This window comes from Cornus florida, unplaced genomic scaffold (assembly GCF_030987335.1).
Source record: "Cornus florida cultivar Cherokee Brave unplaced genomic scaffold, ASM3098733v1 CherokeeBrave_3.0.0_Hap2_Chr11, whole genome shotgun sequence".
In the NCBI taxonomy this organism is placed as follows: Eukaryota; Viridiplantae; Streptophyta; class Magnoliopsida; order Cornales; family Cornaceae; genus Cornus; species Cornus florida.
Window position 1 is genome coordinate 108,526,857 of NW_026775581.1, and position 65,048 is coordinate 108,591,904.

A 65,048-nucleotide genomic window follows, 5' to 3' on the forward strand; every position below is an offset into this window, starting at 1 on the left:
ATATTCTTATGTATCTGAAAATGGTATTGCATAAATTAAAAACTGCCTCATTAAAACCTTGTCAGGAAAACCGAGTGGGACAAAACCTCGACGAAGGAAAAAGAGTACAACATGCCAATACCTTTGATCAACTGCTCCCCCTCATTAGATCAACCCTGAAAATCCTTTAGTTGACGCATTCCAATGTTGTGCACCAGCTTCTTGAATGTTGTAGTTGGAAGTGTTTTAGTAAATAGATCTACCAGATTTTCACATGAACGTATCTTCTGAATATCAATATCACCCATTTTCTGGAGTTTATGTGCATAAAAGAATTTTGGTGAGATGTGCTTGGTCCTGTCACTTTTAATATACCCTTCTTTCATCTGTGCAATGCATGCCGCATTATCTTCATATAATACTATTGGGTTATCTTTTATTGATGAGAGACCACATATTGTTCGAATATGTTGGATCATTGACCTCAACCAACCTACTGGCCTCATGAATTGCGAGTATCTCATAATGATTTGAAGAAGTTGCAATCATTGTCTGTTTCATAGATCGCGATGATATAGCTGTGCCGCCATAGGTAAACACATACCCTGTTTGTGACTAGGCTATATGTGGATCAGAGAGATAGCCGGCATCTGCATATCCAATTAATTGAGGATTGGTACCTTTGAATAAAACAATCCCATATCAGTTGTGCCACGAAGATATCGTAATATGTGTTTGATTCCATTCCAATGTCTGCGAGTTGGTGCAGAACTGTACCTTACTAATAAATTGACTGGAAAAATTATATCAGGTCTTGTGCAATTTGCAAGATACAAAAGAGCACCAATCGCATTGAGATAGGGCACTTCAGGACCAAGGAGTTCTTCATCATCCTCTCGAGGACGAAAATGATCTTTCTTGATGAAGTGATCGGACAACCATTGGAGAGCTCAATGGATAGGCTTTATCCATATGAAAACGTTTCAGAATCTTTTCTGTATATGTTGATTGATAGATGAGAATACTGCTCGAAAAATGTTTAACCTGCAGCCCAAGGCAGAATTTTGTCTTTCCGAGATCTTTCATTTCAAATTCTTTCTTTAAATAAGTGGCTGTCTTTTCGATCTCACCCAATATTCCCACAAGATTCAGATCATCAACATATACTGCAACAATAACAAAACCAGATTCTGATTTGTTAATTAAAATGCATGGACAAATATGACTGTTCACATACCCTTCTTTAAGCAAGTAATTGCTAAGGCGATTATACCACATTCGTCCAGATTGCTTCAATCCATATAAGGATCGTTGTAATTTTATCGAGTACATATTACGTGGTTTTGTTTCAGGCATTTTAAATCCTTCTGGGATTTTCATATAAATATCACTATCTAGTGATCCATATAAACATGTTGTAACCACGTCCATTAGATGCATATGCAATTTTTCTGTGACTGCCAAATGTATTATGAATCTAAAAGTAGGTGCATTAATCACAAGAGAGTATGTTTCCTCATAATCAATACCAAGTCTCTGTGAGAAACCTTGAGCTACTAGTCGAGCTTTGTATCTCACAATTTCATTTTTCTTATTACGTTTTCGTATAAACACCCATTTGTACCCAACAAGATTAACACCCTCAGGTGTCTGGACTACTGGTCCAAATACTTCATGTTTAGCTAATGAATTTAGCTCTGTTTGTATCGCTTCTTTCCATTTTGGCCAATCATTTATTTGTCGACATTCTTCGACGTTTTGAGATTCCGGATCCTCATTATCAATTTAAGAGTAACGAGATATGAGAATATGTTGTCGACAACAATTTCATTTATATTCTATCTCGTTTCATAATTTAATGAGATCTCATCATTTTTAGGTACCTTTGCCTCATCGAGGACCATATCATCATCTGTGGCCTTTGCCTCATTAATATTTATCATTTCATTATTTTTAGGTACCTGAGACTCATCAAGAGCCTCTACCTTATCAAAGGCTATTATCTCAGATTGATCAATAATATCTGTTGCTCCTTTTGTGGCCTCTTTATGAGTACCAGCTTTTCTTTGTGATTTCCTCTTACGAGGAGTAGTATCTTTTGCACCAACTGGTCTACCACGTTTCAGGTGTGTTTTAGATGCATTTGCTGCATTACTGATAGAAGGTCCCTAAGGGACAGCAATTCGTGCTCACACATTTGCAGCTGGTATATGTGATTTTATCACTTTCTTTGTATCAGTAAATGCATCAGGTAATTTATTTGCAACATTTTACAAGTGAATGATCCTCTGAACTTTTCGTTCACATTGATTTGTGCGAAGATCAAAATGAGACAATTCCAGGGCATTCCAAGTAAGATCACATTGTTGCTGTGCCTTTTCTCCCCTTAATGGTGGAAAAACTGTCTCATCAAAATGACAATCAGCAAATCGTGCTTTAAAGACATCACCTGTCATGGGTTCAAGATATCTAATAATAGATGGAGAATTAAAACCAACATAAATTTCAAGTCTACGTTGAGGACCCATTTTAGTGCGCTGGGGTGGTGCAATTGGAACATATACAGCACAACCAAAAACTCGTATGTGAGATATATTTGGTTGTTGACCATAAACAAGTTGCACTGGTGAGTACTTATGATAAGTAGTTGGTCGTATACGAACTAATGATGCAACATGTAATATGGTATGACCCCAGGTAGAAACAAGTAATTTTATTCGCATAAGTAAAGGACGACCAATTAACTGAAGTCTTTTAATAAAAGATTCAACTATACCATTTTGAGTATGAATGTGTGCAACAGGGTGTTCAACATTAATTCCAACTGACATGCAATAATCATCAAAAGCTTGAGAAGAAAATTCAGCCGCATTATCAAGACGGATTGTCTTAATTGGGCAATCAGGAAAGTGTGCCTGTAATTTGATGATTTGAGCAAGGAGTCTAGCAAATGCAACATTACGGGTAGAAAGCAGACAAACATGCGACTATCTTATTGAGGCATCAATTAAGATCATAAAATAGCGAAATGGTCCACAGGGTGGATGAATTGGCCCACATATATCCCCGTGAATTCGTTGAAAAAATGGGAGAGACTCAACAATGACTTTTGAAGGGGATGGTCTAATAATCAACTTACCTTGTGAGTAGGCGGTGCATAGATGATTATTTGGTAAGATGATCTTTTGATCTTTTAATGGGTGTCCATGTGAATTTTCAATAATTCGACCCATCATTGTACTCCCTGGGTGATCAAGTCGATCATGCCAAAGCATAAAAAGTTTTGGGTCACAAGATTTTTTATGAATCATAGCATTTGACTCAATTGTTCTAATGGTTATATAGTATAACCCAGAAGAGAAAACATGGAGTTTTTCTAATATCAGTTTCTTGCCTGAGGTAATGGAAGTAATGTAGAGATATTCCACACTTCTTTCATTTGTAGTCTCAATATGATACCCATTATGACGCAAGTCTTTAAAACTTAACAGATTTCTCCGAGATCTTGTAGAATATAAGGCATTATTGATTTGTAATCTTGTTCCATGTGGTAAAATGATGTTGGCTCGCCCAGAGCCTTTAATCAAGTCGGTGAGACCTGATATGGTACTGACACTGGCATCTGTCAGAATTAAGTGGGAAAAATATTTTTGATCTCGAAGGATTGTGTGTGTCGTTCCACTATCTACAAGACATATATCTTCTCCATTTATTTTGGAACTAGTCAGATCCATTCCTATTCATGCAAATTTCTTTATCAGAAAAGAAACTTTTATAACAAAATAAACTTTAATACAAACTAGAAAATAAAAACTTTGATACAAAGAAAATAAAAATATAGTAGACAGAATATGAAAAGAAAATAAGATTAATTGGTGTGGACATTTCCATCACCAATCAGGAAATTTATCTTTATATCACGGTCTTCAAAAAAATCTGATACATCCAAATTTGTGATGTTAACTGGCTCATTATGATCAATAAAATTCATTTCTAGATTTGTGATGTCAACTGGCTCATCATGATTAAGGAAATTCGTTTCCCTTTGTTTTCCCTTTTCTTTCATTGAGGCTTGGTAAAGTTCAACCAGATGCTTAGGTGTACGACAAATACTTTGCCAGTGCCCTGTCATGCCACACCGATAACAAGTATTATCGTGTGTCTTGGAAGGTTGAGCCACATTCTTCCCTTTTCCCTATCTCATTTCATTATGATCTCTCATTTGGGGATATAGGGTGGATCTCTGATTGCGAGAATGTGAGGATTGATATCCTTCACGGTAATAAGAATGATTTCTACCACGACCATATTCATTATTGTGGTAGTTATTTTTACCACGACCATATTTATTATTGTGGCCATTTCTACCATCGCGATGACGTTCACGTCTGCGTCCACGACCATGGGATGAGGCAACATATGTTTCAGAGATCGGTGTAGATCTAATTGGACGGGACTGGTGGTTTCTTAATAAAAGTTCATTATTTTGCTCTGCTACGAGCAAACATGATATCAGCTCTGAATATTTTTTAAATCTACGCTCTCGATATTGTTGTTGCAAGGGTACATTCGAGGAGTGAAATGTGGTGAATGTTTTTTCTAGCAAAAGTTCATCAGTAACAGTATTACCACATAATTTCAATGCAGAATTGATTTTGAATAGAGCATAGTTATATTCAGCCACAGTTTTAAAATTTTGCAACCTCAGTTGCAACCAATCAACCCTGGCCTTTAGGAAGATGACTGTTTTTTGATGATCATATCTTTCTTTCAAATTATTCCATAAACAAAGTGGATCTTTTTCAGTGAGGTATTCAGTTTTCAGTTCCTCACTAATATGGCGCCGGAGGAAAATCATGGCATTTGCTTTATCTTGCAATGATGCATCATTGTTTTCTTTAATTGTGTCTCCAAGGCCCATGGCATCCAAATGGATCTGAGCGTCCAGAATTCATGATAAATAATTTTTGCAAGAAATATCCAGGGCCACGAATTCCATTTTTGTCAGATTTGACATTTTCAGAATAACTAGATGTGACAACAATATAAAAATATAATTTAGCATAGTATATAAAATAAAATGACATTAAATGAGATAATAACATAATATAAATTATTTAAATAATAAAGGTGGTAAATCCAGCCATAGTAAATAAATTATTAAACAATAAAGGCGGTAAAACCGGCCCATAAATCATTAAATAATAAAGGTGGTAGAACCGACCATAATTAGTAAATTATTAAATAATAAAGGTGGTAGAACCGACCATAGTATAAGCACATATATCATTTAAGTGAACAAATTTATTTTACTAACAATAATTCATAATTAAAATTTTCTTACCCTTTGGAGTCAGAAATATTATTTTCTCTGATAAAGCAAACCAACCCAACAATCTATCAAAACTAATATCAAAAACTAGATATATAGTTGGGATAGAAAGAGGGAAAGAGAGCTTCTTCTTTCAAATTTTAGATGGATCGAGCTCGTGCTGATAACGTATAATAAAATATATGTGAGAGTGTATATATATATATATATATATATATATATATATATATAGAGAGAGAGAGAGAGAGAGAGAGAGAGAGAGAAAGAATAATATTGAGTGATAGAGCTTAGAGAGATAGAGAGAGAGCACTAAAAAGAGAGAGACGAACTGATTTTATTATTTTCAACACCCATTCAATTGTAAACAAGAAGCCTATTTATGGGCATATATTGAGGCTTCCCAAACAAGCCATAATAATGGCTTTCACAGTAAGCTAAGCTTCCGATCTTCCTTTTCACGCCACTTTTGTATCATCCATTGACTTAGTTTATTGTGGACCACACATAGATATATATATATATATATATATATATATATATATATATATATATATATATATAACAAAATTAATATTTTTGAAAACTCAAAAGGAAAGGGCTACTGGTTTGGTTAGATAAATATAAATAATGGAAAGAGACTATTTATTTTATTATTATTTTTTATTTTTGAAATTTTTATCTAACCAAGTTTTTGCCTTCGTGTTTAAAATATTAACCCATGAATTTTGGTGATCAGATTCGAGTTTCTTTACCTTATTGGTATGTTCTTGGTTTTTACGGTTGTTTTTGAGCAATTATGTTTTTAAAGTCGATTTTGAGGTGATTTAAGTTATTTCAATATATATATATATATATATATATATATATATATATATATATATTGTATTGCAATAAGGGAATATTTGTTCCACATCAGATCCGGGGAGAGTGATTGGGCATAAATGAGTGAGTATGCAGCACTGCCCAATAGTTTAAGCTTTTCGGTAAATGGGCAAATGCCTATCCGTTTCAGTTGGTATCAGCGTCAAACTCAGTCCTTGATCCAGTGCCACGTAAAGCGCCCCGCCAGAAAGGCGTCCGGGTGAGCCACCCCGGATAGACAGAATAGTCCGACCACAGCGAGAGCGTTGCGAGTTCTGGTGGAAGAAAATATTATAAGGAGATATTTGTCCCACATTTGATTCGGATGGGAAAGTGAGTGGATATAAATGGGTGGGTATGCTATACTACCCAACAATTTAAAATTTTGGGTAAATGGATAAGTGTTCACCCGTTTCAATTAAACAAAATGAGTATTATACTGTGGTTTTTTAGTTTTAGAAATTCAAAATATATTTACATTAACAAAATTATTTGGAGTGCCCTCTCCTAAATTTCGAATCCTTTAATTTTATTTTTGCATTTTCAACATTTATGAGCAGACTTTTCAATTCAAACTTTTGTTATCATGCCCAAATTTGGATCGCCGATTTTAATATAAAGTTTTGCAAGTGTGTGACACGATACAATTTGCTTAAAATTTAAGAGAATAAAAGGATTGTGTTGTGACTTATGTGCAATATAAAATTATTTTCACTTAATTTGGCTACCCAAGAAGCGTAAGTTGAACACAAGATCACAATTCATATATTTCTATTTTTATTTTTTTTAAATCATATCCTAACCCATCCCTTTTTTAATTTCGTAATCCTCAATATTTATATTTTGAGTGATTTAATGACACTTTTTATACACTTACCCAAAAAAAGAGATTGAATAACACTATTTACATCTCTCACATTATATTTTATGAATGATTTTCATCCAACCTGTATAATCGACTTAATGTTAAATACAAAAATTGTATTCACGATGTTAAATAGAGATGATTATGATTTAAAAAAAAATAAAAAAATAAAATAGAGATGATTATGTTAAGTGAGACAAAACGTTAAATTCGACTCTAGTCATAAAAAATAGTTTTTAAAGCTGGATGGTAGAAACGAATAAATATAAAAATAAGGAGCAGTTGTTAAAATATATAGGGCAAAGTGCAATAAATACCCCCCTCAACTATTCCCGTTTTGTAATCAACTTCCTTGACTAATTTTTTTTTAACAAAAAAACCCCTCCAACTATCTATCCGGAGGTCACATAGCAAATGGAAGTGGATGGAAAATATTTTTGAGGTGAAACTGTCCCAATTCATATTGTATAGGAAAAATTGCACAAAACCCTCTCTACTTTGATTTTTTTTTTTTTGCAAGAAACCTCTTTGAATAAAACAATTCACATAAAATTCTCTTAACTATCAATTTGTTGATAAGTGATATTATAATAACTAAAGTCACCCTTAATATAAATTTAATAAAACGCGAATAGTCGATAAAAAAGTTGATTGTACTTTATTGCAATCCTAACTATGTCACACAAATGAGAGGTGTTTGAGCGTTCTCGGTTGAGGCTTGAGACTTTTCGACTACAATTGCAAGTTGCAAGAAACTTCTCGAAGGGTAATTTTGTACTTTCATAGTTTCAAAACCCAACGACGCCCTCTATATACACATATATACATATAAAATCCATTTTCTCTAACTCTGGAAACTATTGGGGTTCTCAGCTCCTCAAAACCCAATCTGCACATCCAAGTTTTGGTCTGGCGATTTAGCTGAAAGGTACGTTCCCCCATATTATTTTTACACCATATATTTATATGCATATGTACGTGTGATTGTATTGATCCATGTATGTATTTGGGTGGGTGTTTGAATCAAAATGATGCTAAATTCAGTTTCTAGGTTTTCAAATACAATATTCATGACTTGATGTGATTAGATGTTGATTTTGTTGCAGCTTTTCAACTTTGTTTGAACTGTAATTCGAATATTAAACTAAATATGAGGACAAATATATGTAGCAAATAAAGTAATTGTCTTTACCTGAAGTTACACATAGTAAAGAATGTTTTTTTTTTTTTTTTTAATTAATTAATTAATTAATTTTCATATAATTGGATAGTGGCGTGTTATGGACACAAATTACGGACCTTTCAATTTCAATCTGGTCATTTCAATCTCAAATTGCCTGTATATTGATCTGTTGTGAAACTAAATTTATGAATGGATGTTGCTCTTCTTTCCTACCATTATCACTTTGTATCGGAGCATATAGATTGGCTTATTTATTGTATTTGGATCATCCCACGAAATAGGAAGGGTTAATAGGAACCTTTAAGTAGATTTTTTGAATCTGGGTGTTTTTCTATGGAAATCAACTGTAGGTTACATAGATTTTGGGTCCTTTCCTGTACTTTTAAAATTCCTTTGCACTCCTTACGTAAGATAGCTATTTTAGCTTGGTGACTATATATATAGAGAGAGAGCAAACAAGCAAAGAAAACGGGTAAGTAACTTCTAACTGAAACTAAGATGCGCGTGTGAGGGAGGGAGGGAGGGAGGGAGAGAGAGTTATCATTGATATTTGTGATACATCTTCTAATCTACCATTTAGAAGAATAATGGCTCAAGAAAACATTGCATCGGTAAGTTGATGTTCTATGTTCTCTTTGGGGGGTATTTAGGCTATTCTCTATTTACTTTCTATCAGGATTGATTAGTTGGTAAACTTGATTATGATGGAGACTATGGTCAATGATGATTGCATCAATGTTGGATGATTGTTGGTGAGGGGAAAAGGAGCTGAAGGACATGAAAGCCCTCGGTGTTTGATTTTTGTGATATATCTTCCGGTCTAGTTACTTTTTTTTTGGCACATGAGTTTAAAACTGGGTATTTCATTTTTGTTTTGCTGAAGGGTTATGATATAACTTACTTATCAAAAAAAAGATATAACTTATAAATACATAGTTGCATATTCACAACTTGAATCTTCTCTTTTATTTTTGCTCATTAAAATTAAAGTGATCTTTCTGCTTTACATTATGTGAAAGTTACACACTAACACTATCATAAACTTTGTGCTTATGCAAATATTCAATATTTATATACTTTTTGGTGACCACTCGTCTTGCTGAATACAAAATTTATTCTTTACATTTAATATAGTAGCATTTTCATAGATATCATATATGAAGCACATGTATTACTCCTATGACGTTGTTGCAATATCCAATATATATTAGATATAAATTACACCTCAGTACATGTTGGATACTTACCATACTTATCAGTGATCTATTTTTTTTTTTCCTTTCATTTCTTACGAGTTTGGGATGCAATTGCATATTCCATTTGTATATTTGGGATACTTGGGGCATATGACGAACTATAATATGTAATTTTATGAACTAGGCTATAGGTGTATTTGTTTTATAAACGTAAAATATGGGGTAGTATGTTGAAAAATAGAAATTTAAAAACCTAAATGGCTCATCAATAAGCATCTAAATGACTTATTGTTGGAAATCAATGAGTTCTGTTCATTTAGATGCTCAGAATTTACAAAAGAAGTCCTCAAAAATTATTTATTATCTCATATGATATAAGATATTAAATAATAATAATATATTTGCTCACATCCTCATCATATCTATATCTGTTTTTCGGTTTTATAATGTATTGTATTGCCATCATCAAACCTGCATAATGTGTTCATATTTGTGCTACATAGGGTATCGGGCATTTGTTATTTCCTCTCACATCCTCATTGTAACAATATAATGTTTTTTTTAGTTTTTTGCTGTATTGTTTAATCGCATTCGTACCTGTATCTTGTATTCTTATCGATGCTTCATAGGGTATCAGACATTTCTTATTTTTTTGCTTTTGACATGATATACATCTTCATAGGTATCAGGAATTAATATGACTTTTTCTCATGAGATATTATATTTTAGAGTGGAAAAAAGTAGCACTGTTGACTTTTGAAGGAACTTATTCTTAACAAAATTCTAATGTTCCAGAATGCCGAAGGTTAGAAGGGCCAGATCCTCGTCTTTGGATCAGTCAAGAAAATTTCCTTATCCTTGCAGCTCCAATAATGCTGAGCAATGCATAGCTGAGAACCCTTTTCAACAGGTTGGGGATGAGAAGGAATGGGAAGATGCTAGATGTCCTATCTGCATGGAGCACCCTCACAATGCTATCCTCTTATTATGTTCATCTCATGACAAGGGTTGCCGCCCTTACATGTGCAACACAAGCTACCGCCACTCAAATTGTCTTGATCAGTTCTGCAATTCATTTGCAACAACACCATCAACAGCTCTATCCGGAGAAGTTCCTCTTTCAAGCACAGCCTCCCATAGAGGGAGGGAAGGAGGTCAGCAAGGAAGTGGAGAGCGCTTGTTAGTCCAGCTGACTAGGTTCAGTGGGAAAGCACAACCAAAGCTTTTGTGTCCTCTTTGTCGGGGACACATTAATGGATCGGTTGTTATCGAGCCTGCTCGCCGGTTCATGAATTCCAAACATAGGAGTTGTTCACTTGAGACGTGTGATTTTAGTGGGACTTACTCAGTGCTAAGAAGGCATGCAAGGCTTGAACACCCTTCTGTCCGACCATCTGAGGTGGATCCAAGACGGCAGCATGAGTGGACTAGGTTGGAGCGTGAAAGAGACTTCCAGGATGCTTTTAATGCATACCAATTGGACTCTGGTGACGAAGGGAATGAAGGGAACATCTTATTAGAGCTATGGGACTCCGAGGATTACATCAGAACAATAAATGCGGAATGGGAGGATAACTTAGTAAATGTGGAGCAGTTAATGGACTTTGAGAATTTCTTCAGCACTATACACTCGGAATCTGAGGAAGAAAGGAATGACGGTAGTTTGTTGTGCGCAGATTTTGACTTTGAGCTTCCTTTCTCGTTTCTTGATGAGTTCTTCCCATTCGCTCCTTTGCTCGAGACAAGTGAGTCTGGTGATAGAAGAGGTAGTCGCCCTTCGCTTGAAAGGAGATCAGCAATACGGTCAAGGCAAACTTATCCCATGGAGGTTAATACTACTAGACTGCATGGAAATATGTCATCAGGGCATGCCTGGGGTCTACGTCGACAACGTTCAAGACAAAATAACTAGTGATTGTGGCACATGGTCTCCCTGCAGGTTTAGTTCAAGGGTTTAAATGTTTGTGCTTTTGTCCAGTTGCTCGATTTTTCATCACCTTTTACCTATTTTTGGGAAGAAGTAGTGGTCTGAAGACACGGGTCCTGGATTTGTGGGTTCTTTTATTTATATTTGAGGTGGAGCAGTAGAAGTAGAGGCTAGCAGGTTTTCACAGCGTTATTCTTTCTCAAAAAATCAGAAGAAAAGAAAACCATTTTTGGTGGTTATCAAATATGAATTCACTCAACATTGTTGTTTGTTGAGCTTGTGTATGTGTCATCCTCCTACGAACTCTCACGTCTGTATTATTCCTGCATATGTGTGTGATTATTTAGAAATCTGGTCGGTGGATGTGGTTTGCTGCTGCCAATCACAGTGTTCTTGTTTCTAATAAAACCCTTTTCGTTTACATCTGTGGCGTGTTGTGATTTGGCTGTGTTGTTTATCCTTCTGATTTGGTTGTGGCCTTGGTGCTTGCAATGTCAATGCACCATGAGAGGACACAAGCTTGTAAAATGTGTTGACAAAGCTATGTGACTCTTGAAACAAACGTTCGCATTGTGTTGACAGCTATGATGGTGGTTTCATATTCCAAGTGTTGGCTAAACTGCTGTTTGGTAAAAATGTGGTAGGCATAAACTAGTCCTAGTGATTATTATTTTAGCTATATCTGTTTTGAATTTTAAGTCTAAGCAGACCTAGGTTTTTGTTCCTCCTCTTGTTTGGTTGGATGAATAGGAAGAAAGTGGATAATATTATCATTTTATTACTAGACCAAGAAATACATAAATTAATATATTCATGTTTATTTTACACACACATCATCCTCAATCCCCTCTTGCACTAGCGAAATAGTAATGTTACTATGAGGTCTCTTTCATTAGATTTCTCGTAAGCTCTCTCTTTTGTTTTTTGTCATAATTATGTACAAATATTGAGATATGAACTTAACCACTTAGAATATGAACTTAACCACTTAGAAAATGACTAAACGAGGATTATATAATTAAAATTTTATTAACAATACAATACACGAGTCGGTCAAAGTTAAGAATGCAATTTAAACAAGAAAAAAAGTGTAAAATTTTGACCGACTCGTATGATCGACTTGTTAATGAGTTTTTGAACACAAATTTAGCTATATAATTCTCTTTTAGTTCTCTTTCAAGTGCTTGAGTTCATGCCTCAATATTTGTATATAATCATGAAAAAAAAAAGGCTCATTAGAATTCTGACAAGGGAGAGCTCGTAGTAGCATTACTCAAAGCAAAATGGCAGGTCCTAAGAAATGCCTTTATCCCTTTTCCTTCTCCTTCCTTCATCTTACCATACATAGGCATAATGTCGAGTTAATTTTACTTTTTTAGATTTAAGGGCTGAATCATCAATTTCTACAAATCTCAATAAATTTTCACATCTAAATATTTAGTTTTATCAAATAAGTACCTAAATGTACTATAGTAGTAAAAACTTCAATTCAAATTAGCTTGAATTTTATGAAGAGAGGAAAAACGATGGAATGGAAAAAGATGGAAAAACAGATATTTTTTGACAAATTTTTTGGATCCAACATCCAAATTAAATGAAAAGTAATTTTCCAGCAAAATGTAACTAGTTTTAGTTTAATGAGAATAAGCAGCGACTAAGGATGCTGAGTTAGTAAAACTTACTCATGGAGTCGTGGACAGACAAATACTAATTCAAAGTCATATTGGACCTTCACCTATAAAAAAGAATACATGAGCAAATGACCCAAATTAAATAAATAAGTATTCACAACCTCCAAGCCAGTCTTACTTGGAAACCTTTCTGCACCCCAACAAGCCATATCATCAACTGCTCTCACTCCTTAAAATTTGAAGCTAAAGGGGTGATTTGAAAAATAATGCATTGTCCCACAAAGATTCAAACACATGCTAATCAAAATTGCTATTAGAAGTCAAAAACTCTTACATCAATCATTTTGATATTTTTATAAACTATCATAAAATAACTAAAGCCCACTGGTACAATGTTCCACTTAGATATTCAGGAACTAAGAACTGGTATACAATGTTCCACTTAGAAACAAAATTTGCCTTGTGAATGGGGTACCATTGATTGTCCATCTTCAGAAACACATCCCGAAGTAAAGCTACAATACATGGAGTTAGCTTAAAAAGGGACGACAGATAATAGAGAAATACCATTCTTCAGCATTAGAATGAGGGAGATTCATCTTCAAAACATACGGCACTGAAGGACTTCAAAGAAATTTAATGTCCATTGGCATCTTTATTGAACCACTTTAGGCGCATGCTGTGACAATGTGAGCATTACAAGGTCTCTCTGCTGTGATATGCCCACCAACCGTATTTGAAGTTATAACACAAGCAGGACTTTGTTGTTATTTCAGTGAAAAATTGCTCTCTCATCCACCAGTCGTGCACAATCAATTATCATACCCTGCAAACAATTTCAACATGAGATATGATGGTCCATTGGAATTATTATAAAGATTTACAGGAAGATGTGCATTAACTGCAACAGATGCATAACATGAAGAGAAACACACAAGAATAATTCTCATTCCAAAAGAGAAGTGACAGGAAGCACTTTTAAAGGCATCAACAAGCCAAAGAATTAGTATATTATCAAAAATTCATATTTACTAATGAGGTACAGATGAGGTCAATATCCATGAAGACCATATTAAGAAAAGTAGGCACAAAATGTCTTTGCAAACCACTGTTAAACAACATGAAAAGCTTTAACAATGGCTGACAAAAAAATATCTAATTCAGAGACCTAAATGCACCAACAGTTCAAAACCCAGTATTAAATAACAAGCACAACAAAGGTTCAATTAGAAAGGACTGATGGAGAATGTTAAATGGTCAATTTTCTAGCTATAAACATAGCGAATAACCTCTTCGGAAATTTCATTCAGAGAAGGTTGGCTAAATAAAGAGCATTTCTGTGCTACAAAATCTTTCTTCTAGATGAGTACTCTGCTATAAAATTCAAAATAAAACATGAAGCAATTCTGATCCCATAGGATTAACTTGTCGAGCAGAGGTTCATTTGACCTTCTGACATACCTTGGTTTGGACAAAATGTGATAAATAAGACTTAATAAAGAGAAATATCTGGGCTAAGAGGAAGCTTGAAAAGGAAAAAATGAGGACAAAAAAAAAAAATTCAGTTTTGAAAACTGGATGCCTCTCAGCCTTCACGAAGGCATAAGCTGATCCAGCTGGTGTGAGAATTGTGGATCAAGCAACTACTTTGGTACCTTCATTCAATTAGCTGCGCAGCTGACATGGCTGGCTCAATATAATTTGAGGCCTTAGAGGTGAAAAATATAAAAGTGGCCTTTTATTATGTACTATATTAATATAAAATAATAGTTAAATAAACATTCTTAACTATTGAGCCTTTTAAAATGTAATCTAATTATTTATGAAAAATAAAAAATGTAATCTTATTAGGAAGACGAACTATGTCACAAGGATGTGTTCCCTTTTTGAAGGCCTTTTAATGCATAAATTACTTATCAATATATATGCACACTACATATAAACAAGCCACTTTTATATATTTCGCCTAAGGCCTCAAATTATAGCCAGTCTACCTTATATATCATATTCCGTGCATAAAGCTTATTAGTATAGGTTTTACATACAATGGCTACATGGTTCTTTAAGTGATAAACGGAAAACTAATAATTTCATGTGATTTTGTGCCTTCTCAACATTTGAAGGATAACCGCTACGAAATGTTGATATTCTACAACCGAAATATTATGAAGAGCAAGTCTATCACGAGGGCTCTCAGTGTGAGTGCACCCCCATGATAGCTTTGTCATATTATAAAGCTAGTGCCATTGACACTTAATGTTCAAGAAACAGCCTTGAATTGTCACGCGAATCTCCCATAGTGATATTTTTTTAACATAACACCTAATATAAATTTAGGTTACAAACACGAATGTAACCAATGATTCACGATATGAAACAAAATAAGACTACAAGCTGCCCAATGAACCATGTGCGACAACTCACCCAGTTTAATAAGCATGCCAGCCCCATATAGGAACTCACTAATTAGGGTCTAGATCTTAATACAGGAGAACTGTCACACAGAAATTTCTGTCTTGTCAAGGTTCTGGGAGCAAACCAAGTATCAGCCTTGTCCAATTTCAATACATTGATTCGAGTTATAGGGATCAAGGAAGCAATGTCAGAAAGAAATCTCAAAGTCTTGTTTCAAGTGAATGATAATGAAAGGATACCAAGGGCTTAGCCAAGTGATATACCCTCTTCCTTCCAAATGGAAGGAGGTCGAGGGTATAAGTCCAAATGGGTGCACCTATGTGACTTACCTATCAAAAGAAAAGCCGATACAAGAAGTTTGAGAAAAGGATGCTGCTAATGAAGACAAATAGTTTGCAACCTGAAAGTTTTGGCTGAAATAGATTCATTTTATGTGTTTTGGCATTTTATGGGAACTACTTGGTGTGCTGGTAAAAGCTCAGGTTGACAAATGTTGAGGACACAAATTTGAATATGAGAGCAACCATTTTGAGCAAAAAAGGCCAAAAGTTCATTCTATATTCAGCCTTCCCCTCCCAGTGATTCCCCATCTAGTAATTGCCTCGTATCTTACAACTGGAGAAGCCCCACATTATAAAAAATCATGCATATATGATTTCATGTGAATATTATTACAACTTCCTGTCAAACATGGATGACTTGATGGGCTGTGCATTTTGGGGCAACAAGCAACCAAGACCCAGTTAAGCGGCTTTTGTTCCCCATTTGAATTAGGCTAAAAAACAAGAGAACAAATGAAAGGAGAAAACAAAGATAGAAATAGCAGAAGCCTGGGATACCATTCCACTTGCTCAAGTAATAAGAGGTTCCATGTTAGTAACTCAATCGATTTTTAGAAAATATATTATATTATCTTCATTGATAACAGCTAAAAATATTGTCCGTATGTTATTATTGCAATTTCCCAAGTGGTCTGACTTCCGAGCATTTAAAAGAATGGACTAGAGAAATGCATGTTAAATGATAATGGTGTTCAATTATCAGAAAGAGTTATGTAGGAAGTGGTCACTGCAATGGAGTTTATTCGTCGTATGCATTTGGCTGCCAGATTGGAATCCAAGAATTGGTATCCGATAACTAGGTATGAGATACCCAGTAATACCAGTAGGTAATCAAATATTCTCATAACATTTTATTGGACAAGTTAGTAAATATTTTAAAATTCATGTCCATTCAAAGTTCTACCAAGTCATATAAGAATTTTATAATGAAGAAATAGAACCAATTTTTTACTTTCAAAAATAGCCTTAAAAGGAATTGTTTACTTTGGCTATTTTGGTAGATGTAAATATTACTTGTATGAACCATCAATAACATTACTAAAGATTAAATGAAACATCAATTCCTGAAAGGGCTGATTTTATTACTTTTTATGCAATTGTAATATCTTAAAAGATTTATTGCATCCATTGGTTATTTGTAATATCTTAATTTATAATAGGAATTTTAGCTACTCATTATTGAAATTAAAGTTATGTTTTTAAGTCAATATAAAATGATATTCCAGTGCTCGCTTTTCGATCCTTGTTAATGGTGCTCCTACTGGTTTTTTCTCCAGTTCAAGGGGCTTAAGACAGGGAGATCCCCTTTCCCCCTTCTTGTTCTTGTTTGTGATGGAGGCCCTTAGTAGATTGATGAGAAGGGCTACCGAGTTGGGTCTTTTGAGAGGCTTCCAGGTGGGCAGGGAGGCAGATTCTCAGTTGGAAATCTCTCATTTGATGTTTCCTGATGACACTTTAGTTCTTTGTGATGCGAACGTTTCTCAGATTAGATATTTGAGATGTGTTTTGATTTGGTTCCAAGTTGTTTCCGGCCTTAAAGTGAATGTGGGAAAAATTGTTTTGGTGCCGGTTGGGGAGGTCCCTGAGATTGAGACTTTTGCTGATATTCTTGGCTATCGTACTGGTTCATTTCCCATTTCTTACTTAGGATTGCCTCTGGGAGCTCCTTCGAGGTGTGTGGGGATTTGGGATCCAGTGGCGGACATATTTGAGAGAAGGTTGGCGGGTTAGAAGAAGCAGTATCTCTCCAAGAGCGGTAGGGTCACGCTGATTAAGAGCACCCTCTCTTGTATTCCCACGTATTTTCTCTCTCTTTTCCAGATTCCCTCTTCAGTTGCGGAAAGGATAGAGAGGTTGCAGCGTAATTTTCTGTGGGGGGGTAGAGGTGAAGAGTTTAAGTTTCATTTGGTGAGATGGGACCAAGTTTGTAGGCCAATTCGCAATGGTGGGTTAGGTCTCCGTAAATTGGTGCCCTTTAATAAGGCCCTCCTTGGGAAATGGTTGTGGAGGTTTGGGGTGGAGAGACATCGGCTTTGGAGGAGGGTTGTGGCATGTCGTTTTGGGGAAATGAGAGGAGGGTGGAGTTCTTTGGAAGTTAGAGATCCTCGGGGGGTGGGGGTTTGGAAATTTATTCGGAAGGGTTGGGATGATTTTTCCAAGCATATTCGGTTTCGTCTCAGAGATGGGAGGAGGATTCGCTTCTGGGAGGATGTGTGGTGTGGAGATGTGCCTCTTGCCCTCGCCTTTCCTCAGCTTTACAGGATTGCTACGGATAAGCAGGCCATGGTGGTTAACTGTTATCATCTTGATAATGGAAGACTGGTTTGGGATGTTCGATTCAGGCGTTCCTTTCAGGATTGGGAGATCGAGGAGGTCATTCGTTTCTTGGAGTTGTTATATCGCCAGAGGATTGTGGAGGAGGATTCGGACTGTTGGTCTTGGATTGCAAACTCTCAGGGGTGCTTTGAGGTGAGGTTTTTCTTCAAGTGCCTCTCTTTTGTTCCTGGAGTTCGTTTCCCTTGGAAGTCTGTTTGGCGATCCAAGGCTCCTCTTAAGGTGGCTTTCTTTGTGTGGATTTCGGTCCTGGGTAGGATTTTAACCTAGAATAATCTGAGAAGGAGAAGCCAGGTGGTGGTCAACCGTTGCTCTATGTGTCTTAGTGATGAGGAGTCTGTAAATCAGCTTCTTATTCATTGCCCTTTGGCTAGAGAGTGTTGGGTTTTGATGCTTGGCTTATTTGGTGTTTCTTGGGTTATGCCTGGATAGGGTTGATTGAGGCGTGGAGAGGTTGCCCTGTGGGGGCTCTCAGTCAGGATGCGTGGAGGGCTACGTCGCTTTGTGTGTGGTGGTGTTTATGGCTTGAAAAAGGAATAGGAGATTCTTTGAAGGAAAGTCTTTGTCGATTTCGGTGCTTAAATTCTCGATTATTTCTACTCTTTTTTGTTGGGTTTCAGGAAGAGATCATTGTTCTTTGGAGGAAGTAGTTGATTTTTTAGCCTCTTTGAAGGCTTGAGGCCTTTGTGGTCTTTTGTATTTGCTTGGGTTCCGCTCCCCTTTTGAGCGTTTTTTTATAAAATTTTTACTTATAAAAAAAAAAGTCAATATAAAATGATATTACAAAATAATATTATTCAGTTGTATTTAAATGTTATAATGTAATGCATGTTTTTGAATAGTTAGTTTCATTTATTTCTTACTGATTAGTTCGACGAATATAACTGTCAGCCTTCTTCCATTAATAAATAACCTTGATTCCTGTAAGAATGGAAATGAAAATACCATTCTCCTAGTGAGAACGGGATAACCATTATTTAAGGGTATTTGTCAATAGCATGCACAAAAAGTAGGAAATAAGAGCAATGAGAATGGGATACCGATTCCCACCTTTGATTTCTTTAAGCAGACGTACTCGTATAATATTCTTTAAAAAATTCTCAATAATGTCAGCAGACCCAATCAGAATAAACAGCTATTTTGTCCAGGATTGAAAGAACCCAGTTTCAAGTTACTTTTCAGTCCAGCAGAATGATCTGCCTAACTGTTCTGAAAAGCACCATCCCTTTCAAACACGAAGTTTAACAAACAAAACAGAATCACATAGTTCCGAAGTTAACTTTTATCCGAAGTCTACTGTTCTACAGAAAGCCACTTTAGCAGAAGACATTTTCTATGTTATCTAGATTGCTAATCTGCTATATAATGGAGAGAAAATTTTAAGCAGGAATAACTCAAACAATGCTTGAACAACCAGATTTAATTAAAAAAAAACAACAACCAGATTTGGTACTACATACTTCCTTCAGTGGATCTTACCACGGTGCCAACCAATTGAAACAGTGGACAGATCATTTCTTGGTGCTTGTAGAGCATAAATATCGAAGCAAATATTCATTTGAAGAGCAGGTATCTGCCAAATCCTGATGTAATCTAGTAATTGCCTTCTGCAAGGATTTTAGAGCAGGAAGCAAATTTCTGGAATTCTGTTGAATGGAGTGACCATGAGCCTTGCACAGCTCCTGCCACACAGACCAATAAAGTTTGAAGTATTAGATTTTCATAATAATACTAATAACAGCAATGGTGGTAATAGTTACAATAGAGATGAGAAAAACCTGACTCCATCGAAGAACTAACTCCAAATGGGGACAGTTCTCCAGAAGATTTGCAAATGCCTCAATTAATCTCTGCAAATATCTGAAAGGGACTGATGAAGCAACAGCCGGTATATCTACTGGATTGATAGCAAGAATGCACTTTTTAATTAGTGCATCTTCATTTAAACGTAGACTGAGAACTAAAGCTCTGTTTGGTTGATCTTCACTTAGTGCTACATCAACTGCCTGTGTAACAAGGAAATATAAATGAAAAACATAGAAATTAATACTGCAGATATTGCCACTTCATGATAAATTAAATGCATCTCAATTACTAAGAAACTATTTTGCTCTATTGGTATCTAAATTCCCTTCGACAAACCATTTTAGAAAAGATGAAGATTCAAATATTGTTTTAATGCGATTCTAATCCTCCTCTAAGAAGAGATGTCATTGTAGGAGATAGGCCAAATTCTAAAATATCAAAAAGATACCTCTGGTGTAACATCAAGGTCAAGATCAGTGGGGTCAAAGATAAAGGATTCGTCAACAGAATAAACTAGAACTCCTTCTGTTGTTGCAGCTGCCCAACTCCGGCCAGTTGGAGCAATTCTCAGGCATTTTGTTCGAATAATAGGCCTTCCACGGTTAGGCATGGATCCTGGCAAATCATAAGCCAGATTTCCTCTCGTTTGTTTATCAACACCATCCTCTGCATCACTATTATCATCATCAATTAAATTCAGTGGACCAGATTCTGTCATATTCTTTGAGTTCAGGAAGTCAAGCACTCCATCTAAGGACAGATTGTGGGTTATTTGAAATCTGCGCAGCAATACCTGTAAGATTTTAAAAATACAATTCATAAATAGGCCCACCTCATGATACCCTAACTTTGAAAATATAGCAGAGAAAACATTGAAAAGCAGGATAAATTTAAAGCCTGTTGAGGCAGACAACTGTAACAGATCACCCATCAGATATAGGAAAACAAGAAATGAGGTTAATATGATCACAAGTATAACAATTTATAGAGGTTTAAAAATAAGTGCTCACTTAATGAACTCATTGGAGTTCCTAGCATTCAAATTAATGAAAAAATAAATAACTGTTTGGTAAACTCAATATTTTTGTGTAATAATAGATAGAAATCCAATTGACAAACAAACGAATTCACCAGAACAGAAATTAAAAAAGCAGTAAAATGCATATGGTATCTTAGAACATGTGTTGAAGGAAGGGAAGAGGGAGAGGACCAGAATGGGGGATGACATACTACACGCACACTATTTCACATCTCTAGTTGTGGAAAGCTATTTCACGCACACAATGAAATGCAACTAGAACAAAGCAATTCCATGCTTGTAAGGTAATAAAAGTTTGATGAAACTTTGAACTCTTCATGCCTTCAAAATATATACACAGTAGCTTTCAGACAAGGATAGAAATTTCTTGGTTAAATGAAACTTTTTAAATCCTTTTCTTGAGATTTGGGACTGAACCTTGTGAGAGCTACATAACTCTATTCTTTGACTAGCTCAATCTAACCCTTTCTAAGAAGGGTAGAAGAATATTGCTAATTGTCTTTTAACAAAAATAAATAAAAAAATAACACAAAATACAAAAAATGAAATAAAGTGGCAAGAAGAGATAAAACTTTTAACGATGAAATTACCAGGCAAAAAAAAAAAATACTTTGAATAATGTACAGCATGAAAGCTAAATTTGTTTAGGATTATAGAGCACACATATATACATATATATAAATTTATACATGTATCTATAAGTGTGTACATATAGAAATTTGTGTACGTAATTCTGTCCATACTCCAATGCATACTTGCTTTTATATCAACCAATATGTAAACTAATACAAAATGCTTGTATAAATGTTTATTACGCATTTTCTAAGAATTGGTAACTTAATTTCAAAACCTCTACAGAGCACTGGAAATAAGAAGAAAAAAAAAATTATTTTCATGTAAATTCCGATATAAACATTTTATGCCTAAACAAACGGAGCCTTAATGGATGACTCTGAAGCTCTCTATTTCTCAGCAGTATAATGCTAGCAATATTATTCCAGAAAAAGACGACATTACCGAGAATGGTCTAGAAACAGCTTACAGAGAGCAGGATGCAGTTTAATATATGCAAAATAAAAGCTGTTTCATGCAAAGAAATAAAAGTTATTTCTGCAGATAATAAATGCAGGCAAGTTTACCTGATCAGCAATATCATACATGCAAATGTATTTACTACTTCCCCCAGCTAATATGTAACTCCCATCAGCAGAATAACATAAGGTTGTGAAGCACTTCCCAGAACTAGAGTTAGCAGCAGTTCTACGATCAGTCATGAGGCGCCCTCCAGAAATATCTCTACGACCCTCAATAGTGTACATCAACAAGCCATCAATCGGATCCCAGAAATGAATTTGCCCATCTAACGTGCTACAAGCCAATTGCTTTCCATCTGGACGATAAACAACTGTTAGAACATCATGTGTGTGGGAAAATGTTTCAACCGCACCTTTTCCTTCAAAAACATCCCACAAGCGAACAGTTCTGTCCCATGAAGATGAAGCTAAAGTTGCCTACATCCAAAAACAACTATCATACAACCAATAAAGAAAAATAAAAATATGAACTACAACTAATACTCTATATATTAACTCAGTATGCACTTCAAATTAGTTAGATATTAAGAAGATAGGGATGTGAAAGATAGACAGGAACAGGAGGAATATTCTAGTAGTTGTCATGCTGCCCTTCTATTCCTGCTTTCCCACTTTGGGTAAGCCAATTTAAATCCTGTTTAATATCACAAATGGCCAAAGTAATGAAGGAGAGGAGACAGTTTCTGACAAGCAATGTTCAAATAAAGAAACTATGCAAGAACCATAAGACTCTAAATTAAATCAGGCACATGCAGTACCATATTTCTACATGAATATATCAAAACACAAATGAACTCACATTTGTAGGAGAAAACATTAACCCATGAACAGGACCCTCGTGACCACTAAGAACATCCAACAACCGGCCTGTCTTCATCGACCAAACAAAAATCTGATATACATACAGATATAAATAGCCTGTCAATAGAAAATAAAATGATGCCAGAGTAATGTCAAATCCATTCAGAGATAGTCAGTACCTCGAATGAATCAAGAGTTCCAGCACAAATCACTTCACCACTCTGATCTGATGCTAAAGAAACAAATTGCTTAGAGGAAGGAGTGGTAAAGGTCCTAAAATTCCGATAACGGAATAGATCCCATGCACGAACAGTCCCATCTAGAGATGCACTTAAGAGACAATGGTTGTTGGCCATAAAATGGAGTGCAGTTACGGCATTAGTGTGCTCGGAGAATGTCACAAAGCAGAACCCTGATGAAACAGTCCACACCTATAACAAGCATGCAATATATTTTCTGCTTGAGTTTACCGCAAAAGCTAATGAACAGCTAGACATAAACAAACATATGGAACATGATAATGTAAAATATTAAGACAATCACGAAAGAGAAACTTCAGCACTACAAAATTATTTAAGGTGTGTTTGCAGAGGGTTTGGCATTAGAGAAGAAACATGAACAATGCATTAATGTGGCTTAATTGAGAATGTTGAGATGGATGTTACGAGTAAGTAAAAGATATAAGATTAATCATCAAAGTATAAGAGAGAGTTTAGGAGTGACGCCTACTATTGACAAAAATAGAGATAGTAGACTTAGGTGGCATGGACATATTCAATGTATATTTGTAGATGCACCAGTTAGAAGCGGAAGATTGGTTTGTGTAGAAGATAAAAGACAAAGAGGTCGACCAAAACTAACATGAGGTGAAGTGATAAGAAATGATTTACAAAATTAAATCTAATAGGAGAAGTGACTTATGATTGAAAATATAGAAAAAATAGAAATCTATGTGGCTGACTCTGTTCGTACAATGTAAAGGCAAGACAGGTGACGATGATGATGATTCCTAAGAATTCACAAAATGTTAAAACAATATGATGGTAAGTTTAAATTCTATCATTCATAGACCACAAAGAAGAGGTCCAAGAGGAAAAGGAATTGACGTCAGGAATTGAAGTTGTGCAAAGCCATCATATGAAAGTAAGTAGGATCTCATACACAGAAGAGTGGGCGTAACTGAAGAAACCATGACCAACACCTCACTTTGCCAATTTTAGGACACCACATAAGTGAATGCTTATTTTTTATATTTGCTCCGTATAAGCACACTATCAAGTAACAAACAGCAATTTATTTAAAGCTAAAATTCATATATGAACATTAGAAATCATATTTCATCTTTCCTCACCTTGATTTTGTTGTCATCCGCTCCAGTAGCCAAAAGTTGTGAATCTGGCGAATATGCAAGACAATTCACATCAAAGTAATGTCCCTGCTGTTTCAGTATGTAACTTTCCGATTTCCACTCCCAAACAAGCAACTGCCCAAGTTTGGCACACCCGAATGTCAACCAGTTCCCTAGATCATTAAACACGGCAGTTGTAATCTTCTCCCTTGATATTGACAATAAGTGAATGCAAATGAAATCAGGCATCTGGTACAGCCCAAAAACACCATTTGAGAACCCCACAACCACGAGATCAAGACCCTGGTGATAATCACAAGCTGTCAACTTTGCTGGCGACTGCATAAAATAGTCCTTCCTCAACAACTCCCATTTCCCTTTATGCAACAAAATTTCGCTTTCTTCGTCCAAATTACCATCACCACCATCAAAATGCTTCCTTTTTTTCACATTACCATTACCTTCATTCTCCCCACTCTGATTTGGCAATTGCTCCGGCGTGCCCGGAGAAGGTGGTTCTGCATTGTTATCAAATTTACCATCAATGCCACTATAACTCCAGCTAAAAATCGAGCCATCACGTGATAATGTATAAACCCTAGAAACCCTGTTTGTTTTCTTATCAACACCAAAGAAAACACCCACAATTACATCTCTATGTCCTAAAAACATATAAGGCTTGTTAAAGCCACTCAATTTCTTCACACAAAACAACCTCGCCGTCAAGTCCTTTGACCCAGCCAGTATGTAATTCGAGTCGGGACTCCAATTTAACACCGTGACCTTATCATCGCAATCCGCAAAAGTCCGAATCAATTCGAACGGAAAGAACTCCTTCTTGAACCCCGGTGACCGCCAAATTTGGAGCAATTTACCGACCCCGACGGCGATGAGTGTGCCGTCAGGGCTGAACTTGATGGCGCCAACTGGCTTCTTGAAGGAGATTCGGTGGAGGACGACACGACGGTGAAGGTTGATGAAGAGACAGCGAGACTTATCGTCGACAGCGAGGAGGAAGAGGCCGTCGGGGGAGGCGGCGATTCGAGCGATGTTGGAGGAGGCGTGGCATGGTAGGGTTAGGGTTCGGGATTTGATGAGGTCAGTGACTGAGATCCGGTTACCGACGGGTGAGATTAGGAGAGTGTTGTTGGTGACGACGGCGTTTCCTCCTCTGTACGGAGCTCCGAGGAGGTTCTGAAACCTGTAGTTCATTTGTGAGAGAAAGACTCGAGACTTTCAGCGATTATTGAATGAAGGAAATAATATGCTTTTCTCTCCCTCACCTTCTCTCTGAATCCCTCCGTCCAAACACCACTGTAAAAACCCAGACTCCGCTGTTGCGTTTCCTTAAACCCTAGCGAAGGAATTCAAAACCAGTACTTAAATTACAGTTTTGCCCTCTATTTGCTTTGTAGTTTGTATTCTGTTTCCTTTTGCACTGAAAATAAAACAAAATGCACTATGTAAATATACTCCATTTTTAATATAAAATGACATTATTAATATTATGATTAATTTCAGTAAGAACTCCTTATATTTGGCCAAATATTATACTAAAATATTTTTTTAAAATTATTATCATATACATTCTCAAATTTGACCAAATATCACATTAAAATATCTTTTAAAAATTATTATCATCCACATTAATTTAATTTAAGATAGTACAAAAGACATTTAAATCCTTTAATTTTTCTTAAAAAAATGCATTTATACAAAAATATAATGCATTTATCACATCACACAAAGTAAATGGAGGGTGTGTTCCTTTTTATTTGACGATGGAGGTGGGCACCTGAGAGAATGGTGGTGGAGGGAGAGATAACAAGTAGAGCCGTGGAGGTAGGCGGGTGGGGAGAGAAATCTTCTTTTCTTTATTTTATTTTTTTCTTTTATTTATTAGTATGAGAGAACTATAAATTTATTTTGATTAAAAATATTTTTTATGAAATGACTATTATATAGGAAGAAGACCCGAGCATCTCCGAGCCGAGCACTTAGTGTAACGTCAGATCAAGAATTGGGTCTGGTTCTGATATTAACGGTAATAGGTCAGATCAAGAACTGGGTCTGGGTCTGGTTCTGATGCCAACGGTAACGGGTGGACGCTTGTCTATTTATTCAAAAATTTAAATTGTTAGGTAGTGCTACATACCTACCCATTTATACACATTTCAATTTTTATCCGAATCCGATGTGAGACAAGTTTCACTTATAATAACAAATACTATGAAATGGAGGGTAAATAAATAAACAAACCTAATGGAGTGTTAATGTAATTTATTGAAAAAAAACGAAAGTGGCATAAAAAAACTTGAGGCCAAAAACCCATCTCAAGCAACAAGCCTTTATCCTGTTAGAGGCCAAACCCTCGAAAGGGGGTGGGTAGGGCTCATGTTGATTCGTATACATTTGTGAACACACACTTGTATATGTTTATGGTCCTTGTTTCTGTACAATACTTTTTCAATGCAATGTTTATATAAACAGTAAGTTGATTGGTCTGTTAAAATTATGAGCTTTTGGATAATATTCACTTTATCCATGCTACACATTTATGTTTGGATATTAGTTTTTATATATATATTCTATTAGAATTCGTCCATCTTTGAATGAAAGTATAAAGATTTACTAAATGATCCTGGCAAGAATATAATGGTTTACGAAATGAAAGAGCCAAAATTGATTATGAACACGAGCTTGGTTCATTTTATTAAATGAGCCAAAGTCAAATCCAATTTTTTTAAATAATGACGAGTTCAAACCCAAGCTCAGTTTGATTCAGTGTTCATTTGCAATCCCTAGGTCCATCCAGCCTATCCCTCAAAGCCTGATTCCATTAATAATATTATATTTATATAGACTAATATAAATAAAAAACATATATTGACAAATAGCACACAACACCCATTTGCTTCAATAGAACTTGAATTCACCATCTTCTATTTTGAAAGATGAAAGTACCTCCAGATTAGTGGTATATAATGTACTTATACATACTCTATAATGTAAATTGGTTGTATGCCATTAACTACACAATTTGCATTTTTCGTTTAGTCTTTTACTTTTATTTTTTTGCAAATTCAAGCTTTAAACAAAGTAGTTTGAATGAAGAATAAATTTCAAAAAATTCTCATCTTATTGGGCTTTCTGCTCTACATGGGGGTTTCTAGCGTTGCGCAAATAGTTCAGATCCTGTTTGGAAGGTTTTTGTTTGCTCTACTTGGAAGGTTTTTGAGCCTTTTTGGCCCATTCCACTTATTGTGGCCAACTGTACAGTTTCTTATTTTATACCGTAAAAAATGCTTTATTAAGTTATTAAAGAAGAGGGATGGAGGAAAATCGGGGGAAGAAATAAACTAATTTGTTTGGTAAAGAGGAGACAAGGAGAGAAAAAAATAAAGGATGAATGAATCATTCTTTCTCCTTTACGAATCTTCTTCCCTCCATGGAAGGAAGACACGAAGGAAGAAAAATCCTGCTATTATAAATGTTTTTAAATTACAAAATTTTCCTTATAATTAGCCATTTCTCTTCCTTTCTCTCATGACAACAAAAATAAGATATTATCTCATTCTCTTCTCTTCCATTCAACCAAACAAAAAGAGGGAAGTAAACAATCTCTTCCTTAGGAATGTCTCGTTCATCTCTTCTTCTCTTCCTTCCATCCAATTTTTTTTCCATCGGAGCATAAAATATCGAAAAAAAAAAAAAAAACTTAAAATGACTGAACATTTTCGAACTGAATCCAAACTGGGCTGTAAATTAGTTGTCTACTCGATCAATGACAAAGTTCTACTACGTTCATGTCAACCTGGGCTGCACATTACATTTACCAAACACTAGAAAAGTTTTGGAGAAAAATCCTTGTCGATTCCATTAGTAAGAAAGTCAAATCCCTTGCATTATACAATCTCGTAATGAAGCAACCACCAAAGAGGTGTGGCTACTACAATGATGGTAAATCCACTGCTTACTAAAACAACTAATTTTTTCAAAAGAACAAAGATTGTAGCTATCAATTATTTGGTGATGCTTTGGAGAAAACTAAAAGAATCCAAAATGCTAAGAAATCACCAGCCCATGTTTAATATCCAAAATAAGAGAGAACTATATGGGACTCAATCTTGCCAATGCATCAGCAATGAGAACTGAAGACCCATCAATCAAAAGCAAACAAAACACAGCTTTTGAATTCATAGACCAGACTCTGTATCATCGTCTCACCAGATTTCTTTCTGGCAGAACTGCAATCAGTGCTCGTCATCATCGTCATGCCCATCTGGAGGACCTCCTGGGCCAACCACTTCCAACTGCAGAACGAACAGTAATCAGATAATTTAGAAACTTCTGGCCAAGACTGCAACATTTTGGTATTTTGTCATGTACAAGTATAGCATAAAAAGAAATTTAGTGATCCATTTGACCACGTCTCGACTTTGAATGTAAAATGAAAGCATGAAAGGAAGCTATTGAACGAAATCTCGATCTTGTCTAAAGTCCGTACCTCCAAAATTTGAAAAAAATGTTTGAATTAAATTTAAATCAAGTTAACAAAGAGTGGCAAAGACACGTTACAAATTGCAAATTGATTTTGAAAACAAACTGATAAATTCAAGAAACTTATATTGTCATGACATATCACCCAAACTTAAAATTACATATTTAGCTCAAAATATATCATTATCATATCGAGTGATCTAAGTAATGGATTAAATTTAACAGTACGAGTCAGAATTAATGAATACTGGAATAAGATCTGGATAAAAATTTCACATCCAAACTGTGTTGATATCTATCAGCTACATGCCATGCTCTATAAATAAGTGATTAATTCAAGGATTATCCTGCACTCACCACAAAATACTGCGAGCACACATGGCATTCGTGCGGCTTGCCTTTCTCTAGCCAGAACCAAACCACATCATGCTCATCCTCTGTTCAGAGGACGAAAAATTTGTGTTAAGTAACTAATAATAAACCAGTTAGATGGATATTAAAGAAATTATGAAACAAAATTAATTAATCCTTTTGTAATCAATAAAATTGTTGCAAATTAGTCATAATTACCGCCTTCACCGCCAGGGCATCCAACAATCCTTTTGCCATAATAGGACTTGATGACAGAAGGTGCTTCCTGCAAGCAAACAGAATGAAGATAGTTCATGAGATCATGTTTCCAAAGTCCCCACATGATCAAATCAGTACAAATAACATTCCAGGCTCCCCACCCAACAATATTATATAATGGGCATGAAATGTGTAAGTGCTAGAAATATTAAACATGTGAATAAATTTCAATAATATAGTTATGACCTAATAACATAATCCCCAACTTGTTCAAATCTTCCAGGATTTACAAAATCGGAATCAACATTTGTTTGCTTTTAAGTCACTTAGAAGGTTTCCTTTAGAAACGAATTGGTCATCCTCCTTATCCTTATCTCGATCAAATGGAATCAGTCACGTGAAATCTCTTCTCCCACTATTTTCTATTACAAGAAATGTCTTGATATATATACACACGTGAAATCTCTTCTCCCACTATTTTCTATTACAAGCAATGTCTTGAGATAGATATATATATATATATATATAACTTCTTGATGATGCAAGTTCAAGCCTTAAAGCAGTTACTTTGTACAAAATAATAACCAAGGTTGTGTAAGTCTCTAACCTAACAGTAAAACACTTCTTTTGCGTTTTTCTTATTACTTCATCGCATACAAATTTTAATCTGCCTCTTTATCACTTATCCTCCTTTTAACAAGTCTTTTCTTTTCCTTTCCTTTTATTTTATTTTATTTTTTACACCGGTGCATCTATTTGGCTTATGTATGACCATACCAATAAACCTACTTTCTCTTATTTTATCATCAATAGATGACTCCCCTAATCTCTCTTCTGCTCAAATTGTTCCTTTTCCGCCACCAGTTATCTTGTCATGATTCCAAGTAACACTAGAAAGAGTCAAAAGACCACAATAGAAGCAATTAACTTTTGTTGCTCAAATGTAACATGATGGGATTCAAAAACCAGAACTTACATGATGAAATAGTCTATAGTTTGGACATAAGTGCAGGTTTATTTCATAGATGAGAGAGATTACTTCTGCACAGTTTACAATGATCTGTTTTTTCTAATTTTCTCTAATTCCAGAATCTATCAGTGTAGATTTTCATTTGAGCGCAAATACTTTTTTTTTTTTTTTTGATAAGTAAAATATATTTGAGCGCAAATACTTAGCAAACCACAAAGTGAGAAAAGCAATAATGCATTAGACAATGGAGAATCCTTTATCAGAAAGGACCTGAAGCACCATAGACAAAATTTTGAGCATAAAAATACTTAAAATTTCATAATACAGGCATTGTCACACAATACATAAACGGGGTAAATTTGTACTTCCTCTTCTATGTACGGTAAATTTGTACTTAATCTTGCAATAATAATAAAATCCTCATTGATATGATATATCCTATCATGAATGAGACGTGCACTTCTGTAGAAATTGAGCTGTCAAAACCTCAGCAAGCTCAATGAAAAGTGAAATCTATGTGGGTCAGAGCTGAAACATGAAAGCATGGAAGAGCGTTACACAAAAGTGGCCAACCTTCCACACAAAGTTAAATTATAAGCATAGGGTAAATTCAGACTTGATTTCAGGACTATAAACTTTTTTATGCGTTGAATTTACTTTGCCTCACCAGTCACAAAGTTCGCAATCCCAAAATTTTATGGCTAAATATACCAACTTAGGATGTGCGCCTAATGAATCTTACACGATCAGATCCTTGCAAATAAAAAACATAAAGATCTCATACTAACTAGCAAAAAGAAAGAGTAACTAATAATTTTGTTATAATAATTCAGCAACAATTGAGATAAGACATTGCCTCCAAAGAAAAGAGAAACAGTCTTGATGCTTTAAAGAACTAAAGAACAGAAAAATACAACATGTTATAAAGTAATAGGGTGTGAGAAGTTGTAAGATTCCAATAGATATCTGAATGTATCGAAAACAGTCTTGATGTCATTATTGAAATTTTCATAAGCAGATGTTACCATATAAATTTATAAAAATAGAAGTGAGGTCCTTGAGTCAAATTCTAGGTTGCTCTATTTTAAACACTTCATGAATCAGATAAAATTATCCAAATTAATCACATAAATAAAATTTTACCTAAAACCCAATATGGACCCACACATTCTCTACTGGATATTACAACTTTACATCAAGCATTGGAAATTAATCTCTTAAGAAAGCCATTGCACAGAACCTGATACTAAATAATTAGCACTTCGCTTTCAATCATTTAAACCAATTTTAAATAAATAAATAAAAGAAAGCATCAAACGAAAGTAACAATTAACAAAATAAAATCCTTGAAACTACAATTGACACTAACCTTCGTACCAAAAGGACCAACAGGAAAGTTAACATCCAGAATTTTACGTCCCTATAAAAAAAGTAATAGAAAATCACAATGACTACAAAACAAAATACTAAATTCAAGTAAACCCAATAATAAAGTAACAGAAAATCACTTGAAGCTCAGCTTCAATCTCTTCGCGCTCGTGTCCAGTGGCAATAGGCATTATATCTTCAACTCTCTTCTTGGAAACTACATTCTCTGCTACAAAATCCAAACAATTTCATACATATCATTATCCAATCCTAAAAAGGATAACTTAGGAGCCGATAGGCTATAGATAAATATAAATATTAACACACACTGGAAGATCTGAAATGCAATGTTGGGATTTGGGATGAGTGAGGAGAGAGTACCAGAAGCGGAAGAGAAACGGCGAGAGAAGGAAGTGGCGGATGGCGGAAACGGCGAGGGAGAAGAAGAGACATTGCCGGCGACGAACCGATTTGGATTGGAAAGCGATCGGCAATGGACTGGGAACTGTGTACAGAGTCTTCTCCACATGGTCTTTTGATTCTAGGGTTCGCTTTGATATCAGGTCGACGTCGACCCCTGTTTCGTAGATCAAAATGCTCCGGCGCTCTATCTCTCTCTATTCTCTCTAGGAATTTTGTTTCAGCTAATATGGAAATGAAATGCGTCAAGAAATTGGCGAAGTGGGGGAAGCTTGGCAGTGGAACCAATGGGGTGCGCTTGCACGTGAGAAAATAATTTTGACGTGTTAAGAAGTTGGGTGAAAAGGGCCAAATAAATAAAAATAATCAAAAAAAAAAAATAAAAACAAATTTTTAAGCACGTTACTCTAGTCTAGTTTTTTTTTTTTTTTTTTTTAATAGAGAGATCGTTCCTATTTTTTTTTTTTGAAAAAAAAAAAATTACGCTGAGCTTTACAAAGTTGATCCGGCAGTGTCATCAGAGTAGCAACAGCTAAAGGTATGTTTTTGTGACTTGGTGAAGTGATAATATATGCGTCTAAATTAAAACATAAAAAAGGCCCTTATTAATGAATTATTATTATTATTTTTTTGAAAAAATATGTGCTCACATAAAAGAAAAAATGTAAGTCCATTCAATTGCATACTTCAAAGAGAAAAATTATGGATTAATCCAGTTAACTTGTTCGATCTGAAAATATTCTGGATTGAAATTAATGTAGTAGAACTAAAATTGGATCGGTCTCGGTCTCCTTGTTTAGTCGAGGATCGAGCCCGAATTAAGTTGCGCGCACCCCTAATTATGAAAGAAAAAAAGGTGGAATTAAGAATGACATAGGACTAAGTTTGAGACAGATTTGGTTAAATTTTACCTTAGTCTCATTGGAAAATAAACCATATCACTCACTGCCCTTAATTCAGGACAGATTTTTGGCAAGCATACCATCACATACAGGTTAAGGTCAATGGACTACCAACCCTGCCTTGCGCTTTGTTTAGAATTTGCAAACAAATACCATAAAATCCCTAAAATTCTTAAAATTTCCAAATTCACAACATATACCACCACTGCGACATACATAAATCCTAAAGCGAATTTATGTAACTGACGTCCAATCTCCATATATTTATTCATCTTATCCAATCTATTTCAAATATAGGATTGACATGTGTACTGCATAAATATATATATCATATGCCCATGCGTACTTCCACATTTGGTCATCGTATTTGAGGAACTGGTGGGTATATATGTATCTATGCACAGGCATACTTACACACACATTTGGGTCTTTATTTTAATTTTTTTTATCAACTTTTTGAGTGATTGAATTCCTTTATTTCAAGGAAAAAAAATCTCAATTATTCATCATATTGAGGAACTTGTGGTTTTTATACATGTACACATACATAGACATGTGTAGAGAGAGAGACTAGGTGCATTAGATTTGTAGAGATGGTGGTTAATTTGGTCCATTAAAATGACTGTAAAGGTTAAAATAGAAATTTTATATAAAAAAAAATCCTAAATGAAATTTTATAAATTCACAGGTGAAAGGGTATAAAGGTTAATTTATCGACTGACATGTGGCAGGTAATGATTGGGAGTGCTATTGTTAATCTTACTAAACTTTAGGGTGTTCTTGTCAAAAAAAAAAAAAAAAAAAGTAGGCCATATGGCTGTCAACGGGACAATACAAAATTTCAATACAACACAATGCATTACTAATGGAAGAAAAGTACAATAATACAACCGGGATAGCTCTGGTCAGGTTTTGAGTTTGCTCCTCAATGATTACCAGTTTGAGTCTTCGCAGGACAACTGGAGGCTTACTCTGTTATTAACTTCAAGACCTCGTAATTAGTCGAGGTATGCGCTAGCAAGCTAACCCAAACACCGACTATTACCAAAAAAAAAAAAATTACAATACAATAATACCAATTTACAAAGACAAAGTACATCTATATCTATATTATAGAAAAAAAAAATTGAGGAAAGAATGTTTAGTGTCCAGTAATCAATTTGGATTGATGTCAGGGAGATATACAACAAAGGTTATTTACTTATCAAGGTAATTAGTAGAGAGTATTGTAGGAGACGAAAAGACCTAGGCATGATTTTCATAGAATTAGAGAAGACATACCAACTAGAATAGAATATATAGAATGTAAATTTAGTAAATGATAGTATTAACAGTATGGGTAATTTGCATTCACACCTCCTCACATTTGCAATAAAGATAGATAGATACAATTTAGGGAGGGTGTAATTCAATTGCCTACTCAAGTTTTCAAACTTGAACAACAACACCCTCAACCATGATAAGAGTATGAAATAGTCCTTTGACTTCTTAATTGATCCATTAAAATCATTAAAGTACAGTATTAACCTTTAAAAGTTCTTTTATTTAACCAAAATGACCCTTAATTAAAAAAAAAAAAAATCAAACTCCACCACTGTGGCCGCCAAAGCCATATGCATACAGATAGGGACAAAGCTAGAAATTTTTAATTGGAGGACCAAACTAGTAATGTAAACATAAAATTTTAAAATAATATAAAATCATTGTAAGATTATTATTATTTTATTATTATTATTATTTTTGTGCATGTTTGATGTCCTCGCTGAAATAGATGAATTAGTTATATTATCTATTACTTAAACAAAATTCTAATACAAAACTTTGACTTTCCATCTCAAAAAGTAAGAAATATGGTTTTTAAATATTTTTTTATTATTGTGTAGTAATATATTAAATATTAAAATACCATTTTTAATATTCAAATATTAAATATCACATTCAAGTAATCACACACAAGTTAATATTTTTATTTCTTAGTATTTATTGAAACATTACTTATGTCACATTTTTCTTCCACAAAAACAAAGAAAAAAAAGAAAGAAAACATGTCACAATAAAATCATCTTTGTTTTTTTCATTCTTGAGGGTCATTTTGGTCAATTAATAGGAGGTTATAAAAGTAATTTAGTGATTCACATTGGTCAATTCAGAAGTCAAAGGGCAAGTATGTAATTTTATCATGATTAGTGTTACAAGTGAAACTTGTCCCACATCGGATTTGGATGTGAGTTAAAGTGTGTATAAATGGGTAAGTATGCCGTACTACCTAATAACTCGAGCTTTTAGGTAAATAGGTAAGCGCACGCGTTATAGTTAGGGTGTCTTTGCTCATTTTACCGAACCTTAACAGTAATAATTGAGCATCAATGCATTATTAAAAGTCAAGTTATAGATGGTTGTCAGTAAAAGACGTCATACAAGGTCCAAAATTTTCATAGTATGAATTTGGCGTTTATGCGGTGGTGTACTTGTTCGGAAGAATGGAAGGCATTTTTCTTGGTCAATATATAGAATAGGTGCTTTATGTTTCTGCAGGACTTTTCTTTGGAGGAAGCCGACATTTCAGTTGGTTAAGAGCATTTTTCATGGCTGGATAGGACCAAATTAAATTGTGCATATTGATTCGCTGAGCATATCAATGACATGGCATGTCCCGCCCATGTATTATTTACTTGAGGAAGGGTGATTTTCGCATTAAAAAAAGGATGTCTCGTTCATTACATCCTGATCTGCTATTCGATCCCATATGGTCGTGAGGCTCATTTGGCCTGCCGGAGTGTTCCCCTTCGTGATTCTTTATGGTTGTTTGATGAGGAAGTCCCCTTTAACAGGGTACCCTGGGCAAGCAAGAGGATTCAATTCATTGGATGTTTAGGCTATGACGGAGGTAATTGCTTACTATGTGTCGCAACAAATATAATTTTTGTATCATATAAATGTATATAATTTTTGTATCATATAAATGTATGTAGGGGATAAAACGTTTATGAAAGATGAATCAAAGCAATTTGGTTCTCAAAAATAGTTGCAGATGCATTGCATACACAGACATGACAGATCGTAGGCACACGCACATATGATATAGGGACTGGACTCTCTTTATAGTTCATGCGTCTACAATTTGCGAAAGATAATGGGTGCACCGTACTGAGGATAGAGAAGCATCAGGACCGTTGGTGCGTGCTGGTAGCTTTGTCCAAGATCAAACGAGAAACGTTGCAAGATCATGGCCATGGCTAGTTTGGCCTGTAACATTGCTAGATTTTGTCCAACACATTGGCGAGGTCCAAGTCCAAATGGCATAAATGCCATCGGATGCTTTGTGGCTAGTGTCACGCCTTGGGTGAATCGGGCGGGGTTGAATTCAGTGGCATCATGGCCCCATAGTGTTTTATCATGATGGACGGCTATGATCGGGATCAGAAGCTCGGTCCCACGAGGGATACTGTAGCCTCCCAACTGCACATCAACTTTGGGACGCCTGATTGTCGCCACCGAAGGAGGGTACAACCGGAGTGATTCGTTCAGGATCATGCCCAACTGTCAACAAAAGAATATCTTCACAAATTCTCATTTTCTATTGGACGTGAGATTCACGCGGTGCAGCACACGAGTGATATATCATATCGAGCGATTTATATTACTTGTGAATCATTAAATGCAATAGATTAGTCGCAAATATAACGGTTAGAAGTGGGTCTCACCAATTTGATTTTCTCTTGGGGGAGGGGGGGATTTTAAATTTTTTTAAAACAGTTGGGGGGAAAGTTGGTAAAATTTTAAATTTTTTTGAAAAATAGAGTAAAATATTGGGTTTTTTTAGGTAATTTAGTTACTAAAATGAACACACACATAATAAATAAAATCAAAACCAATGTGTCTTAGCTAGAGAGGGGTTTACCATCTTAAGCTTTGGAAGGTCATCTTTAGCAGGAACATCACGTGACCCACACACAGTGAAGACCTCCTCACGTGCCAATTCCTGCCACTGAGGGTGCATAGCCAGGAGGATGGTCGTCCACGTCAGCAGATTCGACACCGTCTGTTTTCCGGCGAAGAAGAAAGTCTTGCATTCCTCCACGATGTCGTGGACGGTGATCCTGGTGGAGGAATTTGACTTTGACTTTGGAATTGTGCCAACACTACTAGTTCCTTTCAATTTGGCTCTGATCATCGCATCCAATAAGTCGGTTGGACATTCCTCTGACACTTGATTTGTACTGTAATTCTTTATCCTCTCATGGATGAGCTTCACTAAATAGTTTCCAATTTCACTATCCAATCTCCAACAAATTCTATTTTTTTTAGTGGGTAGGAACCTGAAATAAATAATCAAAAAATATTTAATTATTAACATTTAAGTTTCGCATACTAATATATGTTATGTTTCGCAGATATAAAATTAGAGTTTTGAAACTAAAAAAAAGAAATTCATAAAATTGTACCAAAGACATGAAATTAGAGTTTTGAAATTGAAAAAAAAAAAAAATTCATAAAATTATACCAAATCTTTTTCAAATTCCACAAATTTTAATTTCAAATATCTAATTTCATGCTGTCTAAGACAACCATTGTGATTTTTGCATTTATGATACATTTAAGTGCACTAAAAAAAATCTTTCATTATGTTTTCTGAAGACATGTTTACGTTGAGGATGCACCCGTGATTTTTATTTGTTTTTTCCTACATTTCAAAAAATGCGAACATGTATTTTGAATAAGGAAAATGATACTTTGACTGAGTATTTCTATTGAAATGCTTGGCTCAAATATCATTTATTGTGCGTCAGACCCCTACTTTTGCATCACACGGCTTAGATGCTTTAGGCCCAACACTTCGGCTAGAGTGTTGGGCCTAAATAGTACAACTCTTTGAGGAATTGTGATTAAAGTAATTGTTAATAAAAGTTTGAAAGACAAATTATTATGGGCAAAATATTTTTTCTTTCTGACAAATAAATGACGCACCTTCTATTTTGAAGGATAGATGAATATTGCTAAATTAAAATATTTGATAATTATAAGTATGCCTAATAAAAAATGGAAATAGGTATATGGTGTAAAATTGTGTGACTTTAATACCTGAATCCGGGAATGTGAACATTGTTATACGATTGTATGGCAAAAATCATTTGTTGTGTTTGTAATTTAAAAATTGGTCTTCCATCTTCATGACCGCTACCAAACACTGTTTGCATAATAACCTCTTCCGTTAAAGTTGTGAACCATTCTGAGATTTCAATTTCCACCTTCCCACAATTTGACATTTCCGCCCATTTATCCAACATCTTGGCTATGCTCTTTCCCATCATGGGTATCATCATCTAATAAAAAAATACATAAAATCAAATAAATTGATATGAATAAATAAAGTCAATGTATAAAAATTATTTATTCCTAGTCATGAAAAAGAGAGGGGAAACAGAAAATACAAAGTGCTATTTCACTAATTATCTTGAACAAGATAATTTAAGGTAATAAAAATTAAGAAAATGATATTTAGGTTTACTAGTTAAACCTGCTTGTTAAAGTGAAACAATTATGGTTATGTCTTGAAGTGAAACTTCATTTTAAACCCTTTCAGGACATTAATGACCTTTTATTATTTCACTTTGACAAGCATGCCTAAATATCATGAGTACCTTTTTCCGTAAGTAAGCTCAAGTTTAAAAATAACAACTTTAAATTTGTACTCAAAAAAAACAATGTAAAGATGTTTATTTTCCGTCTTCTCTTCTCAGCTAGTCGCATAAAAATCAAAGGGCTTCTAGCTTAAGGATATATAACCTTCCCATTCTGGAAGAGACAAAGGGAAAGAGTTTGAGCCTGACATGAGCTAAAGTGTGTGTACTTACCTAACTCATAAAAAATACAAAAATAAAAAAACAAAATTAAGTTTTTTGTAATTTCTTTAAAAATAATAATATTCATATCTAATCAATTGAATATTACTTTGGCTTACTTTGAGATTTTCCAAATGAAAAGTTGGTCTGATAATCTTTCTATGATGAGCCCATTTTGGTCCCTTTAGATTTAACAAGCCATCACCTTCAGCCTTTCTTACAAGGTGGGGTGAGTCATTTTTCTCAAACAAGTCTGATTTCAGGATGAAAATCTCTCGAATGAGGACAGGATCAGAGATTGTGAGACGAGCCCTGGTTCCAAACCATACAAGAAAGGTTGCACCTGCAATGAGTCATGACTTCCATTGTCACATAAATAAGTAGAAAAAACAGAAGATATATATAATGTCAGGATTGGTGTGCTTAAATTAATTCCACTCCCAATAGTAAATGTCAGTTTTGCAAAAGGAATAAAAATGAACATACCAAGTGTCACCAAAGACGACTATGCATCGAGTGGACCCTACAAGCTAGGAAAGAGAGTTTTGATGGTATATATGTCTAAGAAAAAGCAATTTATATTTCGGTTTGGAAGGAAGGGTGGAAATTACATCACAAAGTTGTGTAAGTGAGGTCCCATAAATGAAGTAGAGCGTGACGTGATATTGACTCTCATTCATATAATTAATCGTTTAATATACAAAATGGATGGAGAGTGGACCTTATTGCACGTGGTGTGATTTTTACCCTCTCAATGCAATTAATAATTACTTAGTATTAATACGACTGGTTGGAGAGAAGCCGGCTCAAACCTTGGGCTACAAACCCTAAGAAAACTTCATAAACAGCACAGAGAACTAGGTCTATCCAAACCACACTGAAGTACATATGAGCAAGCATAGACGTACTATGGGCGCTAGCCCACTGAAATTTTTTGTTACTGCATTTACACCTCTAAATTTTTGTATTTGTTTGCATTTATATCCATAAAAGTTTAAAACTGCCTTCACTGAAATTATAAAACAAAAAAATCTCTCTATATAAATTCTCCCCCACCCCCCCCTCCCCCCCCAAATATGAATTTCTAGATTCACTCCTGCATATGGGAGAGAGAGAGGGGGAGAGGAAGAGGGAGGGGAGGGGTTTTTGAACTATCCGAACTACGTTGACGTGACGTGATCAAAATTTATATATTTCAAATGAAAGCCATAAAGAAAAATCCATTTCATACATTGCAAATAAAATCTGCATGTAAAGAGGGGGAAAAAAGAAAGAAAATGAAAAAGGTAAACATGACCATCAATCCTCCAACATTGATTGAACCCAATTAATATTTATGACTAAAATCCTCAAATATTACAAATAAAGGAAGATAATTAACAACTAATATATGTACATCACATGATCATGAAAAACAGGTTTTGATATTTGGCCAAAAGATCGAATATACGCATACCGTAGATTTTGTTCCAGTGATGATAGAAGGAGAGAACCCTAGGGAGTATGTTATGAGAGAGAGCTGGCATGGGTTGAGAAGCAGCCTTTGACATCAAACACAGAAGCTCCTTCATGTTGCCGGCGAAGAAGCGGTACGGAGGTCCTTCAATTCCTTGCTTAGAGAAGTGTTGTTCAATTTTTCTAGGTCTCCACCATAGATTCACCATTATCTTGAACACAATGACCATCACTGTGTATGAAATGATTAGAATCCAAAACAAGTAGTTAAACTTGTCCTCCATACTTGCCTCCTTTTACCAACAAAAACTATTTCATCTTCTATCTTGCTACGAGTCTATGGTGTCTTTATAGAGAGAGAGAGATATATATATATATATAGGTGCCAGTTACATTTTATTTTTTACTTTCTAAATTTGGGTAAATGGGAGTATAATTTTTTGGCAAGTCATTGGTGATTTCATACCCGCTCAATCAAGAAATTATTAAATAGACCTACAACATCTGTCACTTGATGGTGTAGCCTAATTGAAACCAACACTCACACTTTTTTATGATATGTTAATATATTTTTATGATTTCTCTCAATCGAAAATTTTAGATTGAACTAGACCACCAATTATTAGTGGTCCTCGACCATCTCTGTCAATCCCATATTTGAGTTCTTTCACATCACACACACTTATTCGGTATCATTAGCTAAGCTGTATCTTAGTAAGCAGGCTCAGCACATATATATCCAGAGAGAGTGACATATTGCATTTTTTTTTTTTTTTTAGTGATTTGTTGCTTTTTTGATCTACTAATATAATTTTGCTTACCTCTTGATTTTTTCTAAATTTATTTATTTTATTTTATTTTTGAAATCCGATGTTTGTTAGAGATTCATCATTCATGTAATCAGGACACAAATAATTTTGAATTATTGTCAAATTATTGATCATATAAATGATTAATATTCTGTTAGCTTTAGAAAGGGTGCTCCCTCCATTCACCATATGTCTTTCCCTTTGTAGATAATCTGTATGCACGAAGGGAGAATTAGGTAAATTTAGCTTATTAATTATTAAAAAATACGTGGCTCATTTTCTTATCGGTCATTCAAGTTTTATGAATGAGCCATAAGTTTGGAAAAGATCCAAAATTTAATGACAACTTTACGGGATGTTTATTATTATTACACATGAAACTTGTAATTGTTATTTGTTTTTTTTTTTTTTTTTTTTTTTTTGTCATTTTCTTTAATGAAAACGCTAATATTAGGTTCTTCATATTATTATAATGAGTAATGTTATCATGAAAATCCTCTCTTAGTGAGTTGTTCTTATTTAATCAATGAATTGAAATATTTATTAAATGACTTATTTGACTTTTCGCCGATATTAAAACATTATCTTAATTTAGTGGTTAAATAAAGAGAGCTCGTACCTCTTATTATGAGAGGACACTCGTGATAACATTACTCTTATAATTCTTACACATGAAATCTATTATTATTATTATTATTATTTGATTGTCATTTCTTTTTGTCAAAATTTAATACTACTAGTACATTATTATTTGTTTTGGTCAATTCATTTGTCATAGTTGGAAGATGATAACTTTAAGGATGCCTTATTATTGTTATTACACATGGAATCTAATATTATTATATTTTTTGGTCATAGTTGTAATTGCATGGTTAGTACTTATAAGAAGATGTCTTCTATCTTTGTAAAAAAGCATTTTGAAAATCTTAAGTATCCTAAAAGTCCAAAAATTGGGTTAATTAAAAATTTTATTAGAAAATCTCATTTTAAAAGCAATATGTAACTCTAAGAAAATGGATTAATTAAAATTTTCACTAGAAAACCTCATTTAAAAAGCAAAAAAAAATAAAAAAAATATGGAAAGGGCAAATTTAGAATAAGAACAGAAAGGGGGAAGATTACGGTTGGTTCCAATGGCTGTGGTTCCTAGCTTCTTCCTTTATTTGAAAGAAATGATTTTGAGTGAAAAAGAGACATATTTTTGTTTTTCTTTCTAAAGATGACAACCAAGTCTGAGACATTGATTTTTGTCTCTTATGAGAGTCCTTAATGATGGAAGAAAGAGGAGGCAGCGGTGGTGGTATATTATAATTATTGGTTTTCTTTTGCTGTTTTAGCGGAGAGATAGATATGGATTTGGCTGTCCCAACCACAGGTGCCACACGCTAGGGTAACTCCTCTAATCCTTCTGTCCTAATAGTCCCAAAACATGTTGGGGGCACTTTGCTGCTCAATGTTCCTCTTGTTTGTTTCATACCAAACCCTTCGGCCATCGGTGGATTACTAGGGTTTGAATTTATGGTCTTTCTCTTCACCCTATGCCGTTTTTTTTTTTGGTAATTGTTCGCTCCATGCGGGATGGGGAAGCATGTTCTAAATTATTGGGTACTTTGACTATATATATATATATATATACCTTATTATATCCAAGAAAATTTTTTTTAAAAAATTGAATAATGTATTAGCCAATGTAATTAATTAATTATTTTTTATTTTTTTTATTTTTTTCTTCTGAAAGTTCAATATCAATTTATAAGTATAGGAATAATTCCCGCGTGCTGAGAGGAGATTAAAAATTAACATATCTTTTGTGTTTTTAATAAAATATGACGTCAGCGACAACTATTTTTCAACAAATTTATGCTGTAATTTGCTCAAAATATTGATAATATAGGAATTTATATATACTTAATTTTTAGTAGGCGTATTTTTTGCACATTTTTTATATAATGAGGTTTTTTTTTTTTTTTTTTTACTCTGTTATTATTATTATTTTTCATTTTTTAAAGGGTTAAACATAAAAATAAAAAAAAAACCTCTACTACTTACTTTCAAAATTTCGTCATAAACCCCCGACCTGTTTCAAAAAACCCCCTACTCTATAAAAAGGGCATTTTTGTAATTTAAAAAAATAATTTTTAATTTTTAATTTAACATTAAATAGTAAAGTCAAATTTGTTATTTCACAGTCCGATAAATGGGTTGGACACAAATATTGGGGCAATGTGATCACTTTTTACAATGTAGGAGATTTTCTGAAACAGATTGGGGGTTTATAACAAAAATTTGAAAGTAATGGAGGGTTTTATGATATTATTAGAAAGAAAAAAAATTTAAACTTGTGTCATCACTCTATATGCTTAATAAGATTAAAAATTTACCATCAAAGGTTGCAACCTATTAGTATTTGGTATTTCTTATCTACTCTTATCAATGTGGCAGCTGAGATTTCGTATTCCGTGCATAGTGACAAATGAGGGTGTGAGTTTATTGTCAATTAAAAAAGTCAATAAACAATATTTATCTTTACACCAGACAATGAGACTTAAATACATATGATCAAACATTATTATTTGTATTGAGATAAATTTATAAAGTGAAAACTATTTTTGTTTATGAATTCTCTTTTACTAAGGACTTGTTTGGTTTGAGACAAATGGAAGGAAATTAAAAGAAAGGTGATGGAGAAAAATGACTTATTGTGTTTGTTATAAATCATTAAAGAAAAAGAAAAAAAAAATGAAAGAATTTAGAAGGATACAAACTATGATAATTAGGTTTCGTTATCCTTGCAAAAAGGAAAGCGTTACTATGGTTTCCCCCTCTCCTACAAAAGACAAAATCAAATTACCACGAGTCCTATGACAAGTTTTTATTCTCTTTAACCATTTCTTAGTTTTCAAATCATCGCTTTAGCTCAAGTGCTGTTTACCAAAAAAATTATTATTTTTATTTTATCAGTTTTTACCTATATATTTATCTCTACAATGTGAAAGTGTATATTGGTAACTGTATTAAAATAATTTTATTTTCTTCCTTTCTCCAAAAATAATTAAGTGCTTAATTTTTTTATTTTCTTTATTAATTACTATTATAATTTTATTTCTTTCATAACTAATGTTATCTTTTTATTTTTTTTTTCTCCTATTTTACCTTACATATCCTAAAAGTCAAAGCATTTGTGAAAACTTTATTAATTTTCTTTCATGTTTATTTTGAATCATATAATTTGATTTTCAAATTGCTCTGTTTTTTCAAATAATTGACCAGAGAAGTTCAACACAAGAAAATTTATATGCATTTTTCACAATAATGATAAGGACTTTGACAGCGCCTTCGATTGATGGGTTCGGTGTATCACTATCATATATTTTTTTTTAAAGGTAAAGGGTAAATAAAAAAATATTGCTAGTGCAAATATTTTTTGGTGTTTGAAAAACTTCCCTTTATGTTTCAAATTGAACAAATAAAATATTTTCTCAATTTAAAGAGTGCAATATTTAAAATGCCTTTAACACACACACACACTCACACACACAAAATATATATATATATATATATATATATATATATATATATATATATATAAATAATAATAAAAAAAACAAAATAAAATAAAATACATTGATAGAGGGGAAAGATATTATTAAGGGTATTACAATGTTTTAAGAAAAAAGTCACCGACAATAAACATCCATATAGCATGCAGTATATAATCCCCTATAGGTTTTTAAAAGTCTCTAACCTTTACTTTTGGTGCGAACAAGGGTCCGTCATGAGTGGAACATTAAAAGACTAAAGTGTCTTTCTGTATTTGAAAAAAAAAAAAAAAAAAATGGTAAAGTGACTAAAATGCCCTTATGGGTTCACAAAATGAGAGTAAAATGTGATTGATATATATATATATATATATATATAATTGTATAAGGGGCATCTTAGGGCAAACAAAATGGTGTTTCACGAATTTTAAAACCTAAAATAGCGTGGCACATGTCTTCTTAAAGTTCATTTTTCTGACAAAATATAGACATTAACTCATTCTTTGTCACATTTTTTAAACTTAATGGATTTATATATTTAAAATAAAGAATAGAGATGTTATTTGTCCAAATTGTAAATAGGACAAAGTACAGAAAATCATCCTTGTGTTGTAACATTTTCTAGTAAGCCTCCCTCGTCTATGGTTTTTACCAAATAATCTCTCTCGACTTGTAACACTTTCCAATAAATCACCCTTATCTAATTTTGTCCCAAATAACCCCCATCGACTATCTAAGGGTGTAAAAGAGTTAATATTTGGACCAAAATGTTCTTTTATTTAAATCTTAATTTTTTCGAATTTCAAAAATTCATATCTCAGAAATCGTACATCTAAATATTACAAATAATATATGCACGAAAAACTTATAAAACAAGATTCCAGAAATACAAGATTTGTTTAACAAAACTTCATAACTATAAAAAAATAGACAATCTAAAAATCTACTGTAACAATCTTATTTTATTTTACTTTTTATAAAATACTTGAGTTATTTGCAATAAATTTTTTAGATTTATTCATTTTTATATGGAGCATAACATAAAAAAATTAGCCCTGATAGAAACCGAATGTTCATTTTTATTATTATTTTTTAAAATGGTGAGTTTGTAAAAGAATAAAAATGTTGATGCAAAATATGATATCTCATGAAATCGATCTCTGTTGGGACCAAATTTTTTATATAGTCGGCTCCATATGTAAATGAATAATTCTGAATTTTTTTTTTGCAAATATCTCGAGTATTTTATTAAAAATAAAATAAGATTGAAGTAAATTTTTAGATTGCCTATTTCTGTCTGGTTATAAAGGATTTTTTTGTACAAATCTTATATTTCTAGAATCCTTATTTTATAAGTTTTCTGTGTATATATTATTTATAATTTTTAAATGTACGGTTTGTGAAATATGAATTTTTGAAGTTTGGGAGAATTAAGATTTAAATAAAATGACATTTTAGTTCAAATATCAACTATTTTATCCCTTTAGATAGTTGAGGAGGGTTCTATGGTAAATAATTAGGCAAGGTATTCATCGGAGAAAAGACTACAAGTCGAGGGAAGTTCTTTAGTAAAAAAATAGATAAAATTTATTTTAAAAGATTATAAGTCGAGAGGGGTTTTTTTTATATTTTGACCTTATAAATATTAAAAGTGTATTTTTCATGTTATCCTTAAAAAAAATTTAGTCAAAATTGACGGTCAAATATGCACCCAATAATTCACGCATGCCTATAAAGGCTGATAAAACCTTTGATTAATGTGTTCCATGCATTGATTTAATATCAAAAATGATTTTCAAAGTGAATACTTCCAAAAGCTACTAAACGACAGCTGTATAAATTAAAGTGGTTGTCACAAGGACCCCACAACACCGGTCTGAGTGTGTGTATACTAACCAAAAAAAATTCACCGTATAAAAATGCATGGCAGGAAGAAGGTCAACTAAGTATGATGATGTTGAAGCTATAAAAGAGTCTACTACTACAGAATTTTAATGGTAGACCATACGGGAAGAGACAACATATTAAAAAGTAGCAAATATATTCAAACAATACAACTCATCATGGATACCATCTGTCATTTTATCACAGGATGATAGGTCACAGACACAATGGATGAATCATCGGGTAATATCTTGTTATTAGTATATTCCGCCAATGAAAATTTATCGTAATGAAATTTATTTTATCACTTAAAAGAAGCTGCTCTTTACAAATTATTAATTTGTTAGAATTTTATTGAGTGAGCATATGATTGTATTGACGAACCCTATACCCTACTCCACTTTTCCAGATCATGCTTGCATATTAATAAATTGTAATTGATAGTGGACAAAATTTTTTTAGAATAACAATAAATAGTTTAAAAGTTGTATATATTAGTTTGTTTTATGTGGGGATGAATGACATCATCATGATGTCATTAAATATAATAATATCATCGTTATGTCCTTTCTTATGCATATAATTTTAGTTAATGTGCCTGACACTCAAACTATGTATCATTACTTTTCATTTTAATGTCAACTAGTTAGATTTCACTTGCGATACCATTTTACCACCAATCATTTAAGTTTAAAAAAACAAATTATGAGACATGTGATATTGTTGAGATTTATATGCCCTGACATAGCAAATTCCTGTTTGAATTAAAGTGGCATATGTTCCTGACGTATAAATATTTATACTTTATACAATTGATGAATTCAATATATTATGTTTCGCTTCATTATAGAATTGATAGTATCCACTTGATTACAAGAGATATTTATATATGTATGTAATGGCGATCAATACATGAATATAAATAGTAATTATAAATTGTTCATAATCGGTAATTATGGATGGATTCATAATTAATTAAGACTTAAACTGGATTCACGTTAGGTTGAGATATATTGCGAGAGCTGTCATATGCAATTACTCCCTATCACCGTCATGACATTTGACTCTTGAGTATGAGAAAAGTATAGACTCTTTTATTAATTAGTAATTACTTTGATTTGTTCGGCGGAATCTTCAGAATCCTTAGACCGGCACTTTGGGTAATTATGTAATTAATAGTTAGAGGGTTATATTTTCAATATTTACATCATTGCTACTTATATTTATTTTGTATTGATTATGGTTGATCACAAAGTAAATTCGAAGGCCTTTGTGTGTTTTTAGACAAAATGATTTATTATATATATTTATTTATTTAAATTATTATTTTTGTCAAACAAATGTTTTATTGTGATCAAGTCAGAAATAATCAAAGGTATCAAAATAAATATATTAATTAAGTAGTCGGATTGATGACTTTATTTATCCGATAACTAATTACGCATAGAGGGGTCAAAGTGCAATATTGACTTAGAGGTATTTATTATTTAATTAGAGTTCAATTAATTTCTTTTAGTGGAGTAGAAATTAATTAATGAATTAATTTAATTAGATCCGACCGGATCAATTATTAATTTATTGTACCCAATAAAATAATAAGCCCAAAGGATTCTCACTCATAATCCAACTTGATATTGAAATCCTATTGATTTGAGACATATGAATTAGAGATTGAGAATGATTTATTATTTTCTTTTCCTTATCTTTATGTTGCCTATATATACATGGTCTATGCATATTTTAGGAGTGACTTTTGGAAGAATGAAAAATGAATGTATTTTTTCTCTCTAGAATATTAGAGTTAGTATTCTCATTTAATGGAGGCTCCCACAAGTTTTTTCCAAGGTCATTCATGGAGGCTTATGAGTGATTCTTAAAGGCAAAACCATTACCAAGAAGATGAAGATCCAACGAGAAGGCATTTAGGAAATGGATCTGCAATAAGTGAGAACATTCACTTTAGAGGAAAGATCTAAGGTTTACTCAAACCTTGATGTAAGTATTCAATCTACTAAATGAATGATATATCATATTTTATTTTTGCATAAAACTTGTTTCTATGTGATGAATCAAGATTTATGAATCAAAATCTCTCGAAAAGTTTTTAAAACTTACACGTTTCCTAACAGATATATGGTCTAGCTCTTTATATATATATATATGAGAAATGATGGGTCTTTTGACCACAATTGCCGACTTCTCCTCTGAATACAACGTGGTTGGATCATGTTGGAGCTCTTAAAAAAAAATTACATAAACACCTTATTTGGCTATTTTTTTTTAGGAGCATGCCAGAGTCTTCGACTCAAATTGAAACTAACCAAACTTATCCTTTCAACCAAAAAAAAGAAATCGGCTTTTTTAGAATTTCAGGCGACCACTTTCCTTTCAGGTTCTTCACTGCCTCAATGAAGAGGACTTTTAGAACAAAGAATGAAATTAATAAAGAGAGCACAAGATACTGCACAAGCATTCATCAATTTAAAATATATAAGGAAATACAGAAAAGGAAACGACTACATTATGAAAGATGATTTAAAATATATAAGGAAATACAGAAAAGAAAACGACTACATTATGAAAGATGCGTTGTGTTGGTGGGGGACCTCTTGCGCAGGATCTCTCCATCAATATTTATAGACTTCTGAGTTAGTTGGCAACGTTTGGTTTTGGCAGTTCCAACTCATTTGTGAATTCAAATTCAAACTTTCTTTTAAATTCAAACATCATTTGTTTGAATTTATCTTTGCACCAATTCTTTCTCCAAAACACCTGCCTTTATTATCACTCTATTAAACTTACAAGATATAGCCCTTTGATGATGTGTCATTGTATGTACTACACGGTTAAATGAGAAAATTGCTTCAAGATATATATTATCCCATACTAAGTGGAGTCACATACACATGTTGCCATGTATTGACCCCAATAAAACCAATTTCAGGTATTGATTTGGAAATTGTTTTTGTCCTTGAATAGAAGTTTGAGAATAATAAATCTCAATTAATATTCCCTTTTTGAATAATAAAATAATTTAAACAAATCTACCATGTTCTGTGGCCGAATTAGAAAAAATTATTTTAGGATGCAAACACATTTCGAACCACGTTGTATTCGAAGGAAGAGTCAACAATTGAGAATGAAAGACTTATTATTACTATATATATATATATATATATATATATATATATAGCACATCTCTAAAAACAATGAAGCTAATATATGGTTTGAAATGATTATATGAATGACTTTAGGTTTCTCTCAACAACTTTGTAACCTTTCTCCACTGTAATAATTACAGGGAATATTCGTAGCAATTAGCCTACAATTAGATTCCTTGTTCCCTTCATTTTTGTGTACATATGGTGAGATGTAGTAAGAATGGTAGTATCCCATTCAATTGGGTACTGTATTGCACTACACTTCTAAATCTCAAAAAATCAATAAAAAAACTTAAAGACATTCATACATATATATATATATGCATGTGGATAATTAAGGATTCTTTTAGTGGAAAATCTACAAATTTTTTATAAGTTGAATTTTTCTGTATCCATGTGTATACTTTTATTTAAATTCACGGTATCACATCATGTCTTACATATTGTAAGTTAATTTATTCAGAAATAATTGAGAAAAGAGAAATATCATACGGAGTAAGATTCACTTTAATTAGTTAAAACTAGTGAAGCAATCATTTTCCGAGTTAAATCTTATCCTCTAAATGCAATACCTACAATCAATCACATCATAGTGGAGACTATTTTCTTAGGATATACATATACTACATAATTATCCAATATTCATACATAATTGATTATAGTTTGAAAGAAGTCGAATCCAGAGAAGTTGATATAAAAGTAAACCAGAACTTCTGTCCGGCAAACAATCAGTGCGCTAACATACCTTGCATAAAGTCATAAAGTTAATATTTTGGATTAATCTTTATGCAGCAATTAGTATGAACAAATATATATATTAATCATGCCAACTTAATTTTCTTGGTCAATTAACATGAAATTCAACGCACTTTGCGTTCATATTAATAATTTCAATTCCTAAAGACCAGATCTAGACTAATTAATCCAAACACTGATATACATTCCACGATTGTCTCATTTCTTGGATGGGACGGACGGTGGGGGCATATATAGGTGTGACTTTATATATATATATATATTGGAATGTCAAAATTTTCATTAAATACTCCATGCCACTTAGTTGATAGATTTGACATTGTATTCTCCAACTTCATGCCTTTGAAATTGGCTGATTTTATATCATGAATGTGCATGCTGTCTTCTGTCGTTTTATGTTCGTGAAACATTCCTTCATTTTATTTTGTGTGTGTTTTTTCTATATATATATTTTAAATAAAAATAAATACTCACAAAAATCTCCACAAATGTATGTTCAGGATCCGAATCACTCACTTTTTTTAAAGGAGGATAAATTATACTAATTAAACTAATCATCGATTGGATTTTGTTTGAGTTGATTGGAGCAATGTAAAGAAGATCGAGTAACTCATTTGATATTTTCTGTACTTCTGATAAAATTAATGAGAACTAGAATGAAAAAGAATCTTTTCCAATCTTTAAAAACAATTTGTAGATTTCATCGGAATGTTTTATTGAAAAGTCGGAGAAATTGGGGACAAAAGATAACTTCTCTTTGAAACAATTTATTGTTATCTTTCTCTCATCATTCTTATTAATTGGCTGATTCACCACAAAAAATTAAAAATCTATACAATTTTGCAAGTTAGCTTTTGAATGAAATTCGTCCCCTTCAATTGTTAAAAAGTTACGAAAGGAGAATAATTCATAATATATTTATGGTTAATTGTTAGTTAAATACTTTGTATACTTCAAATTACCAAATTGCCCTTAACAAGTATACAAATTACATTCACTTTTGAACGCTGTCATCAACAGCCATAAATTGAGAAAAATACAAATTACAATATATTTTCATCTACACGGACATATATTCTCTTACTCTTTTTTAGTATTATTATATTCTCTTACTCATTTATTTCATCATTTCCATTCTTGTCTTTATCCTTTACATACCAAGGCGGACATATAAATTCTTTATTTTCAATTTTGTTTTATTTATCATAAGTCATATCTCCTACTAAAATTAAATGTAAATTTAGGACCCTAAAATAAAAGTGATGGGAACACTAATAGTTCAACCAACCAAAATAAGTAAAATATTTGTATACCAGTAATTGATCATTATTAGGGATGGTAACGGGACAGGTTTGGGCGGGTGAATCTTCCTATGTTTATGCAATCATTTAAAAATTTCGCCCCCGTCCCCACCCAAAACCATAAAAACGGGAGAACTTTCCACCCCATCCCTGTATCCATTTAACATTTTTACTCCTGCGAGTGTCCGCTCCGTCCCGTTTAAGACCATAATTTATTTGTTGTTGAAATAGATTTGTTTTTTTTTTTTTTTTTCCTTCAATTTTTCACCATTACAACTTTCCTTTTAATCAAATTCATTTATTACTTTAATATTATTATATGGGGTACTTAATATTTAGTGGTAAATATATATACTAATGAAATAAGGGTACTTATGTAATTTGCCTATTTAAACAGGGCGGGGCGACCTTCCCCGTTCACGCATCAAACCTGCGCAGACTTTTATTACATTAAATCATCCCTGCCCAAATAAACAAAACGGTCTCCTAAAATCGCCAAAAAAAGAACGGGATGGGGTAGGTCAAATTGCCATCCCTAATCACTATGAAGACCAAATGACTCTCATTAATGCCTTGATGCCCATTTTTAGATGGAGAGAGATTTTGTGCACAACTGTAAATACTTTACCTGGTTGATATTTTACACTCGCTTTGAATTTTTATATAACTATAATTTTTGGACTCTAAATGCGTATTTGGATTATTAAAAATAATTTTAAAAAGTTAATAATATAATATAAAAAAAAATGATCAATTGTGATATATATACATATATATAACTCATGTGACTAATCTCATTAATATATGATTAAGGCAGCCATGATAAGTGAAGATAACTCCATTATTGTAATTTATCAAGTTTTTCAAAATCACAATGTCACCTAATCGCCGTTAGAATTAAACTTTTAGATCCAAGAATCATTATCCTTTTTTAATATTATGATAATTTAGATATATAATGCTCTATGATATAGAGAAACTAAGGGCCCGTTTGACATGCACTTTGTTTTAGGCATTTTATTTTTGGCTAAAACAAAAACATTGTTTTTGCTGTATGAATGCCTTGGAAAAAAATCGGAAACACGTTTGGGAACGATATTTTGTTGTAGAACTGTCGAAAATGAAAACATACATAGGTATAGTTTTAGGCCATGAGCAGTTGTCAAAATAAGAACAAATAACTTTTTAATGTTTTAGTTTTGAATTGCTGTTCACAAAGTGTTTTAGCACTGTATAAAATAAAATAAAGTCGCACTAAATATGCTTTTGTTGTCAAAATTAATAATGTAATAGCTCAAAAATAAAAACAGCAAAAATAAAAAACGCATGTCAAACGGGACTAAAAGCCAAAGCTCTCCGGTCAATTTTGATGCTTCATGGTCCATGGCTTTTTCATGTTCTTAAATTGTGATTTTAGCCTTTTTCGGTAAGAGTTTTCGTTCTAAATGGCAAAATAGGAGAAGGGGCCGGGTGAGGAAATGCACTAACACAATTATTATTGTGAAGTAGATGGATTGTTCATTCCACTCCTTAAAAACCTATAGATACATTAATGAACATTAACAATATATATATATATATATATATGCATGCGGATAATTAAGGATTCTCTGCTTGGAAAATCTCAAATTTTTTATAAGTTGAATTTTTCTGTATCGACGTGTGTACTTTTATTTAAATTCACAATGTACAGTATGTCACATCATATTCTGAGCTAATTTATTCATAAATAATTGAGAAAAGAGAAATATAAGTATAATATGATTCACTATAATTCGACGAGTAATTAAAAGTAGTGAAGCACTTATCTTTCGAGTTCACTGCCGGGATCTAAGGGGGGATTGAGCAGGCTCAGCCTTACCTAGCCCAGCCCAAAAAAATAATTTATTACTACTACTATTAGGCCATCTAAACAAGCCCAACCCAAGTCAGCTAACACCCAAAGCCAAACAAGCCCTAGTCTGGTAGTGTGATAAGAAATCAGAAATTCCAAACCTAAAAGCAGGGCCTCAGACGACACAATTTAAGTTGGGGCAAGTTTTTCAGACGACACAATCTGCTTCGACACTCCGCAGGACGCAGCCTCCGCTATCCCCGCAGGCGCAGGTGACACCGTGACAAGGTATGTTCATCCTCTCTCTCTCTCTCCTTTTGCATGAATCGATCTTTCTTTGAAATATTAAGGGTTTATATATATATATATATATATATATATATATTATTTTTATACGAAGATACATACCACCATCATTGATGTTATTTGAAGTTGGCTCAGCTAGAATTTCAATTAATAATACTGTCAAACTGTCAAAGCACTTGCCATCAGAATGTACAAACACATGGAAATCAAGAGCAGGTTTTAACAGAACAAAAGTTAATGGTTCTTTCTATTAATTTGCACAGGTCTTCTGATGGCTCTGGCTATGCTGGTTATACGGAGTAGTTTAAATTTTCTTTGCAACTCCAATTTATGTATGATGGCGCCAGCTATGCTGGCTGCTTAATTAAGGGTCGATTACCATTGTTAAATTTCTTTTTTTTTTTTTTCTTTATTCTAGAGCATTAGTACTCAACATTCAGCAATTAAATGGGATGTTTCATAATTTCATTGTGCATTTTTTAAATGTGTATCTCCGGATATGTTGTAATTTGCGGTGGATGGGAGGGGCTAAATTCTAAAATGGGTTGGTTGATTTCAGAATCCAGAGACAATAAAGATGGTCCGAATGGAGATCATGGAAAGGCTGGAGGGATGCTTTGACTGAGAACTTGAGGTTGTTGATTTGTCAGGTTTTGTATTCTCAAGCACATACAGGTACCATTTCCTCAACTAATTTAGTTTACTGATTAAAATTCCTCAAATTTGGAGGAGTATTTGAATATTTGATTTTCTCATTCTATTTTTATTGATAAATGCTTATATCTAGTGTAAGTTGCTAGGAGGAATAATAGCAATTTAGTTTGATTTTGTATTTTTAATTTAACTCATTCTTTAATTTTATTAGGGTTAAAATAACAATGAATAACAATAACAATGAAGAGGTTTTTTGAAGAATCGAATGCGGCTTAAAGCAAGTATTGAAATCGTTCGCTTTCTAGCATTGCAAGGAATTGGGTTTAGAGGCCATGAAGAAAGTTGAAGTTCATTAAATCGGGGGAATTTTATTGAAGTGTTAAAGTACAAAGCAGAAGGAAATGATGAAATCTCAAGCATTATCTTAGACAATGCTCCGCAAAATGCCCAATACATTGCTCCATCGATTCAAAAGGAGATTCTTCATATTCTTGCAAACAGAGTGAGAAAACTTATTTGTGATGAAATTGCGGGAGGCAAATATTGTATTCTTGTTGATGAAGCACAAGATGAGTCTGAAACGGAGCAAATGGCTCTTGTTTTACGAGATGTCAACCATAATGGTTTGCTAATGGAACGTTTTTTTGACATAGTGGGAGTTGAAAACACATTAGCGGTAACACTTAAAGATGCAATATCTGATATTCCTGTTCGGTTCGATCTTTCAATTCAAAATTTGAGAGGTCAAGGGTACGATGGTGTTAGTTATATGCGCGGAGAATGGAATGGATTACAAGCATTATTTCTTAAAGATTGCCCATTTGCTTATTATATCCATTGTTTGGCTCATCAATTACAACTAGCATTAGTTGCTGCAGCTAAAGATGAGCCAAATATTTGGCAATTCTTCTCTCACCTGACTTGTATTGTCAATCTTGTTGCTTCATCTCCCAAGCATCTTGGTGAATTAGAATCTTTTCAAAGGGATGAGATTGCACGGATGTTGAGCACAGGTGAACATCAATCTGGTAAAGGGGCTAATCTAATTGGCACCTTGCATCGAGCAGGAGCTACTCGATGGAGCTCACATTATGATTCTGTGAGAAACTTGATTGATATGTATACTGCATCCTGTAAAGTTGTTGAAAATCTTAGAAAGGGTGGGCAAAATCAAGAGATTCGTGGGCAAGCTTCAGGTGTTTACAAGGCAATGAGAAGCTTTGAATTCCTATTTATTTTGCACTTAATGGATAACATTATGGGATTCACTAACGTACTTTGTCAGACCTTGCAACGCAAATCTCAAGACATTCTAAATGTTTTGAAATTAGTCCCAACAACCAAAACTCTCCTTCAAAAATTCAGACAAGATGATTGGGATATTTTTCTTGCAAATGTGGTGTCATTTTGCAATTGACATAACATTGATATACCTGATTTGAGTTCTCCTTATGTAAAGGATACGGGTCATCATTGTCAGCAACAAGATTATATTACAGTTGAGCACCATTATCACTTTGAGATTTTCAACTCTACAATAGATTTACAATTGATGGAGTTAGAACATAGATTCAACAACGAAGTAATGGAACTTCTTACTCTTAGCTCGGCTTTGGATCCTAGTGATTCTTTTAAATCTTTTAATGTGGAAAAGATATGCAATCTTGCTGAGAAATTCTATCCTTAGGACTTCACTAGTCAAGATGTTAAACAATTGAAGTTTCAGTTGATGCATTATCAACTTGATGTAACTAGTGATCTTGAGTTTCAGAATATTTCTTCTCTTACTGATTTATGTAGGGAAGTAGTTCTAAAAAGAAAGTTCGAGTACTACCCTTTGGTTGACAGATTGATCCGTCTTGTGCTGACTCTTCCTATTTTTACAACTACGGAGAGAGAATTTTCAGGCATGAGACGTGTTAAAACAGCGATGCGTAGCATGATAGGAGATGAATTTCTTGCCGACTGCATGATTATCAACCTTGAACGGGACCTTCTTTGGAAAATTGACTTTGAGACTATTATCAACGAATTTGAGTCTTTAAAGACTCGTCGAGCACAACTTAAATAGATATTTTGTAATCTTTGAATTCAAATATTTATCTATTATGTTATAAACTTTTTTTTTTCTTTAAGAAATTGTGTTATTAAATTTATGTTTACTATTAGTCCACGCCCATTGACAATTCCTGAATCCGTTCTTGTTCGAGTTAAATCCTATCCTCCAAATACCAGACTATTTTCTTAGGATATACTACATAATTATCTAATATTCATACATAATTGATTGAAGTTTGAAAGAAGTCGAATCCAGAAGTTGATATAAAAGTAAACCAGAACTTTTGTCCGGCAAAGAATCAGTAAAAAGTATATATTAATCATGCCAACTAAATTTTATTGGTCAATTAACATGAAATTCATGGCACATTGCGTTCATATTAATAATTTCAATTCCTAAAGACCAGACTGATTGATCCAGACACAAACATACATTCCACGATTGTATATATATATTGGAATGTCAATATTTTCATTACATACTCCATGCAATATTAATAATTTCAATTCCTAAAGACCAGACTAATTAATCCAGACACAAACATACAGTCCACGATTGTCTCATTTCTTGGATGGGACGGACGGTGGGGGCATATATAGGTGTGACTATATATATATATATATATATATATTGGAATGTCAATATTTTCATTACATACTCCATGCCACTTAGTTGATAGATTTGACATTGTATTCTCCAACTTCATGCCTTCGAAATTGGCAGATTTTTTATCATGAATATGCATGCGTCTTCTGTCGTTTTATGTTCGTGAAACATTCCTTCATTTTATTTTGTGTGTGTTTTTTCTATTTTTTTTTTAAATAAAAATAAATACTCACAAAAATCTCCACAAAAGTATGTTCAGACCCGAATCACTCACGTTTTTTTTAGTGGAAGGGGAGAAATTATAGTAACTAAACTAATCATCGATTGGAATTTGTTTGGGTTGGTTGGAGCAATGCATAGAAGATCGAGTAACTCATTTGATATTTTTTGTACTTCGGGTAAAATTAATGAGAACTAAGAAGAAAAAGAGTCTTTAGCGATTTTTTTCCCTGTCTTTAAAAACAATTTGTAGATTTTCTTTTCTATCTTTAAAAACAATTTGTAGATTTCTGTTTTTACTATTCTTGAAGTCTTGCTTTGTAACCGTACTCCTAATTTGAATGCTGCGTGTATTGTGGGATCGATACACGTGTTCTAAAAAAAAGAAAAAAAATTAAGTAAAATATATATATACCAGTAATTGATCACTGTACATTAAACATGATGATCAAATTACTGTCATTAATGCCCATTTTTAGATGGTGACAGAATTTGTGCACAACTGTAAATACTTTACTTGGTTGATATTTGTGTACACTCGCTTTGAAATTTTTATATAACTATAATTTTTGGACTCTAAATGCGTATATGGATTATTAAAAATAATTTTAAAAAATTAATAATATAATAGAAAAAATTATCATTTGTGATATATATACATATATATAATTCATGTGACTAAACTTATTAATATGTGATTAAGGCAACCCCTGATAAATGAAAATAACTCCATTATTGTAATTTTCGGAGTTTCTTAAAGAACTATGCCACCTAATCTCTCGGTTAGAATTAGACTTTTAGGTTCAAGAATCATTATTCTTTTTCAAATATTCTAATAATTTAGATATATAATGTTGTACTCGGTCAATGTTAATGCATGGTCTGTGGCTTTTTAATGTTCTTAAATTGTTCTTTTAGCCTTTTTGGTTAGAGTTTTCGTTCTAAATAGCAAATTAGGAGAAGGGGGTGAGGAAATGCACTAACACAATCATTATTGTGAAGTAATTTGGATTGCTCATTCCACTCCTTAAAAACCTATAGATACATTAATGAACATCAACACAAATCTAAGCTTCTTGTACCAATTAATACATAGATCAAATCAGATATTGATCTGCATAAGTAATCCAACACCACATAGATATAGTGGCATAAATTATGTTGATCATGCATGTCGTAGGTTACGAACACTAACCAATTTCACATCATCAATCACTGGACCACATAATGAGCCAGAGTTGTCGCTCTTCATGGTGTAAAATGTGCTTAGGAACCTGACCCTGGTCCGGTTCGACACTGCTTTGAACCGAAGCTTGGCACTCTTGAACCCACCTTTGCCCTTTGATTCATAAGGGACATGAAGTGTGACCGTGCCAGCAAATGCCTCGACCACCATGGACCCCTCACATGAATTGCTAGCGTCGCCCACCGCAAATGTGAGGTCATAGACCTTGCCGGGGACCGTCTTGACCACCTGTGCAATGGCACTCTCTTTTCCTGCAACGAGCTCCACTGCTCGCTTGTCCTTTGGCACGGCAAAGTGCTCCGAATCAATGTATTTCACGGCCTTGAGAGACTCGATCATCCACCCCGGTAACGGAGAATGGTCATCCTCGATGTTGGGGGGTATTAGGACACCCCAAGATGTGTTGGGGAACAAATATGGACCTTCTTCAAAATTCCCGTTCTTCAACAAGTTGACTGCAACAAAAATGTAAATAAATTAGCTTTTGAAAGTGAAAAATCTATATAGAGTCGTAGACATATATCTTTATATAAACATAATTCATGAAGAAACAGAGAAATTCAAATTTTATTTGTGTATTGCACAAACTTGTGAACTTGGGATCAGCATGATGCCAGAGTATTTTGCATTTTAGTGGTAGAAAAAGATTTTGAGTGACCAAATAATGAACACGAGCTTGTCTTGACCTTTGGGCCTCAAAGGCCCAATAGTTCCAGTTTTAACTGGGCCATATAGGATATTAGTTCTAGGGTAGTAACAGAAGAGGGACAAATGACATGTTCAACCAATGAATATTTTTTCCCCTTGACAAACTAAGGCAATGGTGGAATCGAACACGGCACATTCATTCAGAAAGTTGGGCGCTCTAATAACTAGGTCACAGGGTAATACCCATTCAAAATGTAGATCTTAGGCGATTGAAAAAAAGAGTCGTCAATGATATCATGTCATCAATATTTCAGGAATATTAAAGTATTTTGGGATAAGGATCACCTCTGGTTCGTTTTGGAGGATTCAAAGCCTTCAATGCGACGGAATCAATAAGTGGGCCGCAAGCTGGATCTTCCTCAACACCTGGGTTATGGATCATAATCTCTATTTCTTTGGACTCAGCCAAGAAGCCCCATGAATACGAATCCCAACCATCACTGCTATACATTGTCTGCATTGGTAGCATGCCCCAATCCTTAGGCTCTGAATTCGGTGACACCGATATGTTTAGCTGCTCCTCTTGTGCACAGGTCCGAGCTGCACTGAATGTGAGGGAATAAAACATTCCATTTATGACCTTCACCTTCTGCTTTATTGACGCCTCGTTCCCAAGCCTCACCGCAAAGGCTCCTTCGGGGACTACTAGCAACATGTCTCCTTGTTTGTGACCCGATCTGATGTATTCGATGAACCCTGAAATCTCCCAATTCGGTATGCCATTGCGGTCTACCACGTTGGTGCCATTCATTTGCGATGGTTTGGGGCCGAATTCGAAGTTGCCATTGGGTAATAATCCTGAAAAAGTTCACAAAAAAATGGTACAATGAAATCAACCTCATGTAAACACTAATTTTTAGTTTAATCTTGTACATAAATATGAATTTATGCGCTTGACCATTCAATAGAGGATTATATGATCAAAATTTTATATCAAAATTCGTTTGCGATGAATTACATTTTTATCTTATTTGTCTTCACTAAAATTCCAAATCTTATATAACAATTTGAGAGAATGCTTATAATTAAAAAGAACCATCATGGTCCTTAAAAGTTCAAGGAGAACAACAATAATGTAAACAATTTACCTTAGCCTGAATGCTGTACACACACACACACACATATATATACACCGCTTGGCTTTAATTTATTTGTAAGGTACAACTATTTCCACTAGGTCATCACATGCTTTGTCTATGGACTCACATGATAAAAGGGGGAGTAGTGTTGTCTTTCCAGTATAAATATACTACTACTATATAGTTCACAAAATTTGATTGCCAAATCTCCAATAATACATTTAATTATAAATATATAAAAACTCAAAGTTCAATGGGTATAAAATGACAAGTTTTGTTAAGCTTTAATTATAATTAAAACTAACTTCACATTTTTGTGTATTGAACTTTGAAATTTTAATACACGTGTAAATGGTTTTTTTTTTTATAGCTTCCCTAAACCTTTTTTCAGTATAGATTTAGGTATATCCTATAGTGTAGTACTACGTATTATATTATGTATATAGCCTGTACCATCAATAACAATTATATGGATATTATGAATTTCCCAATGTTGGCTTGAGACAAATGAGGTTGGTGACAAAGCTAGACGTAAGCTACCACTTCATTGAATGTGCAATTAATTGGATAAGTTAATGCAAGATAAGGATCAATCTCTTTTTATTTTTTGTTTTTTGGTTTATTTTATTTTATTTAAATAATAATAAAAAATTGGTCCAGATGAGCATAAATTAAACAGGACCATCTATTATTCTATAGCTAATAGTCCATTGACCACCCACAACATTGGGTGTGGTGATCAACTGTCTAGTATTGTACAGCTGAGGTTTGCCCATTTGTATTAGGGATTTAAATTTCATATTTACACTTGTCCAACAACCTTATAAGCTAAAATAAATACAGATCTAGAATGTTGGTATAAAATGACTTAGTTTGTTGTAACGACTCACTCCATCACATGGTATGATATTGTTCGTTTTAGGCCTGAGTCCGCACAGTTTTGCTCTTGGGTTTCATCCCAAAAGGCCTCATAACAATTGGAGATGACACACTTATATATAAGCACTTCACCTTTCCTCTACCCAGACGATGTGTGACTGTGCACCTATAACTCGTCAGTGTGATAACCTGACAGTGTTTCTCGCACCCGCCCACAAGACCATCACAATCCACCCCTCCTTAGAGGTTCGACGTCCCCGTCGCAACACAACTCAACCAACAAAACTTCTTTTAAACTACTTAGAAATTTTTTAATTTGTTCAACATTAGCTTTTATACCAATGGGAAAATGCAAAGATATAACAAGGGTCTAGTGCAAAAAACACTCTTAATATATGTATATAGTGCATGTCACATCTTTTACGTGTAAAAAAATATCCCTAAAGTTTTAATTTGGTCCAAATAAGGCCATCTGACAAATTTAAACCCTAAGTTAACTAAATTACTCTTATTGAACCATTTTATAAAATATATAAAAATAAATAATTTTGTAAAATGATCGAAAAGTATTAGAGGATGTCCCCTTTTGCAAAAAACACCCCTAAAGTTTTAATCTGGTGCAAATAGGTCCCTTTGACAAATTTAAACCCTAAATTGACTAAATTACTCTTACTAAATCATTTTATAAAATATATAAAAATAAATAATTTTATAAAATGATAAAAAATGACACTATTGGAGGACGCTGGCAACGAACACGTAAAGATAAAAATATAAAATAAAAATAAAAGTATAAAACAAAAGTAAAGATAAAATTAGAAAATAAAAAAACAAAAATAAGGTGCAAATTAAAGAAAACAAAATTTTCCAAACTTCGAAAACCAGTACACACTGATATCGGGAATTATTTATTTATTTTTTTGTTTAACAGTGTTGGTACGAAAAATAAATAAAATAAAGAAAAAAAAAATTTAGAAAAGAGTAAACTGAAATCTCAAAAAATTCGAATCATTGTTCCACAAATTCTCAAAATTTAAAAAAAAAAAAAATGTTTAGAAACATTTATAGAGAAAAAAGTTTTCAAAAAATATATATATATAAGGTAATGTGTACATAACACCCAATACTATGAGATTAGTAGCATATATACCCTATGGCATTTTTTGAAGAGTAAAAAGGTAAAACGGTTATTACAACATTAATTTATGCTAAATGGGGTATTTTTGCACAATACACTTTTTCAAATAAGGAGTAAAAACGCTACATGGAGTATACTTTAGGCTGTTTTCTGTACTTATTCCTATAAATAAATATATATATATATATATATATATATATATATATGTATATGACTCAATCAGCTAAGAGAATGGAGGCATATATAGAACTGTAAATAACCTTGAACTAATTAATACTGTTGAGATATTAAAAATAAAATAAAAAATCCAATAACAATATTTCAACAGAATTCAGCATTCATATATAGGAAATGTACTTTAACCCAAATTTAATAAAAGATCTGAAAGCTAAAACACTAGCCATCTTGTCTAAAACTGTAAAATACCTATATGTTAAATATGTCACGTATTTTTACATTTTTGTATAATTGTATTTATATAGTACATATATATATATATATAAATGTATGAATACAAAAACACAGCAAATATAAAAGCTTGGAAAAGGTTTGACCAAAAAGTGAGAGAAGCTTACCGTCAGTGAGGGATGAGACGAGATGGCAGGTTGCACAAAGTAGCAGTAACAGTCCGGCGAACCTCAACATTGTGCCGGGAAGAGAGAGATATAATGTACTAGTATTTGTTTGCGTCGAAATCACACGGCTTGGCAATGGGTTTTATGTATTTCTGTTCATGAGAAGGCCCCTTAGTTTTGAATAAACAACAGAAATGCCACTACAACTGTCGTTACCAACCAATATCTAATTAACCACAATGTCTGCTAGTGCTAGCAAACTCTTTTTGTCCAAAACTGAGTTGATTTTCTATTACAATTTACACATGTATTATTTAAGATAATGAGGGATAATAGTAAATATAATTGAAATTTCTTGAATTAAGTGCAATTATTGATGCGTATTGAATTTATTTTAAGCAACCTGAAATGACCTAAACAGCCCTCCACCTCTTCATACTCAGAATATAGCATGAAGTTATTCCGGTGAACTGGTCGTGGAGGATAAAAACAAGCCATTCAAAGGCACATGGTTTTCTTGACAAACAGCTGCACTGTCGGGACTAGGGGTATTTTTGACATTTGAAGGTTTAATTTTCACTTGAACATCATATAATCTTCCATTAAGAACCTTTTTTGTAGGATGTCTTTTCCTTCCTGTAATATATATATATAGTATAGACATTTACAAACACATGTAATGGACTAAAATGACGAAATTGACCCCAATATTTCTGGTATTCGCTGGGCACATGCTCTTTGATATAAATAAATGTTGTTCAGATCTTCTAGGAGAACCAATGTGATTTGAGTCTCGAGATCTGTAGGTAAAATGACGAAATTACCCTCGAACTATTTGAATATTACTTGTCATCAGATTTTAAATGGATTCTTCTCATCCATAGATGGTGGAGGTGCCAACCAAAAAACATCAGAATCGTCAATCAGAGAATTGAAGGTAAAAAAAAAAAAGTGACATTCAACATCTGATTGTAAGCAACCCATGTGATCCAGTATAAGTTCAATTTCTTAATGTAATACTCATCTGCCTAGTTAAATACTTGCATATAATTTCAATCCTATTGTCCCTTTTTGGTCGGCAATAATTCCTATTACTTTAACACAGATATGAGCAACAAAGGGGTCAAATTAGATATACTGTATACGTGCATCTGTATATGCAATTATATCTGTATATATATATAGATACACGTATGGTAGAGTGCTGTCAACGTTGGGATGTTTTAAAAGTTTTTTACTGTATGTTAGTGGGTCCCTTGTGTTAATTGTATACTGAATGAGACAACGTTAGACTGAAGAGTTTCACGGTAGTTGATGGGGTATTTGTTGCACATTCATGAGGCTGGATGAGACATCATTGAATTGAATTGAATAGATGATGCTTGATGGACCACACTGTAGTTCTTGAACGTGCCCAAGTACTTCATAGACAAGTGAGATTGAAGTTGGAATTAGTCTAATTTTTTATTATTTTTTTGCTATGAGATAAAAGAAAATAAATGAAATAATAACAATAATTCCTATTAATGGATAGATAGGAGAAAAAAAAAATGATAGTATTTTTGTTTCGACATGATAGATGGAAGAAAAAAAACAGAAAAGAGGTGTCAACGATGAAAAAACTATCATGCCCTATCAAATAGATGGGATATGAGGGGAGTAATAGTTTTTTCCTTTTAATTGTTAAGGACAGTTTCAAAATTTTGAAAATATTAAACACTATCTTTTCTCTCTTTATCTCATTTTTTGAGATATAGGATATGAGGGATAAGGAAGCATAGCTATCTTTCCTTATCATTTATTTTCTCTCATCTTAAACCACCCAAACACAATCTACCTTATCCTTGATTTTCGTTTCCTCATTATCCCTCCAAATCTCTCAATCCAGACATACCCTTATGCTACGTTTGGTGTGTTAGAATGGAATGAAAAGTAAGTGAGAATTGAATGAGAATTGGAATGGATTGGAATGGCCATTCTTATTTTATTATTTGGTTGTAAATATGAAAGGTGTAGGAATGAAATGATAATAACCATTCTAGTATTTGGTTATAAATATGAAATGTGTAGGAATGAAATGATAATAACCATTCTAGTATTTGGTTGAACCAATTT

General features: G+C 33.4%; 7 protein-coding genes across 10 annotated transcripts; 2 read left to right on the forward strand and 5 right to left on the reverse strand.

Moving 5' to 3' along the window:
* Nucleotides 1-4,174: 4,174 nt before the first annotated feature.
* On the reverse strand, nt 4,175-4,900 carry LOC132281818 (uncharacterized). The gene has a single exon (XM_059783486.1). It carries the CDS (start codon nt 4,898-4,900, stop codon nt 4,175-4,177), a length of 726 nt encoding a protein of 241 aa, XP_059639469.1.
* Nucleotides 4,901-7,819: 2,919 nt separating this feature from the next.
* Nucleotides 7,820-11,764, forward strand: LOC132283538 (uncharacterized). The gene is made up of 2 exons (XM_059785501.1): nt 7,820-7,965; nt 10,212-11,764. The coding sequence occupies exon 2, from the start codon at nt 10,213-10,215 to the stop codon at nt 11,326-11,328; it is 1,116 nt and encodes a 371-aa protein (XP_059641484.1). The 5' UTR covers nt 7,820-7,965; nt 10,212; the 3' UTR covers nt 11,329-11,764.
* Nucleotides 11,765-13,079: 1,315 nt separating this feature from the next.
* LOC132284170 (periodic tryptophan protein 2) lies at nt 13,080-25,551 on the reverse strand. 2 transcript variants are annotated; one of them, XR_009472211.1, is made up of 8 exons: nt 24,156-25,551; nt 22,984-23,235; nt 22,803-22,895; nt 22,049-22,420; nt 20,319-20,663; nt 19,843-20,070; nt 19,525-19,746; nt 13,080-13,800 (listed from the first exon to the last, which is right to left on the reverse strand). XR_009472211.1 is itself a non-coding variant. In XM_059786246.1 (8 exons), the coding sequence occupies exons 1-7, from the start codon at nt 25,362-25,364 to the stop codon at nt 19,576-19,578; spliced, it is 2,670 nt and encodes an 889-aa protein (XP_059642229.1). In that variant the 5' UTR covers nt 25,365-25,551; the 3' UTR covers nt 13,080-13,800; nt 19,544-19,575. The 2 variants fall into 2 exon arrangements, 1 of the variants encoding a protein (XP_059642229.1); XM_059786246.1 differs by having other exon boundaries at nt 19,544-19,746.
* A 2,452-nt stretch (nt 25,552-28,003) lies between these two features.
* LOC132285865 (cytochrome c oxidase subunit 5b-1, mitochondrial-like) lies at nt 28,004-32,297 on the reverse strand. 2 transcript variants are annotated; one of them, XM_059788099.1, is made up of 6 exons: nt 31,942-32,297; nt 31,701-31,786; nt 31,562-31,612; nt 29,223-29,289; nt 29,010-29,089; nt 28,004-28,465 (listed from the first exon to the last, which is right to left on the reverse strand). In XM_059788099.1, the coding sequence occupies exons 1-6, from the start codon at nt 32,087-32,089 to the stop codon at nt 28,406-28,408; spliced, it is 492 nt and encodes a 163-aa protein (XP_059644082.1). In that variant the 5' UTR covers nt 32,090-32,297; the 3' UTR covers nt 28,004-28,405. The 2 variants fall into 2 exon arrangements, with proteins under 2 accessions (XP_059644082.1, XP_059644080.1); XM_059788097.1 differs by having other exon boundaries at nt 31,701-31,789; nt 31,942-32,295.
* A 1,260-nt stretch (nt 32,298-33,557) lies between these two features.
* Nucleotides 33,558-40,724, reverse strand: LOC132285302 (cytochrome P450 734A1-like). Of its 2 annotated transcripts, none has more exons than XM_059787475.1 (5): nt 40,182-40,724; nt 38,845-39,068; nt 37,965-38,206; nt 36,784-37,201; nt 33,558-33,920 (listed from the first exon to the last, which is right to left on the reverse strand). In XM_059787475.1, the coding sequence occupies exons 1-5, from the start codon at nt 40,462-40,464 to the stop codon at nt 33,897-33,899; spliced, it is 1,191 nt and encodes a 396-aa protein (XP_059643458.1). In that variant the 5' UTR covers nt 40,465-40,724; the 3' UTR covers nt 33,558-33,896. The 2 variants fall into 2 exon arrangements, with proteins under 2 accessions (XP_059643458.1, XP_059643457.1); XM_059787474.1 differs by lacking the exon at nt 33,558-33,920 and adding an exon at nt 35,800-36,422 and having other exon boundaries at nt 40,182-40,723.
* A 12,919-nt stretch (nt 40,725-53,643) lies between these two features.
* On the forward strand, nt 53,644-56,558 carry LOC132285863 (uncharacterized). The gene is made up of 3 exons (XM_059788095.1): nt 53,644-53,752; nt 54,330-54,445; nt 54,636-56,558. The coding sequence occupies exon 3, from the start codon at nt 55,014-55,016 to the stop codon at nt 55,839-55,841; it is 828 nt and encodes a 275-aa protein (XP_059644078.1). The 5' UTR covers nt 53,644-53,752; nt 54,330-54,445; nt 54,636-55,013; the 3' UTR covers nt 55,842-56,558.
* A 1,741-nt stretch (nt 56,559-58,299) lies between these two features.
* On the reverse strand, nt 58,300-63,043 carry LOC132286892 (protein DUF642 L-GALACTONO-1,4-LACTONE-RESPONSIVE GENE 2-like). Its single transcript, XM_059789316.1, has 3 exons — nt 62,934-63,043; nt 59,548-60,060; nt 58,300-59,009 (listed from the first exon to the last, which is right to left on the reverse strand). The coding sequence occupies exons 1-3, from the start codon at nt 63,001-63,003 to the stop codon at nt 58,474-58,476; spliced, it is 1,119 nt and encodes a 372-aa protein (XP_059645299.1). The 5' UTR covers nt 63,004-63,043; the 3' UTR covers nt 58,300-58,473.
* Between the last annotated feature and the right edge of the window lie 2,005 nt (nt 63,044-65,048).

What these genes read in the sequence shown, in the direction of transcription:
- LOC132281818 (XM_059783486.1), bottom strand. Translation starts at nt 4,900, where the DNA reads ATGGGCCTTGGAGACACAATTAAAGAAAACAATGATGCATCATTGCAA.
- LOC132283538 (XM_059785501.1), top strand. Translation starts at nt 10,213, where the DNA reads ATGCCGAAGGTTAGAAGGGCCAGATCCTCGTCTTTGGATCAGTCAAGA.
- LOC132284170 (XM_059786246.1), bottom strand. Translation starts at nt 25,364, where the DNA reads ATGAACTACAGGTTTCAGAACCTCCTCGGAGCTCCGTACAGAGGAGGA. An exon ending in CGGATGACAACAAAATCAAG is followed by an intron (nt 23,236 to 24,155) that starts GTGAGGAAAGAT and finishes TGCTTGTTATAG; the next exon opens with GTGTGGACTGTTTCATCAGG. An exon ending in TAGTTCTTCGATGGAGTCAG is followed by an intron (nt 19,747 to 19,842) that starts GTTTTTCTCATC and finishes TCTGTGTGGCAG; the next exon opens with GAGCTGTGCAAGGCTCATGG.
- LOC132285865 (XM_059788097.1), bottom strand. Translation starts at nt 32,089, where the DNA reads ATGTGGAGAAGACTCTGTACACAGTTCCCAGTCCATTGCCGATCGCTT. An exon ending in AGATTGAAGCTGAGCTTCAA is followed by an intron (nt 31,613 to 31,700) that starts GTGATTTTCTGT and finishes CTTTTTTTATAG; the next exon opens with GGACGTAAAATTCTGGATGT. An exon ending in TTGGTCCTTTTGGTACGAAG is followed by an intron (nt 29,290 to 31,561) that starts GTTAGTGTCAAT and finishes GTTTGCTTGCAG; the next exon opens with GAAGCACCTTCTGTCATCAA.
- LOC132285302 (XM_059787474.1), bottom strand. Translation starts at nt 40,464, where the DNA reads ATGGAGGACAAGTTTAACTACTTGTTTTGGATTCTAATCATTTCATAC. An exon ending in TCACTGGAACAAAATCTACG is followed by an intron (nt 39,069 to 40,181) that starts GTATGCGTATAT and finishes GACTCATTGCAG; the next exon opens with GTGCAACCTTTCTTGTATGG. An exon ending in GTTCACATTCCCGGATTCAG is followed by an intron (nt 37,202 to 37,964) that starts GTATTAAAGTCA and finishes TATTTATTTCAG; the next exon opens with GTTCCTACCCACTAAAAAAA.
- LOC132285863 (XM_059788095.1), top strand. Translation starts at nt 55,014, where the DNA reads ATGGCTCTTGTTTTACGAGATGTCAACCATAATGGTTTGCTAATGGAA.
- LOC132286892 (XM_059789316.1), bottom strand. Translation starts at nt 63,003, where the DNA reads ATGTTGAGGTTCGCCGGACTGTTACTGCTACTTTGTGCAACCTGCCAT. An exon ending in CGTCTCATCCCTCACTGACG is followed by an intron (nt 60,061 to 62,933) that starts GTAAGCTTCTCT and finishes GAACTTTTTCAG; the next exon opens with GATTATTACCCAATGGCAAC. An exon ending in TCCTCCAAAACGAACCAGAG is followed by an intron (nt 59,010 to 59,547) that starts GTGATCCTTATC and finishes TTTTTGTTGCAG; the next exon opens with TCAACTTGTTGAAGAACGGG.